The following is a 72,089-nucleotide window of genomic DNA, read 5'->3' on the forward strand; positions in this document are numbered from 1 at the left end:
CTACCTGAATAATATTGATTATACTGTTCATGTGTGTTTTTCCAAATTTCTCAGTGAGTGAAGATTAGGAAAATCTCCACCAATGTTTATAAAATGATAGAAAGCTTATTAAAGATATTTTTTAGATGTGAAGCAGAAGTTATTTTATAATTCTTGTTGTTATCAAACAATAGGCCTCATGAGTTATGGATCAGGTCATTGGCCCATCTTACGTGCAAACAGCCTCCAGAAGTGTTCACATATGTTGCCTTAGAAAAGAGCCTGTTCTTAATGCTTCCAAACTGTGATTCATCAGGCATTGTTAGCATAGCTGGTTAGCCTTCAGAGACATTAGTTTATGCCCTGAAAGAAGAGAGATGTTTAAATCAGCTTATGTACCTACTTGGATGGATGGAAATGGGTTACATTACTTGTAATTCCATTACAAGTTAAGAAACAGTAATCTGTAATTGCACAGAGTGCAACTGATCTTTGGAAAATACAGAAGACAATATAAAAACTGACCCAAAAAAGAGGAAAAAACAAACAGTCATAAGAACGTAATCAATGAGTTAAATCAAAAGCATTCTGTCTCCAAAACTGGACACTGGCAGATGTTTAAGGAAGAGTGTAAGAACATGGAAGCATGTAGAATCCTCTCCCAGCCTCCAATAAATTAATGCATTTTCTCAGCCACAGACGCTGCTTCTATATAGTAGCTTTCGGTGATTTTTCTTCCATTAATTTGTTCAGTTGCTTTTAAACTATGTATAATTTAAAATTCACTATCTTCTGTGGCATGGAGTTTCCATAGCTTAATCGCATGCTAGGTGAAAAAAAAACCTCCTTTTGTTTGTGTTGAACCTGCCACAGTAATTTCATTTGACTCCTCACCAAATATTGTAGTGGAAGTGTCAGGGAAGGGCTGTTTCTTATTCACCTTCTTCATGTCTTCCATGATTTCATAAACCTTATGATTTTATGGTCAAAATAAGAAATTCAGATGTATCTCAAGTTTTCTCATAAAATAAAAAAGGCTCGCTCTTTTCATTTCTGCATAGCAGTGTGGCAACATTATGCGTACTTTCTATATAGTACATAAAAAGCTAAGTAAGCAGTAAAATACCTTTCCTTTTAAGTGTTTGAAGTACCATACACTGCATGACCTTTTCATTCTCCATTCACAAAGAAATAAGAAATAACTATTCTTATTTCTGAAACCTGTGATTATACCAATAGCTATAACTCAGGCCCATGAAATCCTTTAATATAAAGAGCCATGCTGGAGACTCATTCCCCTAAAGAAAAGAGCCCAGGATGATTGACCTGAAATGACCTCTTCATTTTTTAGTGAAAAGAGATCTAAATATGGCAAACATTTCCTTGTGCTACTGTCTCTCAACAGACTACATTTTCCCCCATCAGAATCTCTTATGATTAACAAAAATTGGTTATTTAACATTATGGGGAAACTAGCAAAATGTCTACCACAACTATCTGTTCTTTAACTGTGCAGTGATTTTTCTGTCAGAAAACCTGTGTTTTTTCTCTTTAATTATTTCCATTGTTTGCATCACTTACAATAGTGATCACGTTTTCTGTTTCAGGGTCTTGAAGCTGGCTTTTATATTGTTGACCTAAAGAATTAAGGATTCACAAATCTGCCACCGTGAAAAATGGTGTTAAAATGACTACAAATTAATTATTATTTTAAAAGAAACACAAAATCCAATACATTTTTGTTTTGTTTTTAATTTACCTTTTTTTCATCTCTCTTTGGAGAGGGAAATAATCCAAACATCCAAACTAATATCAGAGGATGATTATTAAAGAAAAGTCCCTCTACTCTGTAGACTTCATTTTGGAGTACTGAAAAAATCAGTACTCCCTCTCACAACTCCCTCTCACATCACTCGATACCTGTAACCAGTAATAAAGCTCAGGTCAAAGAATTATCGATCTGATTAGCCTGTATATCTCTTTTGAAAGCAGAGTATAGGTAACAAACGGATCATTCAACCTGAAGCCAAGCTGAGGAACTGCAGGAACCAGGAAGCACTGAGCTCTCTGAAGAACTTTTGCTTTGTGGGAGATCATGTGGCGCTTCAGTTCATAGCCGTGGAATTCTTTGCACTGCAAAAATTGCCATTTATATCTGTGAATGATCAGAATGAGACACCTTACCCTAGGGGCTGCAGACCAGTGTTCATGTGCTGATCTCTAGGTTTGTCTGCCACAGTTGCTGAAATCCGTGGATTAAGTCATATGTCCAAAAGTCAGGCATGGTAATAGTAAAGGTTATTGTCAGTACATTATTCTGTTGCTCAGGATATCCAATGCCGATTGAATTAAAAGTCCACTTCAGGCTCTACAATTTGTCATTCAAAGTTCTCTTGTGGAGTGGTGGAAGATATATTTAGTAGGAGCTGGATTTTAACAGCTATGAAATTCACTGTCTGAATGATGAAAATTATTGTGGATCTTACGCTTTCAGAACAAAATGAGAAAAACTCCTGTCTTTACTTTTGGTTTTCTTCGACTAAGTTCTTATCCTAAAAAGCCTGAACCTTTCTTGTTATATACATTTTTAAAAGCCTACAGACTTAAATCTTATGTGATGGGTCTGTCAAAGTATTTGAATAAGAGAGAAGTAGCCAATTCAGCATTAAGAAATTGGTGCTTAGAAATGTATTATGGTAAGAGAGTCGGCGCCCTTTGTCGGTTGTCACACGCATGATGCAGTAGACACCATTTTTATACTGTCAGCATCTTCCCCACATTCACTTTTATTCTCACCTGTTCAATCTTTGTGCCTGTATCATATAACACAGCTCTTTTCTCATTTGAGAAATTCTTTCCATTATAAATTTCTTAAGCTTTTACCTTTACCTTCACCTTCACCTCAGAGCATTCTCCAGCAAAGAACAGCAGTTTTTATCTGAAAGACCAATACTTCTGTATCAACTTCAGCATGGCAACTTTATAAAGAGACAATTACCTACCAAAGTTAAATTAAATTAGAACTGTATATGGCAATGCTTTTTCATAACTATATTTTTAAATTGAAGACATTTTCTTTATCGATACTTTATTTGACGTTTTCCAAGTTTACACTCTTAAGTTTTCAAGCTTTCTATAGGTTGTCAAGTTCCTTTCTTACAGACAATTATTATACTGTGTCTGAAAATGTTCCTCACACTCCATTGTAGCAGAAATGCATCCCTATTATAGAGACGTACATTTTGCTTGCATAGTTTACATGTCTCCAAGTATCAACATCCGTCATTATTCAACTAAGACCGCTGGAAAAGAACAGATTTTTGTGAAGAAGTGATTACTATCAATACCCAAAAACATAAATATGAATACTGGTAACAACTAATGACTGCTTCTGCATGTCCTTGGAAACAATCTGCAACTAGCTTTAAAGGACTCATAGTCTGGTAAACAATCTGCAACTAGCTTTAAAGGACTCATAGTCTGGTACCATGTTTTTTTGGTAAATCATATGTGATTTTCAGGCGTCAGAATCTTCCATACGCCATATTCTTCACAGGTCAACTTTAATTTGCAGAAGAGGATTCAAATCTTCTAAGTTTAAAGTCAGAAGCACTCTCTAGAGCTTTCTATATGAATTGCAAAACCGCGTGACTGAAACACCCCCACGCCAAGCCAGACCATGAACATACGTGCATGTGTGTTACCAGAGATACCAGGAGATGAACTGAAGAAAAAAGTTAGAGCAGAAGGTGAGGAACGCTATAATGAATAACAAAATTGTATTAAGTGTTATACAAAAAGCATGACTCCGTGGATTAACTAAATACTACAAACAACCCCAGAATTTCCAGCGGGGGAAAGGCCTGGGGACGGCTCCGCGTTGGCCTTCTGCCGCTTGCGCCTCGCGCCTGTTGCAGCGGGCAGCTTTGCTCCCATTGGCTGGGCGGCAGCAGGGGAGCCAATGAGTGCAGGGCTCCCGGCTGAGCCGCGCTGCCATTGGCTGTGCGGTACCACCAGAGCGGCGCAGCGCCCGCGAGAACGGCGTCCTCTGCGTGTAGAAACCCTTGTGAGTCGCTCATTCACGAAGACCGACAAGTATTTATAAAGCGCCCGTATCGAATACGCACTTCTACGAAGATGACACATAATACTGCGCCAAACAGTAGAAACAATCAAATCTTCTGAAAAACACTAAATGCCTGGTTTTTCCAAGGGCCATCTGAGGTTCTGCGGCATTGCTCCTGACTTCTTTTTTAGCGCAGTTCCAACCGGATGAAATTGGCTTCATCCTCCTTTTCCTGCAGTCTACCAGAGTTGACAGAAGTCCTGTATTTTTGTTACCTAACAAAGTCTTAGACATATCTCAATCTCCAAATTTTCACCCAAGCAGCTTTAAAATAACAGTAGTTACCTGCTTAGTGGTTTGCCTTACTCTGTGGCTTACACATTCCTCCTTGCATCTAGCAAAAAAACCTCTTGCTATGGCTTCTCAGAATGGCACTGCCTTCGTAGTGAAAACACACTGCCTAGCTGGTTCTTGCTCTGAAGCTGTTGAAGACACTATTTCATCTGCCAATAATAAAGAAGCAACTGACCTAAGTTACTCTTCTCTATTCACCTTGCTGTGATGGCAGAGTGCTGACTGTACCATTATTGCTCTATAAAGCGAAGTCAGATTTATGAGGCAAAATCTATGATGGTGTGATTCCAGCTAGACAAAAAAAAAAAGCCCAGTATGAAAATAGTTATTCATATCTGCGATAGCCTTTGTCACAGAAAAGATAACCCTCCTGTGCTGAAAGGAATAAGATCACTGATGTAAATCAGACTGCTACATTCAATTCCCTCTAAGTTACTAATGAGCCTGGAAGAACAAGGATACTTAGGAGAAATCCAGAACAGCAAGACGTAAGTTGTTGGAGCAGAGGGAAGTACTTACTTCATATGATACTAAACTCTTGTACAGTAGACTGCCCAGCTTAAGCTGGTGAACTCAGGTAGCATGAAAGAAAGAGAAGGAAAAAGAAACAGATATAAAAAGGAAGGAAGGGTTGGACGAACGAACAAATGAACAAACTGACAAGGGAACGAAGGAATTTATAAAATACAGTGTTTCTAACTTGGTAATGTGTATTATTTAAAACATTATTTTATATATTGTTGCACTTGTTCTACAAATAAAAATAATAAAATCTTGGTATGAAGTATTGGTGTAAGCTCTATGATTTTCCCCACTTTTTCCTGTCTCACAGAGTTGATGGGATCCTATTTTTTTTCAGGTTTGTCTATCTTGAGTTTTCAGTAATAATTATTACAACTTTTTTATATAAAAATAAAACATGCTTTGAGCCAGGCTTCAAATATAATCACTACAATCACCGTAAACCAAAAGACCACAAGCAGTGTCAGCTTCACTGCCCTTCTAAGGGGGAATCCGTTTATCCTTTCTGCCACAGTATGGGGTAACATGATAACTATTGATGGCCCACTACTTATTAAGGTGTCATTAGACAACATGTTGTCATAAGCTATTATTTTTAAATTGTTATTAAGAAAACATCAGATAGCACTTCTGTGATGTAAGCTGGTTGTCTTAACAATGGCGAAGTATGTGTTTATATCAAAATTGAACTACATAATGTTAAAATCAAGATTTAATTCATATTGCTATGTGGAAAATCAATCAAATATTCAAATTACTACAATCTTCAGCAGTGTAACAGTGATTAAACAGTATGGGCCTGAGTCTTATGTAATTTATACTTACCTTATATTAGTGTAATTCCATATGATTGCTGAAGCATGACATTCTAACTTACCTTTCTGGCAACAGCTAGTGCTAGGCAGCCAGTAGCTGTTCTGAACTTGCATATACAAAATGGAGTTGATGGCCCACAAATTTCTTTTACTGATTTTCCCGCACTGATGTTCAGAAGACATCAGTAATGTAACCCCTGATTGACACAAGGGTAAGTAAGTTCCAGATCTGTCCATTCTTGTTTGTACTCCCCTTTTGTCTGCGAAGTTCAAATAAGATGTGCCTCATGTCCAGTACCTGGTTGGAGAATAAGCCTACTCATTTTATTACGAATTTAGGAGTTCCTGGCTAACTTGGGGTTTGTCTGCTTATTGTCATTGATTAGTGTCTGTTGTTTACTTAATTTTTTACAACATGTTGCATTATTCTTGACAGACTGCAGGTTCACAATACAGGAAAGCTTTCTTCCCAAACTGTAGGTATTATTTAAGAAAAATAAGAGTGCTAGTTTATTTCTAGATGTTACTTTGGTTAGTTTGGTTAGTTCTCTGATGCTAATGATTCCGTTCCATATTGGGGAAAAAAAAAAAAACCCAAAACACAAACCAAAGTGCACTTCTGTAAACATCGTCAGTCATTTCATACTTCATAAAAAAGTGAATTTTATTTACATAATTACTGCAGCTATACGACATGAAGATGTAATGAGGTAATACCATGAGCTAGGAAATACCAACCCCTTCCGTATTTAATGGAGGAACTTCAAATAGTAAACTGCAGCAGACAGTACTGCAAGCCAGCAAATATGTTCCCTTTCTCTAAAATGGGGATAGCGTCCTGCTGGAAACACTCTTTTGAATCTAGTTCTGACTCTTTTGTGGTATTATTTAAAAGTACATGGTGGGGATATCAGTATGCTCCTATACTTCTGCCTCTAAATTGAGCCATTGTTGATTGATTTGATTTGTTCTAGTCTTAGGTTATTGAAGACTAGGTGGCATTTCACCGGTGTTAGAGTAATGCTCTTGATCCTTGTTATTAATTCCCCTGTAAGTACCTGCCGCCTTCTAGACTTTCCAGTCAGTTTTGCTAGGATATTAAAAAAAATGTTTTGATACATATGTTAGTTGTTTTAATCCTAGAGCTATAAAGAACTAAGTCAAGAAAAGCCTCTCTTAAGTAATACACAGGAGTTAATTTATAAAGTAAGTAAAGTTGAACCACTAAGTAATAGTGACCACAATATAATTAACTTCAACATCCTCAGGGGAGAGATTGTACAAAAAATGAGGAAGCTAGTTAAAAAGACCCTAAAGTCAAAAGTGAGGAAATTAAAATCCTTAGACTCAGCATGGAGGCTACTTGAGCAACCATAACAGTGTAACAGAAGGCATGCATAATCCTAAACAAAAAAGGAGGCTGACAAGCAAAAATGAGCAATAGGGCTACAGGAAGGTTCAAGAAGTTAGTATAGTCAAACATGCATTTTTCTGAAGGTAGAATTTTAACTTGTGAAGTCAATAGGGATAAAATACAGTGGCTAAGATACACAGTGGAGATTAGAAGGATGACAGAGGATTTGAGGAGCAGATAGCCTGACATGAAAACAAGATTTTTTCAAGTATTAAGCAGCAGCAAGTCTGCAAGAGATTTTGTAAGTCCAGTGGGCTATTTGGTGGAAAAGTGAGAAAGCTAATGAGAATACAGAGACACTGAAATGAAGGTAAATTACTTTTTTGCATTAGCATTTCCGTGTAGAATTTTGGGAAAATAGATACACCAAATTTCCTCCTGCTAGGTAATATAGAGGAGGTTTTGTCAAACACGGGAATTGAAAGATGTGCTGGAACAAATTCACAAATTAAATAAGAACAGGCTCCTAGGACTGGAGAGTAAATCAATAAATTCTAAGGGGATTTAAGAAAGAAATTTCTGAACTACCAACAAGAATATGCAATCTGATTAAAATCAGTATGTATACTAAAGTAGGGGGTAATTATCCTCTAAAAGGTATGAAGGGTAGTTCCGGAAATGTCAACGCAGAGATCCATATATGTCAGTAATAAGAAACAGCTAAAATAAAATTGCACATCACTTAGGTTAGGATGATATGATCAGAATTAAGAAACCTATCCTTCTGAAAGAACATGCTTCTCCAGCCCCCCAGAATAGTGGCTTCCAACATATCTACAAGGCTATTTGAATGTTTTAAAATTTACTCTTTTTTCAACTAAAAACTGTCTCACAGTAAGCAAGTAGTAGAATAAAAAATAAGTTATATGAACAAGGAGTTATATGTCACAAGAACTTCAGTATAGAAATTCAGGCAAAAGATCTGAGCATATGTCCGAGAAAAGAATACCTTCACTGAGTTTGCAGTAGTCAGCCAAACTGTATTAAATTTAAAAATAGCCATAAACATTACATTAAATGTGGTGATTTTTTAAATGTACAGTTTCCTCTCCAATATTGGACTCAGTTCTCACCCTCCCAGTCTAAAAAAGATGCAATGGGTATAAACCTTCTCACAGATATTCCGGAGACACAATTAATCAAGCTATTAAGCACATAATTCCAGATGAGAGATATGTAAGGTTTAGATTCATTCACAGAGAAAACTTACGCAAGTAGATAAGGTAGAGCTGTGTAACCTAATGCAGAACAGACACTACAAACCAGCTGCTTCTCTTCCTAGTGCAAAAGCAATGGGTTGCCCAGTCCAAATGGAAGCAAGTAATTGAGAGTTCTTTCGTTCTTTTTCAGTAGAACTTACAAATAGCCCGTGAATTCTCTGCCACAGATATCATGAGCTCCAAAAGTTTATAAAAAATTTAAAAATAACTAGGCATTTTTGTTGATAATTAGAATATATCTGTTTATATTACTTGGCATGAATGGTTTAAGGGATGCGTACGCTAGCAGTGTGTAGGATTAAGCTCACCTGACTGGAGGTGTGCAGTAGCCAAGAGCCAGAGCAGTCTAGGCTAGCTGACTGGACCTTCTGTTGCCAGTGGAAAGAAACAGCCGGCTCTACGTGGCCTGCGATCCTACCCTGGAATGCATGGGATTAATCCCTCTCGGAAAGTGCCTTTTTCTCTCCATTGGACTGAGAGCTTAGATGACTTGGTTTAACTTTAGGATACTAAGCACTGCACATGTGAGGAGAAATTAGCCACGTCCCAGCTACCTGGAGTTAAGCGTTTTCCCCGGAGAACGTTCTGGGGATTCTGACAGGACTCGTCATTTCTGGGGACAGGCCACTGGATTAGATGGACTGCTGATACAGTGTGGCATTTTCTGTTTTCCTGTGTTGCTAGAGGACACTGTTTCTCACAGTGAAGATTCCGGTTTAGACATTAGTCAAATGTTGCGTTTCTAGAGCAAAATGTTTTAAAGAATCAGCAAAGCGACTGGCAAAATTTTGTGGTTTGTAATCTGAACCTCTAAGAGACACGGTTTTGCATCAACTCAGTGATCTGCAAGATAAACAAAAACTGTTAGAAAGAAACCTAAGGATGGTAAAAGGTGACCAGTAACAACAAGAATTTTCCCACCTTTATGTTCCATATTACATACTTCATGGTAGTCTATAAACCCCCTAAAGGACTTTAGGATCTTTGGATTTCATCTGAGGGGAGGACTTGCTATTTTGCAGTTTTGAAACTTGCTGACATTCCTAGTTTCAATTTTAGTTCTTTGTGCAAAGTGAAATCAGATTGAATATTTACCTCTGCTAAATGACATTTTAATAACTTGTGAATCATGTTAAAAAGTGAAAAATGGGAAAACCAGTAGTAAATCCAGTAGTTTATTGAAATAAGACATACCAAATTCCGAAAAACATTTGGTCAAAGGGAACCTGCAGTGTTTCTTGGGAAAGCACATGTTGGTCAAGTTTGCATCATTAATTTTCCATAACTGAGAGGTCCTGGCATTCAAATTAACTCTATTCCTTTGCCAAGATTATAATCTGTTACATTGTTACATTGTTGTACTCAAAATTACATTCTGATACAGTTTCTGTTTCTAAAGAATGTCTTCTAATTTACTTGTTTTGCTACCTTCTGTCAAGTTTAAGTAATAGTTAATTGTGCTGCTATATTAAATCACCAGTTAGCCATCAAATTGGTGTGCATGCATACAGGCATAAAAACAAGGAAGTGTGTCCATCTGTGGGAGGGGCAGTTAGGTATCTGTAACGATGAATTGTTTGACAAACTTACACACAAACTATCACTATAATAGCTGAATACCTAAGAGTTAGTCTGGTCTCTATACAGTATATAGATTCTTCTCTGTTAAAGCTGAGAGCTACCATTCCAATTTCATCCTCCTTTACATTTCATCATTCAGAATTGTTGACTGAATTCTAGTTTTTGACATCTTGTCCTTCTTGATTTCCCTGACCCTGCCCTTCCATGGTTCTTCTGTTGCATCTCTAATAATTTCTTCACTTATCCTTCATCCTGACATCACATCTCCAACTTTCTGAAGGTATTTAGCGGAGCTATATTTTTGCTGCCTTCTCTCCCTTCCAACCAAATCTTATTTTGGTGTAATCTCATTGTCAAACACAGATTCGGCTATCATCCCTGTGTTGCCAACTGTCAGATCCACTTATTTATTCTGAATCTGTCTCCTCCTATTCAAACTGAAATCTCACCCTGTCTTCTTGAAATGTCTTCATAGATACCTAACCATCAGCTCTTGCTCAGAATGGGGCTAAAGAGAATTCCTTCAATCTTTCCTCTTCTGCAGGCTGTCCACACTCTTTTCTTAATCACTGTGTAGATACTGCATGTCATTCAGGTTCGTAACCACGTATGATCAGTGCTTCTCTTTTGAAAATGTATTTTGCTTGAACAAAGTCCAAAACACTTTACATGAAAGAAAGAAAGAAAGAAAGAAAGAAAGAAAGAAAGAAAGAAGGAAGGATAGAAAGATGGGTAGTTAAAATATTGAGCAAGCAGAAAGTGATACATTGAGAAGCCTGAATATTGAAGTATTCTAGCTGCAGAAAAGGTAAAGCACAAGTAAAGAAAAAGCAGCCTTCTTCTACATTGCCCCCCTGGTGTGCTTTAACTGTGACCTCAAGGAGCCATATCTAGATAGGAGAGGGAGTTCAGTTTCCAAGGCCCATTCAATCGTAAGCTCCTCTGCGAAGTCTCCCAACATGGGGTCCAATTAGTGCCACTTGTATTGGGGAATTTTTTTTAGAGACCTGCTGAAAGCAACTGGAATAAGATTCTCAGATTAACTTTACACAGGGCACTATACAGCTCTGGAGCCCTATATCATTTTCATTCAGGGTAGATTTTGACTGAAGTCAGTAGGAGTTTTTCACTAAGTAATGAAGGATCAGGTCCATCCTTTTGTTAATTTTTTATCATTACCTGGTTCCTATCCTGCTAGCCACTTTTCAGTCTGTATTTTTATTACCTTTTCTATAAATTAGGAACAGTAATATTTACTACTTCTGTTAAGTGCTTATAGTTATATCAGTAAAAAACAGGTAATATTTAATTTCTAGAATTACCCACCTGCCACTGAACTAGCAAAACCCATATAAATCATTCCAAATGAGTGCCTTGAGAAATGCTGAGTCCCAAGTTAAGCATTATAAATGCTGGAAAGATGCAGAACAGAAACTAAATATAAGGTCCATCAGCAAGATTTTTTATTAAAAAAGAAAAAAAAAGGTTAATTATTAACAGAAATCAAATCACACTAGCATGAGAAAAACAGAGGGGAAAAAAACGTGCTTAGCAGTCATCCAACCCTGAATTCAGGCTGTGAAACCTTGTTGTCCCATGATCATTTTCTTTTGGTATGACCCAAATATGAACTATACACAGAGAAAGAGAAAGAAAGAAGAAAAGTGAGCTGAAATTAGCCTCCTGCTCGGAGGGCGGTGGGTTATCTTGCCTGTCTCTTGTCCATAGATAATAAAAAGTAAACTAAAAGAATATGTGTAATTCTGTGATATGCTTGAGCTAGAGCATATTAGCTGTTAAACTATCACTATATCATTTGGACTGACCACTGTTTAAAATACAGTAGAAAGCATTAGCATTGTAAAATGTTGATAGGTTAAGTTATGATTCCAAGAGCAAGGCAGACATCCTTTGTGCTGATCAACGTTTTAAGCTGAATTATATTGTTTAGTAAATCATCAAGACAAAGGACAGTAGGATTTGTAAAGAAGTAAAATGATTGATCTAACACAGGGGGGAAGCATAAAAATACAAAACATTCTCTTCAGTTTAGAAACTGATAATGCTGTTTAAGAAAATAATGGCGTAGTTCAGTCTAACTAAACCTAAGGACCACAGAACTGGGTCCACTGCTTGTATTTTAAATATGCACTTAGCTGCTGTCTCCTATCAGATGAAAAGGTATCTCTCAAAACTATTTTAAGAAAAATTGCTCCTTGCCATGTAAATTCATGCTCACCAATGATTACTCACAAATACTCCATTGGGGAAACTGAAATAATTGAGTATACAATTTAAAAGCTGAAGTAGAAAGTGTTGATTGCTCTAGCTCTGCTCACCAGGCTGCTGAGATACAGGACTCCTTGCCAGCATAACAACATATTTGGAAATAACTGGAGTTCCCATTTTGTCCCTTGTAATAAGCTAGTAAGGTCGGGAGTGGTAAATGGTGGAAAGACAATGAGTAGATGAACAGCTTCTATTACTAATCCAAGCATTGTCCCTACTCTACGGGTATAGCAGAGGACTATAATCAGTATCTTGTACTAGCGCAAAACATATTGTTTAACATACATTATTTAACACGATACCAGCTTCATTGATCTGCTATGAAACTAACAACTTTTAAAACAGAGTGCTTCCTATCTCTGAATTTCTGGTTTTTTTTTTTTCCCTTTCTCCCCTTTTTCTAGTCTCTGACCTGCTGGTTGCTGAATAAAACGAATAGTCTTTCACTGCTCCAGGCACGGTGTTTACAGGAGTTACTGTATACCTGTGGCATTTGCATCTTCGCCTAATCAAACTGCAATGTATAGATACTTTGGTCCTGAAAATGGTATACAATTTCCCCTTTCTCCCTCGCTTTCCCCTAATAGCAGGGAGGCACTGGAGGGCTGCGCAGGGCTGTGTGGTGCAGGCTGCCTGCAGGACCCTAGCGGACGAGGCTGTATTTAATGAGCGCGTCTTCACTGACAGATTCATTATTTGTGTTCGGTCGCTTCAAGTCAAAACTGATTAGTTACACTTACTGCAGCAAAGATTTAATGATTTTATTGTTTATCTTCAATTTATTTTGATTAACATCTCCGTTCTTTTCATTGCAAGTGCAATTAGGTGTAATATAACAGCAACTACTTTAATTTTCCTGAAATTAAGATGAATAAGTGACGGATTATGGCACTTTGTTTAACAAATAAATCATAGTTAAGAGGACTGTATTAGTAATAAATGAAAAAACAGACAATCTAATTAAAATGCATGGAGCTGATAGTTCAAGTTTCCAGAAATGTAATGAATTTTCATTTTAGAAATCAGCTAGATTTAGGTGTAGCACTTATTTATTGACAATAAGATGACAGAAAGGCACATTATTTTGTAAATCGTCTTGATTTCTTGTATAATGTTGGTGGAAGGAAATACAAGCAATGAAATGAAGGTGCACATTTAATTTTTTTTAGGAGCTAGGATTATTTTGTCAGGAAACACTGCAATTAAGGTATGGGTAAAAAAGAGACTGAGGGACTGAAATGAGGAAAAAGCTCATTAGTTCAATTCTCACATGTTCAGACTTCAGCATTTTCTGCAACAGATGAATATTCTCCAAGTCCCAGCCACAATTTTCCTTTAAGTTTGTAAGATTCAATTCACTGCCACACAGCAAAAGCCTCGAGACACATAAGATGGAAGAAAGAACTAACATGAAGAAAACTGAACTCAACAAACAGTGAGCAAATCGAGATTGCTCTATACAAGCATCCCCAAATCATGGGGCAAGTAGCAGGGCAGCAATCCTGGAGCCAGCTTACTATGGGGGTCGTATGGGCTTAACTTCTGATTGAGGAAAACCAAGAGGAAAACGAACCCTTCAGAATCAGAAACTTTATCCCTCTGATGTTTAAAAGACCTTGTATTTGACAGGACAGCTTTGAAGATAAAGACCGAAGCGCTCTCCAGCTACAGGCTGTTCAACACCCCACACTGCTATCTGCAATGCACTTCAGTTTCGCAGAGTTCAGTCATATTAGAAAGGAGATAGGGGAGACATTTTTTAGTATATTGTGCTATATTTTTGATGCTGCTGTATCTTGCCCAAGCTCTCTGTACAGAGCCTGGAATAGCTCGGCTCCATTCTACACACCTCCATCATCACTCCTTGCCACCGCACTACGCCAGACCGGCCAGTTGCTCTCGGCTGGCCAACATGTAAATTTGTTAATAAAAATGTATCCTTGACTACACGTACGAGGTATCTCTAAACTAAGAGGTTGACACTAAAGATGACAGAGGACGAGGAGGGTCTTCTCCCTCTGTCTTAATGTGCAATATTCATTTTTTTGTCTGTAGGAGGATTTTATTCCAGGGATTAAGGTTAGAGAGGACTAAGAGAGAGCAATATATGCTCTGTGAAGACCTTTTTTGACTTTTTTTTCCCCTTTGTATTAGGGACTGGGGAGGGCAAGGAGGGAAGAGAGGAAGAAACAGAGAATGCAATCCCTAAGATCACAAAACCTGCAAGAGAGTACTTTGTTCTTCCTAAACTTTTAAGCGCTCTTGTTATATTACTGTTTCTCTCTTCAACTGTTTTAAAACATTTTTCAGATATTAAGATGAAAGCCATTATTGAAAGAAGTATTTACTACGATTTAGTAGCGATTTTTTGTTTGTTTTTCTCCCTTAGTTAGGACTTGATCGCTATATACTCCTTGAAATACAAGAATTTCAGTGGCAGTGCAAATTTGTTCCAGCTAAGGATCTGCCCCATAGCTTTAAAAGGGACTTAAAAATCGTCTTTTAATAATTTTCTGAAAAAAAGATAATTGAAAAATAATTCCTGTCCTATGGGTGTAGTGGAAAAAAATTACTGAAGGCAGTTTTACTAGTGTAAATTAAATCAGGGGAAGGAGAAGGTGGAGTGAGGAGCTTCTAAGGCCTACTGTCTTTGTCCCTGATTGTATTGATCCGATCTACTAATTGTATTAAAACAGGTACCTCTTCCTAAGTGTATAAAATCAAATAAATAAATAGATCTGGGCGCTTTTAACAAGGCAGTATACGAACTTATTTACAACTCTTTCTGTGTGTCACAATCCCTCTTCTAATATTAGTTTGCAATATTTAACAAATAAACAGACGGCAGGTAAAGCCAGAGCAAGAGGGGGATCAAGGAGGAACGATGCTAATGACCGAATCAACCTGTAAAAAGCAGCGCTGCTCTGACTGGAGCCCCAGCCATCAGCTGAGTGTCATGCAGGAGAGCCAGGAGAGCTGGGGGAGGTTGTGGAGGGGTTGGCGAGCCGGAGACTGGCAGCATCATTGGTTTGAACAGGCCGTGATTGATTTGTCACCAGAGGCCCATTTGACTGGGCGAAAAGCCTTTCTGATCTCAATCTCTCTCTGCCTCCTTACCTCTGCTGTCCCTTTTTCCTTCTCGGCATTTTGGCGCTGGCACAGCAGCTGGGCAAGGGGGCTGAAGTTGAGGCTGACAGAGAGCAAGAGGGCTGAAGGTCACTGCTGCTGAAACTCTGTAAGGACTGACGGGAGACCCAGCTCTTCGCACTTGTCACTCGCTACCTTGCCTTTCGAGCTCCAGAGGTTCGCAAAGCCCCGAATACACATCCACACACGTACGCCAACACACCATTCCCCGAACAGAGGCACGCGACCAAAGCCTCTCTCTCCCCTCTCTTTTCCTCGCCGTCTCTCTCCCGCACACACTCGCGCACACACACACGCACACACACACACGCACTCTCTCTCCCCACCCCTTCCACCTTCCTGTTATCTGTGGCTGGGAGAAACCTCTAGATCTGCAAATATTAATTACAAAGGACAACGAAAGGTAAGAAGGCGTCAATTATCCCAGGTGTCGTGATGTTGTTTCAAGTCAATTGCAAATGTGCGAGGGGGAAGATTTCGCCCCGGTGATTCCTGTCTGCTTGGCTGATGGGGACCGGAGCCGATTCCCTCCCAGAACTGCTGCGGCTATGCCTTAAACCACACACTTTCCAGCAGGAGCCATCAGCATGGGCCTTTCTGAATTCTCTCTTTATTTCATTCATTAAGGGCATTAGGCAAGTTGGAATTTGTATGAAAAGGATCCTATGGGAATACTGTCTCCAGGGTAGGTATTTTCATGACTTTCCACATCCTGGGGCTCTCTCTGTATCTCTTCTCTTTCTCTTCTGTTAGATGGAGCTTTAAAGGAGGCTGCCCTCATCTTCCAACTAATCGGGGGAAAGGAAATACTCTGAGCTGCATATATTGAGTGAAAAAATATTTTATTTCTTTTATGAAGTGGCAGTTACTAAGAAATTGCGAGACCTTTCCTGCTTAATTTTGTTAATGGGCTTTGTTATTATCATTATTATTCCTAGCTGTTTTCAGGTCTTTCTCACACAAGAGTTTTTAATGACAATTGCCTTCGTTATCCAAAAAGAAAGAGATAGCAGGCTGGACAACAGCAAAATAATATTAATCAAACAAAGGCAGACTTTAAATTAAACAGGCTGTTGTGTTCCCATAAAAGCAGGACAATCTCAATACTCTAGCTCATTTCACTTGGCAAAAGAACAGGGCATCAGTTTTTTAACTTTAAAAAAGTTTAATGAACACGAATGGAGAAATAATTTTTCTGTGTATTTAGCAGTCTATAAAGAAGAGAGAATGCTTTAACTTTGATCGCCACAATTAGTTCCCTGGGTATCTAGAGGGGAACAGGGCAGCCCTGGGAGCCTCAGTTCTTTAGATACAAAAGCATTTAGATCGCTTTAGAGCAGTTAATCCTGAGACTGGCTAGGGTCCCTTTTGTTTTCTAACTCCATTGTGGGTTTTGTTCAGTTTTTTCTATTCGCATGATTGACTGCCCAATGGATGCTAATTATCCAAATGTCGCTTCTGTCCTTTGAGTGACTTTCTATGTATTATGGGCAACTGTCATGCATTCTGTCATTCTATATCATATTACATGTATTATCATATGAAAATGGTACTCTGCATAAAGGAAGGTGTCTGAACCAGCAGATGCTGCAAATATTTAGAGGACTTGCCTAATTTGAATGGATTTTCTATAGAAAAATTGGTCAGAAAGCATATAGGGGAGAGTCAGAAATTGAAAGTTTATCAGGTAATTATTTTCATCCTTTTGCTGTTTACATGATAATGTACAAAGCATTAACTGTCTCTGCTTCTGAAATCTGCAGCCACCTTCCTCCTCCCGAACCAGGCAACCCGTCTGTATTTATTAGAGTATGACAGCTTAAGCTAATTAAACTGATATCTGTCTAAAATAATAAGCCCAGAAAGTTAGAATAAACATTATGATTGTAAGCAGAAAAGGCAGCTATACAAATGTAGCATCAATGTTATATTTTAATGATAATCTGAAATTTCTGTATGAAAAACATTGGATGTGGAATTACAAACAATAATAAACTTCTGCAAAGACATTTTTTCACTGTAAACATTTTTTACTTAGATCTTTATCTCTTTACACGATATGAATAAGGCTGAGGGCTAACACAGCTGTGAACTTGCATATTTTTTATTTTATACATATGTGAACATATATTTAACAGGATATCAAGGGAAAGGTTTTTACTACAATTTTTCCACTAAAATAAACTTAACACACCTCAGTGTAATGTGCATGCCAACACTTAACAGGAATGCAAGATTTATAACGATAGGGCTTTTCAGATTTGCACTCTGGGGTCCATTGAATCCATAGGCACATCCAGAGTTTCCTCTCCTAAAACGTTAGGATAGTGTTTTATGTTTGCCATTGATATGAAATACTGTGGATATATAAGGCTGAAATTCACGATCCTCAGCTTCATCAAATATATGTGCAGTAAGTTTGCATTAATGGTAAGGCTAAATCATGGGAAATATGTACTTTATGAAACAACAAAAAGATACCATAGAAAGACTTGCTCTGCTGTATCAAGGTGCTTTGAAATTTTACAATGATCAAATATACATGATCAAGCTGTGCTTGTTAGAGTACGAGGGGCTCAAAACGGTCAATGATTATTGATCAGACTGTTAAGTATTTGTTCACGATTCTTTATATCCCAAAAGGTTCAGGGAAATGAGCAGTGAAAAATTGCATCAGAGTCCACCTTTGTTCGAGATTGATGTATCAAAAGAGAGTATTCATTTGCCAAAACTATTGCAAAAGATGTGTAGTAAATTATGGCATAAGGACTCCAAGTACAGAGATTAATATTTCCTTTTTTTAATTATCTTTGTAAAATTATAAGTGTTAATTAAAAAATGCAATGAGTCTTTGTAGAACATGAATAGTGAATTATTGATAAGAGCAGATTTACACAGCAAAAACCTAGCTTATCAGTTGACCTTTACATTTTACCTTACATTTTGCTCGTGCCAAAATTTTTTAACTAAACTTGCAATAACAGTGATGTAAGAGAATCCATGAGGTGAAAATGGAAATTTCTGTTACTCTTACAAAATAGAAAATCCTACTGAGGTGCAGTTACTATCTTTTGGTAATTGAGTAAGTATTACTCCTCATGAGTAGTTCCAATTAAATGTGGGGTTTTTCATTATTACAATGTCATTTGGCAAAAGTCTGAAATTATTTGAATCATAATCCTGTCTTGTTTCTTGAGATTTCTACAGTGTCTATTTCTGCAAGTCCATCATATGCATTATTTATTATTTTAAAATTATCTATAAAGTTTGTTCCATAATTCAAAATACTACACATGTTGAAAGAGTGTGCTAACGTATAATTCTTGCAAAATCATGAGGCATACTTTATTTGATTTCATTATGCTGTACACTACATAAATTCAGGAGATCTTTCCTGAACACAGAAATCTCTTAAGATAAACTTACTACACATTAAAGAAAACTACTAAACACAAAGAATTATTTCTGCGGATATTTGCCTCTAAGAAATGATAACATATGTCTGTGTCTGAATCTACAAATAGATAGATGGATACACACACATATGTTCATTCACACACACACATAGCCTCATAGTCATATATCTTATACATATTTATATAAACAAATTTACATACCGCATCTTTTGTAAATCCTAAAACCAGCCACACGTGTTTTGTGTCTCATTTTTAGATGTTAAATCCCTTAAAAGTACTTAATATTTTTCCAAATGAGAATTACATTGAAAATAATCAGCCACACCTATATAAAAAGTTTGCAAAGTATAAAATTGGCAAAATGTCACTGATTGGTTGGAAATGCCCTTTCACCTTATTGTGTCTGACCTGCCACTTAATTAATCTGTTCTTGTCTGGGAGCGGACAGTGTTAAAGATAAGCAGCACAGTGAGCAAAATCTACAGCACTTTAAAAGTTGAAAATATATTCAGCTTGGTTTAGAAAATCATTTGACTTAACTGTACTTATAAGATTTCATCATTACTGTTTCAATTTCTATCTTATCTGATTTATTCTTATTGCAAATATTTACATACAAGATTCCCCGCGTCTATGTCTCCATTTCTAGCTTTATCTATTTAATTACCTAGGCTAGGACTGTAAAGTTTGCATCTGGTTCCCATACCTGCTTTCTGTGTTTTGAAATCATTTTTCAGAGACATGCGGTGGGTATTCAGGTAGTCCAGATAAGGGTTTATAGTGACAAAATATTGACTGGATTTGGTATTCACTTATGAAGGATGACGTTAGTGCCACAAAAATCCCTGTGATGTACAGGGAATAGTTAATTAATTAAAGGACCTGCTAATTGCTACTTGAGGTACTGTGCAGAGATGATGAAGAGTGCTTGGTACAAGGTTAGGTTCTCAGTTTTGAGTGAACATTTTCATTTAAAAGATTTCTTTAAAGTACATCCTAATTTTTTTAATGTTTTTTCAGGTTACTGTATCTAGTTCAGACTCAAGTGTTCAATTGAGCTTCAATTAATTATAATATATAGTCAGGGTTCTTTAGCTGGGATAGATTGATGGAGAAGCTTTGTTTCATTTGGTGCAGGTGGCACTGTTTAATAAGCACAGGAGAGAGTGAATAATGTAGTGTTTGCAAAGAGAAATAAATGCAAAATAGAGAGGTGCAATTAGATCAGCTCAGAGAAATAAAGGATAAATATTAAATGGTCAGGTATCTTGCAAATATCAAATAAAATAGTAATAAGTATCTCATTGAAAACTGCCATTTTAATTTATGAATATCTAAAAACACTGCTTTAAGATAAATCTAGTGAGCAAGTCTTCTGCCTTCATTAGGCAGGCACATTTCAGTATCTGGAATATACCAGACTTCTCATTTTCAAACTCTCCCTATTATTTTTTGTATACTGAAGTCTAAATAGGATTTTAAATTTACAATATAAACATAAGGACTTAAAAAATGAATTTCTAAGTTGTATTATAAGATACCTTAACCTTTGGCATTCTTTTCTTTAATTGGAGCTATGTTATATTGGAGAAAAATTACCCCGTGGAAAATTAATCTGTGAAAACTTGTAAATCATTATCAATCATTTACTAGCAAATGAGGGGCTGTATGCTTCACATGCACGTACTGAAGATAAAGTTGCAGAAGATTACTGAAAAGAACAACAAAATTGTAGATAAAAAAGTAAAGCCCTTGAGAATGAAAATCTTCCAATTGCACACAAAAAAATAAAAACAAGTATATACTCCTTAAAATAGCAAATAAGCAAAGAGGAAGAAATGTTATTTGACTTAAAAAAAAAAAAAAAAGTATCTGGTAGCTAAGAGGATAGTCCTGTAAGCTACTTAACAAAAGAACGTGAATGTATTAGGCATTTCAGCAACACTTCTGCATCTAAAAATTTCAGCTGTAGACAGATTTTCCACAGACGATTCCCCCCTACTGCTAACCTCTTAAATATACCTATAAAATACAAAATGTTCCCAATCACCTCCAATAAAGGAAGCTTCCTTACATTAAATGCATCTAATATTTGTGTTAGAAATCTGAAGTGCTTTCTGATGTGGTTAAATTCACAAAGAAATGTGGTTGTAGAACAGAAAGGAATGTATTGAGCACATCACTCTGAATATTTGCAGATGGATACAGAGCTGTGGAAGTTTACTTATAAAATATGGAATTAATCATATTCTTAGCCTCTGATTATTCAAAGGAGGCAATACTATTGGACTCTTTTCTCTACAAACCTTATTTTTGTTATGTGGCCGTGTTTACCAAATCCATGATATACCCAATCAGGGCAGCCTCCCAAACCTCCAGGATTGGTTGATATTGAACTTGTAAAATGTTTATGAGTGAGTGTTTGGCTGGTAATGTAGCCCTGGGTGCCCTGCTGTCAGCATGGAATTACTGATACTATTACACACAGAAGGGGTTTGGAGGCAAGAGAGAAGGGGAGCTGGGCAGCCATAGGCAACTTTCTCATCTGAACTCTGAACGTGCATTTAGACAAAGTAGTTTTTTCACCAAAAAAACACCTTCCCCACTTTGTTTAAAAAAAAAACAAACCAACTGTCCCTTTACACTAAAAAGCGTTCCTACAAAGAATCTTATTACACTTACTTGAGTTCTAACGGTAGAGCAAAAAGATTAGTCTGCAGTAAATAGATGAAAAAAATTATTAAGAAGCAGCTACGCTACTGGATGCAAAAAGAGACATTTTTTACAATCTTTGCCATATTCTGTGCACAAAATATACTGAATTAGTAGCAATTACCACTTCATATTTTGTAAAAATGATTCTATTTAAATTATTCACTACGGTAGATGCTCAAGTCAGCCAATCAGATCTAAACACACCACCAAAAATCTATATTCCCCAAAATAAAAGTCCGAAGCTATCTTAAATATACAGCTACTGACCTTCAGAATCATATTTTCTTTACCAATTCACTGTAATAAAAATGAACATTTTGTCATCACTTTGGGAAACTGTGCCAAACACCTTAAAACACATGTCACATGCCAACTTTACTTCATTTTTCTCCTCGGGGAATAGATACATCTGGAATCATAACCACAGATAAAAACCTTGACAAAATTGCACATGAGCCCAGCCCTTCTCTCCAACACCTACCTTTTCATAACATTTAATACAATATTAATATCGGTTACTAAAAAGGCTTCCAACCTTTACATTTCTGACATAACATGTTCAAACCCATATTTCACACTTCTTGTTCTGTTTTAAGTTCAGTGGATTTAACAGGACTCTGGAGAGAAGATCATGTGGTTGAAGATTTCCCTCCCTCTTTGACACCCGTAGAGGCAGTTTTGGAATGGTTTAAATAGCTGTGGCTATATAAACTGAAATATGTAAGATCATGGGCATTTGATTTCTCTCTCCCATCTATAGATCCATGCCTGTATTTTTATCTGAAATCTATCGCTTGTACCAACGACAAACAATTTCAACACAACATCTGGGCAAAACATTCTGAATATTTTCCTTTTAAACTGTGTTCTTTATCTTTCCTGCTTATTCCTGGTTTACCCGGCCAACACAATTAGCTAATATTAGATAATACTATTATTTGGTCTTTTTTATCGATGATTGACAGCTTTTCAAATCAAAATAAAACACATTCTTAGTCCATCATCTTCTTGAAAGTGCGCTACTGTTTTAAGCTCGGTTTGCTTCTGAGACAGCTAGAGATCTTATTCAGTCAGGGGTAAATGGTGAAATTATAGATCCAACAGATTCCATACTCTCCCCAAAACGCTTGGCTTAGGTAATATTTCATAGCTAATTCCTGGACTGATATTTTTACTGCATGCTTTTATAAAACATTCATCAGCTGCTACTGCAAAGAAATGGAATCCGAGAACTTTGGAAATTTTCATTTATTATTGTGTTTGTAATTAATACCATGCTGGAAGTACCTCAGGCAGCTCACTGTATGGCTTTGTTCATGTCAGAATGGTGATAGCAACCTCTTTTTGTTACATATTTAACAGCTTTGAAAGACATTTTTTTAAACAGCAAATGTACTAGACAGCTTTAAAGCAAAGGACATTAAATAGGTTGCCAATTATTCATTCAGCAGCTCTATGTGCGTCAAAAAAATGCATACCACCAAATTTTCCTGAGACAAACCACTTAAATTTCCTGTGACTCATACACCATTTTTGCACTAACTGGATAAGGACAGCAATCATTTTGAAAAAGAAACAGATATAAAATGTTTCTTGCCCTGGAATACCAAAAAAAAAAAATCTTATAAAATATGTTCATTTACAGTTAGGGGACAGCATTTGTGGCAAGAAAGGTCCTATTTTTAAACCGAGTAGTGCTTCTTAATAAGATTATTTCATTATTCTCTTTCACTTTAAAATGACCCGACGTGTCTAACTCGGTATCGACGAAGTGCAGAAAGTGCTATATGAATGGAGTAATCATTTCCCTGACTCGTTTCAAGCCAGCCTATAGAGCAACTGAATCTGAAGCACGCTAGTCTGTCTCCGGCAACTCAGGGAGATGAAGAGCTGAGCTGAGCTCCACTTGCTGACAAGAAGCAAACTGTCTCACATTTTAGGAGAACAACATCATTGCCTATAAAAATGAAGAAGAGACAAAATAAATAAAACCAGTTAATGTTGTAGTTAACTTGCAAATCAAGTAAATCTGTTGGTACAGTATTTTAGAAATAAACGATAACAGCATCACACCAAACACACATTTCTGAACATATAAGCGTTCTGATTTTGATTTAATGGTATATCAGCGTCAGCTATTGCTTCCTTTGCTGGTACACACTTCCTGATGCCTACTGTGAAGGGTGCCCATATTTACAACTGAGTAAGATGATTAATTACACCTTGTCAATCACGGTGCATGAAGACATAACACCACAGCAGACAATGAAGAAGATGCCTGAAGCTACAATTACATTTTAATTCATAGTTTATTGTATGTTCCCATATATTGCAGTCTAATAACCGTAGGGGCATCGAAAACATATGAGATATCAATCACTCTGCCCCCTGGTCTTTCATGTTGATATTATTCCACAGCGTTTAAATTACCATAAGTAGTTACTTATTTTCTAAGCTTTCTTCTCTCTTACCTTTTGCTTCCATTTATCTTTTATTCTTAGTACCTTTATCCAACAGCTATAAGTATCTGATGGAAGTTTGTAGCTCACTTAAAATCTGTAACAGACAACCTGAAACCCAGCAATTAGCAAAGACAGCTTAGACTTGTGTTCCTTTGTTGAAGGAGGCGTTGAATCTTTTGTTCTGATTTAGTCACGGTAGCTGGGTGGAAGCTGGTACCTCATTATGTGGTTGGTCTGTTTGTCTGGTAGGTAGCAGATGGTACTGGAGATGACGTTACCGAGAGAGGCAGGGTAGAGAAACTCAAGACCTGTGATTTGTTCACCTGTCACCTATAACAAAATACAGGTTAAAAGACTTTATTATTAGCTGCGCCGTTTTTTTAACGAAAAAACTCCCGTTTCAAATGAGCCCGCACTCGAGTCTAAAGATTATTTTGCTCTAGCCATTTCTCTGTTGCTCATTATTCAGGAATACCCTGGATTTTATTCTGAACAATGTAAATGTCATTCATGTGCCAGTGTGTACATTAGCAGCTTTGTGTTTACATTCTGTTACTCTCCTTGTGTTTTGGTAGCAAGGGTTGGATGTCTTCTTGTGTTTGTATATCCATTAAGAAGGTAATCAGAGATAGCCCGTGAACCGGAGGCCATGCCGCACCTTTTTAACCTGCTATCGGTATTATTGGTTCCGACCGCTTTGGCAACACTGTTACATAAAATATTGAATTTTAACTTTGTCAAATATATAAAATCTTTTTCATAATTAGCAATGTTAGGCAGAGCGTACAAATCCGTGACCTTTCTCAACTGCAAAACGTACGTGATCAGTTACGTGATAGGGAAGTAAACTGGTATTACCACCACCTAAGGACAGTACAGCGTGCGGCTGTAGGCGAGGATACACACAGCAAATCGCTGAGGCACAGCCCAGCACGACGGTGTTCCACAATGGCATACGTAGCGTCCAGTGAGCAACAGCCCACCTCTCTGTTAGGGAGGCACATCTCCCGTCACGGGCGGTATGTGAAATGTCCTGCCATTTAAGGGAGGAAGGGAGAGATTGTTTCATCCAGATAAATGCTATACAGCTCCGCTAATTCTATTGCAGACTTCTAATCTGAATTAAAACATGAACTTCCATTGTTCCCAAGGTCTGATTTTAGGCCGGTCTTTGGATAGTTCCCACAGATGCCGAATTAGCTTGCATTCTGCATGGTTTCTTGAGGGGTCTTGCGGCTATTTCGCATGCGGTTCTACAAGAGACACTTTGTTCTCCGCTGTGACATGCAAATGTACTTAAGTACTCAGAGCAATCCCAACAGAAAGATGATAAAAAGCCTAGATTATTGTGCGAAGGGAACACACAAAACCAGCAAGGCTTGACTACAAACGGAGCAATTCCAATCTTAGCAAAGCTAGCCTTCACCGTACTGAACCTGTAAGAGGCAAATGACGTCAGAAAACACCGCCGAGCAGTAACGCGCCGTGTGATGTCATGATTTGCGGTCACGGATTAGGCAGCGAGTCTCATGATCTCAGCTGTGCATTCAGATGTACTTGCCGTCGCGCTACCTTTTCCAATACAATCAGAAGTGCGATATTTGACGTGTTTAGTACTAATTCGTCCTTCCCTGCTACCCACCCTCTGGATAAATACTTAGGCATCACGCACAGTTTCCCTGTGCACTCTCTGTCCTTTCTGGAGACTTCCTGAAGCTTCTCCTCCAGTTCGGAGACCTTCCTGGCCTGGTTTTCTTACGGGCTACCTGGCAACAGGAGGCGAGGCCCGGCTGAGCGGCGGGCTGCACGACCCCCGCGCCCGTACCCTGACGGGGAAAGCCTTCCAGGACGAGCGTCGCGGGGCGCAGCCGCCAGCCGCACGCCTCGGGCCGTCCCCAGCTCGGCGCGCAAAGGCGCTTGTGACTCGCTCCCTGCCCCTCGCCGGGGGCCTTTCCCGCGATGCCTCCTCGCTGCTCCACGGCGAGAGCCCCCTCGCTGCCCGGCCCCGGCGGCGGGCGAGCAGCGCCCCGCGGGTGCCGGTGCCGGTGCCGGCCTTCGGGCCGCCTCAGGCACTGCCGAGGCCGCGGCGCGCCCCAGCTGCGGCGGGGAACGGGCCCGGGCCGGGCTGCGGGCCGAGCGGGGCCGAGCGGGGCCGAGCGGGGCCGAGCGGGGCCGAGCGGGGCCGAGCGGGGCCGAGCGGGCAGGGCGGGCCGCGGCCCCGCGCCCCCGCGCGCCTCCCAGCCCCGAGCACATGCCGGCGGGCCCGGGCGCGGCGGCAGCCAATGGCGGCGGGGCAGGACATGATGTCAGAGGGGCCGTAGAAAAGGCGCGGAGCCTCGCGCGGCGCCCGGGCTGCAGACGCGCCGCTCGCAGGCACGGCGGCTCCGGCTCCGGCTCCGGCTCCGCCGCCGCGCTCCCCCCCGCGGCGCGGCCGCCCCGCCAGCAGCCGCCCCGGGCCCCGCCGCGCCGCTCTGAGGAGAGAGGGGGGCGCCGAGTGCCCGTCCCATCTGGTGCCCGTCCAACTCTTCTCCTCCTTCCCCTTGGCTTTTTCTTTTCCCAATGAGCGCCAGCGGGCTGGGGGAGGAGCGGGGGAAGGAGCAAACTTTGCCCCTGAGCCGCCGCCGCCAGCCCTCTGGACTGTGAGTGCGCAGGGTGGGCACCCGCCCCATCCTCCCTGCAGCACCAGCCTGCGCTCCGCCTGCTGCAGCCTCCCTCTCCCTCGCTCTCCTCCTCCAAATTCCGCACAGTACGATGTAGGGGGCTCGGTGCTACTCTTTTTGCTTTTTTTTTTATATTTATTTCTCACCGAAGATGGTTTAATTTTTTATATTTCTATTATTTATTAATCCTTCCCAACCGTAAACCTGCCCAGCCTTCTGCCGGCTGGGCCAGAGCATAAAGCCTGGGACTGCACCTGGGGCAATGAGCCCTGCGCTGAAGAAGCCTGCTAGCGGGACGCGCCGGGGGCCGCGCAACAGACTAGACCCAAGCCCCGAAGCTCACACCGCCACTTCTCCCCTCTCCCTCGTCCCCTTCGCCCGCCTTCTCTGCACCCCGTCCCCTCGAAAGCTCGGATCCGTGTCTGCGCTGCGCTCCGGAGATCTTTGCCGGGGTGAAAAGCCCGGAGCCCAAGGAGAGACGGGGCGGCCGTGCTAGATGCATGGGGGAGGGCTCCGGTTAATGCAAGTTCTGGGCTCCTGCAGGGACCCCGACAACTGTCAGCAGCAGCAGCAGCAACTCGGGGCCTCCTCCTCCGCTTCCTCAGCGATGCTTTTCCACAGTCTGTCCGGCTCGGAGATGCACGGGGTCATCGACGAGATGGATCGGAGAACCAAAAGCGAAGCACCGGCCATCAGCTCGGCTATAGACAGGGGAGAGACCGAAACGGTAGGAGGCGAAGGAATGGGGGAGTCATTCAGCCCCCTAAACGTAATAAACCCCTCAAAGATACAGCTTTGCCCTTAAAATAACAGATCGGGGGGAAAACGTTTGCAAAATGCTAAATCGGAAGAAAATTAAGCATAAAGGCACCCCAAAAGATTAAATAACACCGTGGGGAAAGGCATGAAACTGTTAATTATTAATAATATGCATAGTAATAGTAACGCTTGGGTGAAACGAACGGTACTGCTCTTGCGAGAAAACAGAAAGATAGACCAGCCTTTTGGTAGCGTCCAGGAACTCCTTCCCTTCCCCCAGCCTGTCCGGCCTTCCAAAGTTTTTAGGAAGAGGCAAAGTAGGCTTTTATACAGATAACATTTTGGCACGGCGAATTTTTCGTCTGCAGAATGGAAACACGAACACCAGAGAATCCGATTCGGTGGGTTTTTTTCAGGTAGGGTGTCTGCACTGAGGTAGTCCTTATAGCATTTATAAACAAAAAAACCCCGAACTCGAGCGCCTTTAAATGATGATTTTTTAAAAAATAATCGTAATGTATATGAGCACTGGGTTTGCGAACGTGGCAAACAGAGCTAGAAGACACGTTTCAGGGAGCCGGACGGATGCAAATTTTTATAACTTTACCACTTTTGATCTTGTGTCTGCTGATGCGTGGTACTTGTATATTAATACATTTAGGTAATAAAAAGATGCATCCGTTTAACCGGAGTTAAGCTAGCAAAGCGGAATAGATTTTTGAAGTGTGGTAACTGAGTCAACGTTTTATGTATACTACTTTTTTTTTGTTAAGAAATGATAATTCTGAAGTGAAATGATCCCGTACTTTGGTTAAATGCTGTCTTGTAAGCTGATACGGGCATATGCAAGAAAGATTATCTGTTCTCGGTTCTTAAAACTTCATCAGTATGTGTAATTTCTCTTAATGCTATGTAGAAATTTACTTAAAGGTGACAGTGAGAGTATTTAATCCTGAAATACTGGCTGAAAAACAGCCGGTATACTGTGAGGGTGGAACGTGATTTCTAATCTAAACGGGTTTGGTTTGCTTTGGAAAAGTTAATAGTTCTCCGAACATTTAAACAATATCGAATGATCTTCCCTGGAATAAATATTGTGGCGTGATACCTTTATATATCTATATATAATGTATATGCGTACACGTGTGTATATAATAAATAGTGGAACAGAATACTGGATCCTTAAATACCATTTCTGGATCTCAGGATATTTCTGTTACCGGAAAAGCAAGGCAGAAAACCCGTATTTCATTTGAAGGGGGTTTACAAGAAACTGCTTTGGTTACAAAGCGGTCCCGAGCCCGAGCCCGGTGAGCGCCTGAAGGCAGCCAGCCCCGGTACAGCTGTGCGGCTCACAGCGGTGCGGTGCCGACCGTGCCTGTGCGGTGCTGGCAGTGCCGCTGCGGGATGGAAGCAATCAGTCCGGCATATGCTGAAAAAATACCTTCATTCGCTTCCGAGCCTTCCCTGTTAGCTGTCTTTTCTTTTTGCTTTGCGCAGGGACTTCAGGCTCTGGAGGAGAAAAAAGTAAACAAACACCCCCCCCCACCCCCCCCCCAATGCAAACAACCCAAGCTGCCTGCTTGTCGCAGCTGTAAAAAAATGTTTCGGGTTCTCCTGCCCAGGAAGAGCTCTGCAGCGTGCTTTTGTGCAAAGTGGGTGATAGTAAGTTTGGAACGAAGCGGAGAGCAGCCTTGCGAGGGCTGCCATAAACACTCTGAGCCTCCTCCTCTGGACGCTGTTTTAAGGTGCCGGCTGAAATAAATGAGCGTGCTTCCACGCTTTCCCAGATTTTCCTCTCTTTCTTTCTCGGTAGAAGTTGACGGAACATGTATGTATTTGTTTTTTTGCAGGGCTTCGATTGGATTGCGATTTGACACTAAACTATTAAATTATATAGGGGTTACATTTAGTTTTATTGCTTCCAAGTTTATCCCAGCATAATCTGAAGGGCTGTGTTGTTTTTTCCCCACTTTCTTTCCCACGCGTTTCCCGCTATTTCGTTTTCCTGATAAAACATCCCGCACCTCCGATCGGTACCGCTGGTCTCCTCCGCAGTTTTGCTTCCCGATCCCTCGGTGCTGCGGGTCGCAGCAGATTTGGACGCGTGGTGTTGGGAAGCAGCTTGCGGAGGGAGCCGTGCCCGTAGCGCTGCGGCTGCTGGGGGGCTGGATCGTAATTCACTCGGAATTTTATAGCTAGGAAAATACACACGCGGACACGCTCCACATACATGCTCTCACACAGCATTAACTATGCAGACACTCTTAGTATATCCAGAATAATTTTTTTTTTTTTTAATTAACTATCTGCGATTTGCCCTGCTCTGTGGTTATTGCGCCTGTTTGTTGAACAGCATCTTTTCTTGTTCTGGGACTGGAAAATTAAAAAAAAAAAAGAAGAAAAAAAAAAATCCTGGGTCTCATCCGGATGCCTTCCCTAAAACCCAGGGTGTTTTTCTTCTTGTCTCGCCTTCCTCCCGGGAAGGTGGGATGCTGCGGGACCCTGGGGACCCGCGTCCCGGGCGCAGGTCGGGGCGGCCGGGCTCGGAGCCCCCTCCCCTGCTCCCCACTCCTCCCCCTGCTCCCCTCTCCTGCTCCCCTCTCCTCCCCCTGCTCCCCACTCCTGCTCCCCACTCCTCCCCCTGCTCCCCACTCCTGCTCCCCACTCCTCCCCCTGCTCCCCGCTCCTGCTCCCCACTCCTCCCCCTGCTCCCCACTCCTGCTCCCCACTCCTCCCCCTGCTCCCCGCTCCTGCTCCCCACTCCTCCCCCTGCTCCCCACTCCTCCCCCTGCTCCCCTCTCCTGCTCCCCTCTCCTGCTCCCCTCTCCTGCTCCCCTCTCCTCCCCCTGCTCCCCACTCCTGCTCCCCTCTCCTGCTCCCCTCTCCTCCCCCTGCTCCCCGCTCCTGCTCCCCACTCCTGCTCCCCACTCCTCCCCCTGCTCCCCACTCCTGCTTCCCACTCCTGCTCCCCTCTCCTCCCCCTGCTCCCCACTCCTGCTCCCCTCTCCCAGCCCCTGCGCGGGAGCGGAGGAGGCCGGCCCCGGCCGGGCAGGGGCAGGGGGAGGGGAGCCCAGCAGCGCACAAGTTTCTCCTCCGGCTAACGGGCTGTGATTGTCTTCCCCCAGCAGACCATGCCTTCCATCAGCAGTGACCGGGCCGCCCTGTGCGCCGGCTGCGGGGGGAAGATCTCCGACCGCTATTACCTCCTGGCTGTGGATAAGCAGTGGCACATGCGCTGCCTGAAGTGCTGCGAGTGTAAACTCAACCTGGAGTCCGAGCTCACCTGCTTCAGCAAGGACGGCAGCATTTACTGCAAGGAGGATTACTACAGGTACAGCCTGCGCCCCGCCGCCGGCCTGCGGGGACCCCCACGCTGAGCACCCCCCGCCCGGAGGGGATCCCTGGGCGCACGCTCGCCCGCGGGCTCCTAAAACCTCCCGCCGCACAGGGAGGCTCTTGGTGGGGACGGGCCCCGCGTTCCCGGGGGGGGGCTTGCGGGTCCTGGGGGCTCCAAACGGGCGCCCCCTCCCCAGGCTTCTTGGGCTGCGAGGGGAACCGAAGCGGCCGGGGGAGCTGCGCGGGTCTGCCCCGCAGGCGCCGGGAGGGCCCGGAGCGGCACCCTCGCCCCGGGGAAGGGCTCTGCCTCCCCCCCGCGGCCCCCGAGGGGTGCAGGGCCGGGGCTGAGCCCGGGCTCGCTGGCAGCAGCGGGGCTGCTCCTGCCCGGCGGGCCCGAGCCGTGCGGGGGGCCCGGGGCCACCTCCGGGGCGGCGGGGAGGTTTGCGGGACGGGGGCCAGCGCGTTTTCCCGGTGGGAGCTGGCGGGGTGGGAAGCGGGAGCGCGCACCCCCCCGCCCCCGGCCCGGGGAGCGAAGCCGCTCCGCGAACGGCCCGGCTTTGTGCGGGCGGCCCGGCCCCGCAGCCCTCTCCCTCTGCCGCCCTCCGGGCGGGCCCGACGAAAGGCGGGGGGGGGGGGGGGGGGGGCCGCGCCTCTCACCGTCTCCTCCGGCCGTTCTGTTTTGCAGGAGGTTTTCGGTGCAGAGATGCGCGAGGTGTCACCTGGGGATTTCTGCCTCCGAGATGGTCATGAGGGCCAGGGATTTGGTATATCACTTAAACTGCTTCACTTGCACCACTTGCAACAAGATGCTGACCACCGGCGACCACTTTGGCATGAAGGACAATCTGGTGTACTGCCGCCTCCATTTCGAGACTCTCATCCAGGGGGAGTACCAGGTGCATTTCAATCACTCGGATGTAGCCGCTGGGAAGGGCCCGGCATTGGGAGCGGGCTCTGCCAATACTTTGGGACTGCCTTATTACAACGGCGTGGGGACTGTGCAGAAGGGGAGACCCAGGAAAAGGAAGAGCCCGGGGCCTGGGGCAGACCTGGCAGCCTACAACGCAGGTAAGAGACCCCCGTCTTCCCCCCGGAGCAATTCCAGCGGTGTGTTTCTGTTTGCTTCCAGAGGGGGATTTCCGTTTATTTTAGCTTAAACCGTTAATAATAGTTTAGCTGCAGCATAATTATTGAGATCAAGTGCTGTCAAACTGCAATTACAGAAGCTAATATGTTAGCATTTTTCACTTCAGCTGGAAATAAAATGTTTTGAAGCAAGGTCATCTGGTTAAGGAGGGGGAGCAGGGGGAGCCGTAGCCTGAAATCAAATCTGGAAACCAGAGATTGGAAGTTAGCACTTCGGCGAGCTGCGAATTCGCTTTAGTAGCTACGCTCCCAAAGGCCGCTGATGGGCGAATTGTTCTGCCCTCGTCCTGAGCTCTGGCACCGCAGAGTTTTGCAGGGAAGGAGGGAGGGGAAGGCGGGCGGCGGCCGTTCCCGAGGAGCTGCCGGGGGTGCGGGTGCCCGCCGGGCGCGGGCGGGGGTCGCAGAGCCGGGGCTGCGGGCAGCAGGTGCCTGCGGGCAGCCTCGGGGCTGCTGCTGCGGGCAGGAGCTGGGCTGGAGTGTCGTTGGTCAGCTGGGACTCGGGAGAGTCGGGGACCCCGCAGCACCCCCTTGCCCAGCCCTCGCCGCCCCCCCAGATCCGCGGCCAGAAGCGAGCGAGCGGCCCCGGCAGCAGCCGCCAGCCTGCAGCAGCCGCCAGCCTGCAGCCCCCGCAGGACCCGCGGCCCGGGCTCCGCATCGAGCTGCAAACTTTCCGCTGTCTTGCCTCGTTTGACCCCCCCCCACCACCACCGCGCTGTAATTTTGCAGGCGAAGGAATTCGGGCGGTCTGTGCCCCCCGCCCATGCTACTCCCCCCTTCCCCTCGCTCTCCGGCGTCCATGGAGCTGCCCTGCTCCTCCAGCGCTGCTCCTTGTACAAACGGGGGGGTGGGGGGGAAGTGTTTGGACAAAAGAAAATTCTTAGATCTTGCTTTTATTAGAAGGATTGGAGGCGGAGGTGGGGTTTGCCCTGAGCTGTGCGCCCAGCCGGCCCGTCAGACCCCGCAGACAAAACTCGCTTCTCTCCCTTCTGCTGAGCGCTGCCCGCTCTCTGCAGCACGGCTTTGGGGTTGGTTTTTAATCTACGAAGTTCAGACGTGTCCCATAGGGCGTAGATTTGCCTTTAACTCTTTTTTTGGGGGTTGTTTCCCCCCCCCGGAGAGGGGTAGGTAAAGGCCAACTTTGCTGCGGTTCGCTCCGAGCCGCACCGGACCCGCAGCCCCGGGCTGCGCCGCGCTTTGCTCGGGACCGGGGGCGGGGGGGGCTCGGGCTGTGCTGGCGATCGTCCAGCACCGGGGGCTTCGGGTGCGGGGGAGGAGACCCCTGCGGGAGGGGGGGCTGCGGGGGGTTTGCGCCCAAAGCCGGAGCAAGGCTAGCGCGGAGGCTGAGCGGTTCGCGCTGAAAATGGCAGGGAAGGCAAGGCGCACCGCTGACTGGCAAACGCACCTCGGGAACAGAATCGCCAGCTATTATTGGTTTAACTAATTGCTGAATAATTGGGAAATAGCGCAAAAATCAGTAGTAGTCCCAGCGGTGAAGGTTGATGAAAGGTGTATGCGGTGTTCTCGCGAGTTCCAGCTGAGCTTTCAAACATCCATAAACACGCGGCTTGCCGTTTAGAAGCGTCTCCTTTCCGGAGGGGTTAGATTGTAATTGTCCTTCCGCTGTCTCCCTGTGCAGGGCAGATGTTCGGATTCAAAGGACCCGTAAACCGAACCAGCGGCATCTGTCCTGGATGGGAGCACAGCCTGGGAAAGTCTTACTGCTCCCTCACTTCCTAAATAAACTGGCTTTATCTGTATTTTTTTAAAATTCGTTTTCAAAATAATTGCCCTCCGATTTTTTTTTTTTTTTGGTCTTTTAACTTTTGTGTAGAGCCTGCAACTGGAGCTTAAGAGATCTTCCTTGAGGAACCTTTGGCCTCTTTGCTTAAACTATTTATCTACTTAACTATTTACTAAACCAGTAATCGACTAATTTATACCAGCATAAGTGCCATTGATCTTGGGAATCAGACCAGGTTGCCCGTTGATGTAAAATTTCACAAACGAGTAAATTACTGCAAAGCCTTCCATTTTGCGCCCTTCAAAGGGAGACCGTTTAAAGGTGTGATAGTTTCTCTTTTTATTTTTAATGGAACTTGTCATTTCCTTCTCAGAAACGCACAATATTGTCCTCCGAGGGGATCTGTTGCTGGTAATTTGTGTAGAATACTTTGTGTAAATAAAGCTACACCCAGAGGTGGTGGGAAAAGGGGGACCCGTAAACTTAGGCAGAGTGGAGACCGGAATTATTTCGCAAATTGCAGCAAATATTCATCTGCAACACGAATTGGACTGACCTTTTTTTTTTTTCTCCTACTTAAACGGGACTGCGTTTGCACGGGGATGATGGGTTTTAGATGTGGATAGAGCCTGACAAGTGGAAAATAGCTTGGAAGGATGCTGAAACTTCAAAAAGATTTCTTTTTCTTTCTTTCTTTTTTTCTTTTTTTTTTTTTTTAAAGTGTGTTCCTGTGATCATAATTTCTTCTTTCACTTGTTGGAATGGAGTTTGATGGGGTTTTTTAGGTCAGTAAATCAATGGCTGCAAGCTTGCTGAACACAGAAGCACCTGTAAAGAATTCTGAATACTGCCTTTGTGAATGAGCCGGCAGAGCCCCCAGCCCGCTCCCACCCTCCCCGGGCCGCCCCGAGGAAGGCGCTCGGAGCGACCGCGGCCCGGCAAAGCCCCGGGCCTGTGCCAGGAGCGGGGGTTCCGAGAGATCCCTGCGGCGCTAGCGGGAGGGCGCGGAGCGCTTGGGCGAGAAGGTGCTGGGCACCTGGGCGGGACACGGGCCCGGGCGGTGGGCACCGGGGCCGCTCCGTGCCCCCCTGCCCCCCCGGCACGGCTCGGCAAAGCCGAGGGGGAGCTGCCCCTCCGAGCGGGCTCTGCCAAAAGTTTGTTGGTTCCGCTCCCCCACCGGCAGAAATGGGGAAAAGCTGGAAAGTTTGGCAGAGCGATTTTTTTTTTTTTTTTCCCCTTCTTTCTCTCCTCACTTCCCCTGGGAGCAAAAGCTGAGGGGGAGCTGTCCTGGGGGCACAGCTGCAGAGCCAGCAGACGGGAGTTAAAGACGGCGGGCTTGCGGCGGCTGCCGAGCAGAACCGGAGCTGTGTGCCCCCGCTCCGCCGCCCCCTCCTCCCCCTCCCCGGTCACCTTTGGGCTCCCCGCGCGGCCCAGCCGGTCCCTCCCGGGGGGGGGACCCCGCTCGCTGCCCGAAGGGCCGGGGTCCCCCGGGGAGGGGAGGGGAGGGGAGCGGGGCCCGCTCCGGCCCCGCCGCCAGCCCCTTCCCCCGGCCCGGCCGGGGCTGCCCGGGTTAATCGCGGCGCTCAGGGAATGACCGCGCACTCGCAGCGGCCATTCAGCGCCATTCACTTGGCTTAATTGAGGGGAAAGCCCCTCGGCGGGCGGCCCCTCCCGCCCCGCCCGCTGCCCGGCGGCAGCCCCTCGCCGGCCGCTTTGTTCCCCGGCCCGGCCCGGGCCGCTCTCGCCCCTCGGAGGCGGCGGGGCCGTCCCGTCCCGTCCCGTCCCGTCCGGTCCCGTCCCGTCCCGTCCCGTCCCTCCGGCAGCCCGGGGCGCGCAGCCCCTTTGTCCCAGGGGGCCCGGAGGAAAGAGGGTTTGTAACCCAGCCCCCCCGCCCTGGCCTTGCGGTGCTCGGCCGGGAAGACGGGCGCTCCTCGGGACAGGCTTATCTCCCCCGGCCTGGAAACACCTCCCGAAATCCCAAGGCTGAGGCAGTGCTTTGGGTGCCCGTTGCGAAGGCTTGGCGGCGGTGCCCTCCTTCCAGGGCTGCCAGGAGCCTCAGGAGCAGCGCCGGGCCCTTCGCCGGCTCCCAGTGCCACAGCTTCACCCCTTTTAATCCCAGTTGTGGGAAGGAGTTCAGGCGTCCGCCCTCTCCAAGCCTCTTCTCCTTTCAGCAGGGAGACGGCCGCTACCCCTGCTGCTGCCCCAAGCCCCGACCGGAGGGCTCCGTCCCACTTGTGTCCCCCTCAAGGATGTGGGTGCCTTCACCCGCTCCTGCCAAACAGCAGAGGAGGCTGCACCCCTGCCTGGTCTAGTTAATCACAAGTTCCCTCTCCAGGCAGCAGAAGGTTAAAGCACCCCCTCGACTCATTACAGACGGAAAGGGGTGTACGCTCCTGAGCCACTGAATATGGAGAGCTGGTGCGTGCACCAAATGTGTCTCTTGTTTCATCATTCTTTCAGAATCGGGATTAGTTTGCTTTCTTTCTGGGTAATTTAACATGTCAAACACAAGCTACTAAGAACAAAAATTCCCCCAAAGGAAATTCCTCTTTCCCATCTTCCTCATGTGCTGTATACTTAGCGACCCACCAACTACTTAAGCACGCGCTTTGCCCTGCATCCCCGCACGTGGGGGGATCTGGCGATCTGAGCGTGAAACAGCGCGCCCAGGCTTTCCGCTTCAGATGGCGTTTGTCACGGCGACAACAGCACGTCCTGCTCTACGCTCGCCTCGCCGTTTCTAGAGGCAGCCTTAGGCGTTACTCTGCAGCGGGTGTTTTGGTCACCCCTATCAATACATAACGTTTTAATCCTCGTTGCTGGCGATGCTCCCCGTGGACATCACCATCTTGTGGCCAGGCGGGCGGTTGTGTCGTGGCACTAATGGAGGCGGCTGTGGGAGCTGGGGAGACCAGCCGAGGGACGGGGGGGCAATGGCCTGCATCGGGGGACGGGGCAGAGGCGCGAGGCCCTTAGGAATGTTCCGGGGTCAAAAAGGAGACTTGGCGCCACTTCAGAATTTCTTTTATCGCAAACCAGGAATGAAACGTCAGTGAATTTAAGACTCCTCTATTCGACTGGAATTTTACCAATTGTATTTCTGAACTCCTGGCAGGAGCCCTAGATACCGCAGTTGAATGGAAATCTTACGTACGGATAGTCCGACAATCCCTTGGGGAGATACACGGGGACGCCACGAAGGAACAGGAAGGAAGTGCCTGAAAACCAGAGGGTTGCGTGAGGAGCGTGTACAGTGTTAGTCTTACGCCGTGGCGCCTTTTGCAAAAACTCCTCAGCTCTTAAAATCTCCACACGCTTACACCCTTGGCCCGTTCCGAATCTCAGTGCCTGCAACGCCCATAGATACTTCAGATTCTGTGAGGGATGCCTATCGTATTAGACCCAATACAATAGACTTTTGAGGATGGTGCCAAGCACCGCGACGAGACAGGAGAGGGGAATTGGCACTAACTGGGAATATTTGTGTCGTATCGAGTGATGCCCGGGGGTACCCACGCCGCGTGCGCAAGACAACGAACAGCAGACACCCTCGTGCGCTTTCAAAATCTGTTCTGTAACTTTCTTCATAGAAAAGGACGATAGTTAGCCAGTCTCACATGGTACCTGTTTACTGTCATTTTAATATAATTTTTATTTAGTAGATGAAGAGGTAAAATTAGCAGAAATTCAAAGAGTAAATTGTTCGTTGTCCTGCAGGGCTTGATGAAAAGCTGATACCCTCATTCCATTCTGGGAGGGTTTAGAATCACTTTTATTTCCTTGGATCCTGAATGTATCTCATCCTCTACAGAACGGGTTAAAATCCAACTACTTGCAGCCCTCGGGTTTGTTTTGCTGCACGTTAACGTGAGCAGACCTCAGTCCTTCAGACAGATATTTCGATGCGTTTCCTCCTAAGTCTCTGCCTTATTATTTCTGGGAGGGTTTGAAAGCGTTTAAGGTAACACAGAGGTCTTTTCCATGACTAATATCTAAAATTCTGTGAGTACATTTTAAAACCAGGTACTGCTTGGTTTTATGTTCCCATAATAGAATTTGCTATGAGCAATATAGTTTCAGTTATTCATCCCAGTATTCTTTACAGCAGGAACTGTAGCTACGAAGGAGACTGGAGCACATGGGATGACCCCAGTTTGGCAACTAGATCTCAGTTCTTAAACCAGAAAAAAGGTTCTGCTACATTCCATCCAGCTCCGTTAATACTGCATTTTTACTGTCTCCTTTTATGTGTCTTATACCTTTTAAATTCAGGTGCTTCCAGTCTTTCCACAGGAAAACAAGCAGAAATGCTTCTTGTTGCTAGAATTTGGCACCAGGTACTTAGGTCTGGAAAGGATTTATACAAATGTACGCACATGCACGCACACATGCATACCCATTGATATATAAAGTACAATTTCTTTAAGCTGTTTTTTAAATTACAGGAGTACAGAAACACAGAGAAAAGTTTGAGGCTTCGGACACTTTCTACGTATCTGTTAAACAAATATGCTTTTGGTCTGAAAGCTGAATTTTTGCAGGCCTCGCTCTATATTGTGCCACATCTTTGTAGAAGTTTTTGAAAAGCTAAAGTTTGCAAAGCAGCTAGCGTACGTGCTGCAAAACTGCCGTTTACAGAATCTGTATGCGTTTTTACTTATGAGTATGTGCACTTTATGTATATTTTTAAAAACTGGTTTTAATGCATGCCTTTCAGAATTTGTATGTTTTCAGTAGGGCTGAAAACCTCTGATGGATAGCACGAATTTAAAGTAAGACTGTAAGGACATGTCTATGAGATGTACTCAGTTGTAATGAGCCGGCGATAATGACAACTGAAAACAAATCTGTTTATGTGTTTAAGAAATTCACCAATAATTCACATTTTAAAATACAGAGGGTTTCCCTCATTTTTTGCATGCAACATAGAGCAGAGGTAGTTGTGATTTTTCATTCCTTTTAACATAAAACTTACAGGAAATTAAAAGGGAGTTGTAGATATTGGAACAGAAAAAGTAAATTAATGACAGTTTGTCAGAGCTGATTTTCAGTTATATCCCTGATTTTTTCAGTGGATTTAAGCTCGGTCCTTGATGTTATTTTAAGACTTATTCTATGGTTTACTGTATGCACAAATAATTGAAAAACTACTTTTGGTATATGAGATTATTTTGCTTGGCATTCAACATTTAATGCTACTCGATAATTATTATAATGTTCCTTGCTCATAGACCTCCTTTACAGGCTTTACGGCTGACTTATGCAAATGTATCAATTAGTGTCATTCAGTGATTTCAAAAGGATATAACAGAATTGATCATTCAAACTAGTATTTACAAATACTTTTTTAAAAAGGGAAATATAAACATATAAATAATTAAAAAGCTATTTTTCATTCGGCATGCCAGCGATACATTGTATTAACAGCTTTATTTCTTTCGCTAGTCAAATTATAGTCCTAATTTGCTGTCTGGTACCCACAAACTTTATTTCTTTTATAGTGTTTCATTTAATGGTCTCTCTTGTACTCTACAGGGTTTAGTTTGATGGAGGAAATAATTATAATTTTAACTGGTCTGTTCCATCGAGATTTAAGTGGGCTGCATTGTACGGCTTTCTTTGTACGTTACAATGCAATTTATAGTGATACAAAGTACATTAAAACACTTTACAGAGTTGAGGACAGCTACTGTCCTACAAGCAGAAGGTGGAGGAAAGGCTGTGTGGAGATGGAGGGAAGAAAAAAGGAAACAGACCTGACATTTTAAAAGCCATAAAGAGGCAGGTGAGGGTCCTTGCAGCCTGGTTATTGTAAGGGGAAAAATAGAAGATGCAGAAATGGAGGGGAAGGCAAGTAGGATTTGTGCCAGCACAATACATGCCATGGTATGTTATTTTAATTGCTGCGCTCAGATGAACTGCAAACAATGTTGGTCACAGAGCAATAGATTTACACGCCTTTTCCTCTTGTTGCCTTAAGCTTTAAGTTGCAATGAAAACGATGGTGACCACCTGGATAGAGACCAGCAATACCCCAGCAATCAAAAAACAAAGCGCATGAGGACATCATTCAAACACCACCAGTTGCGGACAATGAAGTCATACTTTGCTATTAACCACAATCCTGATGCCAAGGACTTGAAACAGCTAGCTCAGAAAACCGGCCTGACCAAAAGAGTTCTTCAGGTAAGAAGAGCAGTCCTTTGTCTTGAAAAGTAAATAAAATATCAGTTTTATATTGGAAATGCCATGGACTTTGCTGATTTTCAAGCTTTTCGCAATTGTTCACACCTTCTGTGAGAGCTCAGTTAAATCCTAGAAAGTATGAGAAAAGTTATTTCTTTCCAGCTTCCCAAAAGTAGAACACTTGGGTTCTAATTTGTAATGACAGTTGTGAAGGTTTGGGGCCCTGCTTGTTTTCCTGTAGTTAGGTAATTCTGGTGCATGTTTTAGCTTCCAATCTGCTGTATGAAAAAAGTGAATTATTTTAGTTAGTGTGTTCACTGTAAATGAGAGCTCTTAATTTAGAAATTACTGTGAATGTTTACCTCTGTAAGAAATTAATCAGCAGCCAGAATTTATTTTATCAGGACAAGGACATCTTTTCTTTCATAACTGAAGCAGACAGAAATTTATTTTTTCAAAGATTTTTTTTTTTTATTCATAGTTTAGTAACTTAGAATGAAAGGAGACTGCATTTTAAAAGTACTTTTTCTCTGAAACCTGGATTTTTCTTGCTTCAAGGATATACACTCCGTTTGAACTATTATGGGAAGCAAAGGTGAGAATATTAGTTGATTCAGCTCCATTTTAATTTATAGTTCTGGTTCAAGAAGTCAATTTTAATGGGCACTTATCCAAATAACTATACCTAGAGGTAAATTTGGGCATGCCAGGATCTATTGCTGAAATTTTAAAATGGGGTTTAATTGTAGAAAAATCGTTTGTGAGCTTCATAGAGACAGGTAGGGCTCAGAGACAGACTCCTGGGAAAGCATCGTGGACAACTCTCGCAAATTCATAGGCAAGTGGAGGGCAGTAGACAAAAATATTGAGAAAAACTGAATTTACTGGAGAGATTCCGGACCTTACAGTGTTAATACCTAGCAGATGACGGAACAAAGGTTTTGCAGGCTTCACAGTAAAAACTACTAATGAAAAAACGTATGTAATTACTTCTCTTTGCTACATCCTCCATAGCTGGATTTTTTTTGTTTTTATGAGGCTGTTTTGTGGTGGTGGAACAGATTCCTCCGACATAACTAGTGCACATCCTAACACTTGATGTACTGTGTCTCACAGCAGCTCTCCTTTATCCATGGGCGAAATAATTTATTGCATTTGTCTATCCTCATTTTGACGCTTCTCCTTTATTTTACCCTCAGAGTTTAGACACTTCAGTAATGTCTATTCTGTCCATTACAGTGCACTCACACCTGAATTATCTGAGAAATTTCACGTAGCGCATTAAGAAATGAGATCAGTGTCTAGAAGGTGTCTTTCTCTTGATCATCGTTCTGTTCTGTCTCCTCACTCCACACCAACTTTGACTTCCATCTCTCTCTCCTCTCTTCACCTAGTGGGTTTTTCCTACCATCTTTTTTCCAAGTTATTGTCTCTGTTTCTTCCTTCCTTTTCAGAATGTATTTCCTTGTCTCCAAAACTGGACTCTGTGTCTCCACCACACCTCGCTCCCTTTTTCAGTTTCTTCATTGCTTCTGTTTCCGCCTTAAACATGCCGCACCTTGCAGTTTTAAGGTGCTTAGTGGCTCCTCTTTTTTGCAGTAGTCCCTTACAACTCCACTAAACTTTTTTCATCTTTTTGGTAATTGGTGTTTAAATTCTTTCACAGTTAAATACTCCCATATGTCTGGGGCCCTTTAGCTGAAGAGTGGTGGAAGGTGATAGTTGGTGGTGAGGCTTGCGCCCAGAGGATGATGCTGTTGGAGGCACTTCAAGAAAATGACTCGGAGTGATACTTTGTCTAGTACCACTTGAGTTTTCCTGTCTGTCACAAGCACGCTCTACTCCATAGTCTTTTGAACTTTTGTTTGAAAATTAATTTGGGCCATGAAAAAAACAAACTTGTTTTTTGATTTTAGAAGCCTTGTGCCCACTTGGTTTATCTCTAACCTGTGAGAGGCAATCTTTCAAACACCGAAGTTCGCCTGTATGAGTTTCAGGGTTGCTCTTTGCTGGGGAAAACTCTTCATGATGTTGGTTACTGAGATAGTGTCACTTGTTAATTCTTTTGAGCCAGAAAGGTTGGCATTCTATCTGTGTCATTTATTGAACACGAAGTAATTCACTGACACTATTGATCTAAACAAGCATCATTAGTATTAGTCTGTCTTACATACCGAAGGCGCGTGGACTCCCAGACGTGCATGCGCACTTGTCAGTAGTAAGAAATCTTCCGTGTTCCCTGTGTTGTTATTAGGCGTGTTTGTAAGCTGTTGTATTTTCTGTATGTTCAGATCTCAGTTCAGTTGATGAAGGATTGTGGCTCTTTGTATATCATCAGTAGAATATATTTTAACAGGAAATACAAGGCAGCAAATCAGGAGAAACTGATTCTCTTGTTCTGAAACCAGTACACTCCCTAAACACACGTAGCAGAGTTCCTAGTGATTTAGGAAACAGCTACAGTGCCCTTACTATCCAGACAGTCCTGCAGAACAGGTAATGAGGGTGCTTTGTTTGTAGGTGAGCAGAGAATTTGGCCATATTCTTAATGATCTGTGATACCGGATTCGGAAGACCTGACTTCTGTCTTTGCTTTATATACAATCAGTCACCAGCTACACATGTCCGGAAGCGGAATGGCATGGAAATGTAACATACTGCTTCATAAATTACATTTCCTTCAAGTGGCTTTGTAATGCAGACTATTTTCCATAAGTAGCCACATTAGAATCACAGCAAACCTATTTATATTTTTAACTCCTATTTTTATTTATTTTCATTCCAATTTAGCTTTATATTTGCAATTTAATTTGTATACTTCTTGTACTGCAGCTGGAGAGCACAAGCCCATTATTGTGAACGATCATTCATAATTAAAGTGACCAGCTAATTGTGAGCTAACTAACTGGCATAAATATTTCTCTTTTGGGAATTGATCTTTCTTTTTGCGAGTTTAGAAAGGGAAGGTGGAAGTAGATAGCCCTAAGAAGATATGGTTTGCTACCTATAGGTATGTACCTCTTCCCTCCCCAGGACTCTGGAATATGATTATCCATGGCAAAAGCAGTTCAGGAACTTAAAGTGGTATTTTTCAGTGGGTGTCTTATACACTGCTTGTTCTTTCCTGAATCGCTCCCCAGTAAAGTTGCTATGAAAACCCTACGAAGATTACTGAACGCATTCGGACTTTGCTAATTCAGTTCCCAGTACTCAACAAGTGTGAAAATTTTCCAATCACGCGTGGGTACCCTGCGCTGCCTCTCGGTGAAGAGCTGCTTTAGGATAGCATACTGCAGGCTCTGTACCGAGCCTCCATCCATAAAATATCCCATAGTTCCCCTTTAACTGCGTGTTTAGTAATTACCACAGAATAGTCAGAATGTGTGTGCGATGAGTGAACGTAGCTTGCTCTGTGGTGCAACATCCTTCATGTTTTTGTTTCTCCACTTACTAGTTAGTAGAATTCAGTAAACCTAAACGTCTCCAGGTAGCTGTGTGAATGAGCAAAATTGTGTTTAAAAATTTATTTCTAGCACAAGCTATTCATACAACTAATATATAACATCTGCAACAACGGAGGTGTTACAAACAAGAAAACAAAGTTGTCTAAGGTGATTAGATGATCTCATTCACCGCAGTATCTGAATCCTTTACAATACTTAGCGTATTTATTTTCAGTGCTTCCCAGTCATATGGAGATGTTGTTTTATTCCTATTTTACTCGATGGAGACAAAGAGCTGCACAGATCACTGAAGAGATAGTATAATATTTTAACCACAGTAAATATTGTTCTGCCTAGGTGCTGAGTGGTCCAGCTACAGGCATCCAGCCCCCTAACCAGAATGCGGTACCATCAATGGTGGGCCTTGCAGCTGCTTTTATTTTTCAGTGGGAGTTCTGGTCCATATTTTGCCCTTTGATTTGAAATAGCTCAGCCTTATAATGATACAGTTGGACAGAAAAACACTAAATACTTCCCAAAGATTTTGTTTATTCCCCAGTACTGAAGACCAGATTCCTAATTGTGTAATTGATGTGAGATAAGTCCTTCTGGAACAATTCTTCCAGTTATGTATGTTTGGTTTATTATTTCTTTACTGTAATACCGTTACAGGTGCAGGGCCTGAATTGCCAATGTGAGCATACAGCGCTACTGCCATCATGCACGGGCAGCCCTGACTTGCCAGCTCTTACACGCTACTTTGCACAGCCATAAGGAACAACACGGGGCCGTAGAGAAGCAGGCCTACATTCCTACAACTCCAAAAACAATAGTTTTAGTTATTTCACTGCTCTTCAACATGAAGGCTTTGCAGAATACTTTCATATCTTAAGTGCATGCCAGAATATCACTATTGTGATAATTATTTTATGTTGTCCCTTTCTATCGTGAGACAAGGTATTTTCAGAATTTCAGCTAACAAATATTTAGATGCCTTTTCAGTAATAACACGAATATTCACTATTGGACAATTTTAAAGAGCTTTATAACCATTAGCTGATTAACCCTGACAATATCTCAGCGAGGAAGAAAGTGAAAGTAGTCATACTATCTCTATTTCTGAATAATATTTACAAGATTGTGGAATATTTTAAATGTCTAACATGAATTACCACTATTAAAGAGAGAATGAACCATCTTTCATGTGTGGCTCCTGAAAGCAGCATTAATGTTCATCGGTAAGGGCGTCTGAGCACAGGTTTTCATATTTAATGGCAGATAAAGGGGAACACATAAGCACCAATAACCTTGCTCACTTTTCTTTACATACTGCATGTTTCAAATCACAAACAGAACCAATTCCGTAGAGTCTCTCGCCCTACTAAGGTTAAGGAGCAGTTGGACTTTTAGGAACAATGTAAATTAGCAAAATAGTTATCGTGCCTTCTATAGTTTTATATGCTTTAAGCAAGAAAATTGTTTTGTGAATAGGAATGGAAATGTTACTCAGATTTGGGGCTACTGCATATATAAATATGTGTATTTTTAATGACCGTAAGTGTGAAATTATGCAGAAGTATGTGTATATGCAACTGGGCTAGTGGTTTTCTTTTAATTATTACGTAACCATGGTACACATACATATCAACAGCGGCAGTCTCTAAACTCCCATTCCACCTTCATATGTATTATCCTTTTTACAGTTGCTAGAAGGTATATTAAAAAAATCAAAACCAAATTACTTTGTGGGACAAATATAAATTATCTCTTACTGAAAGGTAAAAAAATCCCATAAATGTTCAAATTGCTGTTTTTTACCATTCCTAACTAGTTGGCGCTTGAGACTTTGCGGCTTGAATGACCAGAACAAACTGATTTGCTTCACTGGCATGCCCTGCACACGAGGCTCCTCGCCTCACTCAGAACCATGCGCACACGCTTCCGTGCCTCCCGTCTTGCGTGGCTCTGAATGAACGGTCACATGAGAGGACACTGGTTGTGAAGGTGTCAGGCAAAAATATCACATTTGGTTTTGCCTGGTTTTGGCCGCATCACCGTCCTTTAACAGGTTTACCACTATAATGGACCATGTTATAAAATCATGAGTATATTTTTCCCAGTGCTAGTTTAGGAGATTTTTCTTTTCTTCGTGTATATGAAACTGATATATGGCCTTTAAACTAAGCGTTTTAACAAAGGAAATGCCCACATAAACTGTTGTAAAATACTAAGCTTTCAGAAACAAGGACCTGTAGGGATGTGATTTATGCATGGCCCATGAATGCAGCTCCTATGGCCACTGCTAGAATTTGTGCCTGAGGATTATTTCCACGTGGCATTCCCTGCAGAGAGTGCAAGAGAGAGGGTGTGCACCTTAAAGACCCTTGGTTGGGGGAGAAAGCTTTCCAGAGAAAAAGTAAGGGTGCTCAATAGGGGGAATTTGGGTCTGCACCATCCATAGATGAGAAGAAAACCAGTCAGAGGAAAAACAGCTGAGACATGTTCATCAGTTCTAACTGCAGCTGGCAAGCTGCGAATGCAAAGAGAACACCTTACAGGACTGCTCGTATTTACGAATTGCTCCTCTGTTAGCGGTCTGGCTTAAAGAGGACCCTATGGCAGGGGCCGTGCTGTTTCAGAGGTAGAGGTCAGAAGGTAGAGGCTTCCTGAGCTCCACGCACCCAGTGTCCCTGTACAGGCCACAGAGGAGAAATCTGATGGAGATACTGTATGGCTATGCAGATCCTTTCACTCGCTCGGTTCCTTTCTCCGACAGATACAGAGATGACGAGGCTCATTGCATCTGGAAAGACTCGGTCCTATTCCTTATAGCAGGTCAACGCGAGGACAGAAGGATCAGCATTGAGTCCATTGTAAAGAATGTAACAATGACAGAAGGCCTTCTGATAAATAAGCACAGTGAAATTTCAGCCAGTTTGTAGCAGTAAAATTACCTGGTATCAACATCCATCACGTTGAACACAGGGTATTTAATGACATTTTCAAATGTAGTCAAAGTGATATATTGTACCTAGGTTTCATGCAAGTTTCACAATCATTTTTTTAAACTATTTTCAAATAGGTCAGAAAAATACTTTATCTTTAAACAAATCCTGCAGACAGTGGAGAGCATTATTAACTTGGACCTAAACACTAAAATTTAACTGAGAAAGGTGAAGTCATAGCTTTTGTCCTTCACTCATAGATAATAATCAAATAATGCAAGAAGTAGAAATCTTGGAAAAATTTCTGTATGTGAATGTAATTGCTACTGAAATGACAGGTTTTAATGCAATCTGGGTCTTTAATACCATTCAAGCCTCTTTTCCTGACGTCATTCCAGTACTGAAAACATTTGAAAAAGGAGACTGGCATAGGCGAAGGGAGCTGAAGCATTTGAGAAAGAAGAGTAAGAGAAGAGTAAGAAAGAGGGCCAGTCCTTTTAGAAAAGCGAGAGCACTGCTGACGCTGAGACGTGGGAAAGTTCCTGGGAGAGCTCTCAGGGCCTGCAGAAAGGCAGGGTGCTGTGGTCTGTGTCACTTGCTGCTTACGATGGGAGATGGACTTGAGATACGAGGGTGCCGAAACTCGTTATTTTATATTCGTCAGATGCTTGATGTCTGCCTCATCCAGACAAATACTTCTGGGATTGAGGGCAATCAAGGATTCGTGCGGGCTGCCAAATTTCTAAGCATCTTTATATGTAGCCTGCAGAGAAAGACTCTCCTCCTCCATCCTTAGTCCACTCCTGTCCCAGGCAGACTGTTTATTCAGGATTGCAGGAGAGGGAAAGACGAATGCTTTACAGGTGTGCAGAGGACACTTCTCATGACTGGGGCTACTTTTCTAACGTTTCCAGTAAAAACATCTTCCACAATTCAAGCGTTGGTGAATTTGTGAGTATGCTTTTGCTTTTTTAAACACTGCAGCTCTTTAAATGCTACCCTGTTATATTAAACTATTTCAGGTTTGGTTTCAAAATGCTCGAGCCAAATTCAGACGGAACCTCTTACGTCAAGAAAACACAGGGGTGGATAAGACTTCAGACTCAACACTCCAAGCAGGGACCCCATCAGGTCCTGCCTCAGAAATATCCAATGCCTCCATGAGTCCATCCAGCACTCCCACTACCTTAACGGACTTGACTAATCCTACTATGCCTACTGTGACATCTGTCTTGACGTCAGTGCCCGGAAGTCTTGAGGTTCACGAATCTCGAAGTCCTTCACAGACAACTCTTACAAATCTTTTCTGATGACTCTTTCTTAATAATTTCTTTAAAAAAGAAATTATTCTTAGTTGAAATTCCAAGTGTATTTTAATAGAGGCTTTGAGCAACTGACTAACCACAATTAGGATCTCTCCTAAAAAACAGAAGGAAATGTAGTGTTCTGGTATTACGGAGTATGGACTGAAGAATAACTTGGAAGATCTATTGCAACACAACATTTGTGTAACTGTACAGTTTTGTGGACTGAGCAAGGGAAACAGCAATTAATTTAAGTTGGCTAAAGCTTCTGTATTTTCAAAGACTGCCATGTGCCTTATATACTGTTTTATCTACATTCTTTGGATTCCATGTCCACTTCTCTCTTTTTCTCTCTGTATATTTATGACCAGGGCAAAAATGTTAAGAGTTTGTTACTTTGAATAGTCCTAAGCCTTTCATTGGTTGCTTTGTTGTTTTAGAATTTTAAGGTCGAAGTCTGTTCGAATACCAGAATTTGTAAAATCTAACCAGTAATAAAACCACTTATGGAAACTACTTGGTAATGGCTGCAGTTACATTTAACATTAGTGTCACAATCAAGATAGGCTGATTGTATTTAAAAGGATTAGAAAACCGCACTTCAAACACAGTATCTGCCTAGGATAAACTCTAAATATGATGTCTACATTCCTCCTGTTCCTGAAGTGTATGTGGGTGAGAAATCCAGCTTGTACAACCGTCTAGGTATCTTCATTATAGAGAAATAAATGTTAGTTGCAGGTAGAAATGATCAGATAACATTAAAATTCAAACAGACAAACTATACTCAGTTTTGCTGCGTGAAAGAAACTAGGCTTCAGCTAGCATTTATGAAAACAATCTTGCTTTTGTGCAAGAGGTGGCTTGTCCCGTTTCACAGAGGAGACAGGTGGGTATCCGACGGCTGCGTGGCCACAATCGGCCCCTTACAGAGGTGGGCACTGGGTAATATTTTCCCTAGGAAAAAGACAGAAGTATTTCAGGTTAGTTTACAACACTGGTGGGAAAAGTCAAGGCAAAATTCTGTTTTATAAAGTCACAGCCTTACATTTTTTGTAATGCTTTGAAGGAATAAAAAGCCAAGGAAGAATATTGATATTGTCAATACTAATAAAAGTGGTTATTCCTTTAATGATTACAGACCTTTCAATACAATTTAATTCCTTCTCCCGAAAAAGTCTGTGCAGAATACAGCTCGTATGTTGAGTTTTTTTCCTATTGTTTTTAAAGATGCTTTTCTGTAATTAAAGAAATACCTCAGCAAAGTTTAAATATGTATAACAACGAGTATACACTATGCTGTTTGCCCAGTAGTTTTATATATTTTGAGTGGTACATAAGATGCGTATGGTTGTTCCTTTTCAAACTTGTTACAATCAGTTTATTTCAGTCAAATGTTAGGTTGCGTGTGGCTCGCTCTCTAAAACTAATCCATCGCTCCCATTGGATCAACATTGCTAAAAGATTTTTCCAAACAAACAGCAAGATAGGCGCCAGGATTCGTGTTCTTTGCCCTTTTCAGTTCATTGAAGATGATTTAGTAGGCCAGACTCTTTCGTAACAATGTTTTGGATTTAAAAGCGCTACATTTATTCAGCTTTCTCAGCTGAGAATTTGCCATTCTTGTGCAAGCCAAATTCCTATCGAGATCAGTGAGAGATCTCAGGGCGTGAGGACTGTGGGATAGAAATGCTGACATAATTAGGTCATTTATTAACCTTTTTTACACCTCAGCTTAAAAAAAGCCACAGGTGAGTTATCTGAAAAGCAAGATAGTCCGAAACATCACAACGAGCTCAGATCTGTGAAAGGGATTACTTTCTGGTCACTAAAACCAAGAGGCTAGCATAGTTCATTAAGCTTATGCACAATGATGAAACATTAAGAAAGATAATTTGGATTGAATTAATAACTGCTACAGGTTTGTCCAAGACATTTTTCCTCACAATATAAATGTCTAATAAGGAAATTGTGCTGGTTAGTGGACTGTAAAAGAGTACGTATCCGCCTTTCAAAGATGTTCAGACACAGATTCTGCTGTATGTAATGTTTTGTTCATTGTCAATTACCTTGGAGATTTTTTTTTTTTTTTTTTTTTTTGCCATGCTTAGCTGGATCGTTTCTTAATTTAAAAGGCAATGTTGGTCCACTGTTAAATGGATACAGCCCATAATTAAAACCCCTGTGTATTAGCCTGTAAACAGTTTTAAAAAACTGAATCCTGAATTCTTAAGTGTTACGGCAAATGTAGCGGATAACAATTCGAATGGTTCTTTAAAATTGCAGTGCTATTATTTGTGATCTTGTATTTCAACTACCTGAATCCACATGGATGGAAATACCTTTCAAATCGAATCTCAATATTGCCTTTCCAAATAGCTGACATTTATGAAGGGGAATACTCTCGTGTTAATCTTATCTAAAACCTACAAGAGACAATTAGAGAAATTGTCTGGTTTAATCAAATCAGGGATTTTGCATATAAATAAGAGACAATATTCTATGTAGGGTCTTTATGTAGGTGCATTAGGATTCACTCACTGGCTCCAATGACCTATGTTGTCCCCATGATTGTTTCAATCCTGTGGTATTGTTTGGTTGTTTAGAGCTTGTTGGTTTTGAATGCTGTACATTTTTTTACTACTGCAATCCTAATGTTTCTTCACATACTTGTACAGTTCCACATTTGATGTATTAGTCTGAAATTCTGTTAAAAACATGAACAAAAATGGAAATGATATTTCTTTGGAAGTGTATTTTTACTGTATATCTAATTTGAACTAGTTGAACATACTTCTTTACATTTTGCATGATAGGTGTGTAGTTCATTTTTTAAATATGAAGAGACTTAAGAGTAACTTAGAATGAGAATATAATGAAACCTATACAAATATGGAAAATACATACAATGATTTGCTACATGTTGACTCAAGGAACTTTTTGAAATACATTTTACCTAGTTTATTTAAGATAATGCAGATATTTTGTCTTTGAGTTCATACATAATACAGAATATGAAAGGGGATTACACACTAGAAAAACTCTCGAGTCACCTCGGTACTTGACAGCACACTGGATTGTTCTTCTCAAGCAAAGAGAAAGGATATTTGATCTTAAGAATGCTAAATAAATATATTTTGATCTACAGTAGAGAGGGATAGCATTACTGTAAGTGATAGGTAATGACAACTTAGAATTGATTGACACTATTAATAGCTACATTTAATGAAATTTATTTTTAATTCAAATTATCTAAGTTTGGGAAGAGAAGACTAAGGATCATTGTACTAATGAAGAAGCTGAATGCCTGCCCTGGAAGCAAAAGTCAATTTATCACATATACTATGGATGGAGAAAGTGCCTCCAGGACATTTTGGTTTCCAAACTATCTTTTCTTCCTACCTGTTAAAAAACCCCACATTTAAAGCACTTTCCTGTAACTGTTTGTTATTTTTTGTCTGTTGGAAGGTGAAGACTAAAGATTAGGCACTCGTGAAAATAATCTTCATCTAAAGGAAAAGGAGAAAAAAAAAACAACCCAAATCAAACTAATAATCAGGCTTCACACTTAGGCACAATGATAGCAAAGACATCCAGGTGACTAAAAGAATTTCCATGCATGCATGCTTATGGCCTTCACAGTGACTTAATGCTGCTTGGAAGGAAAGATTTTAATTGGAAGTAGGCAAATTACGATTTCTTTTTTTTTTTACTGCAGAAAGCCAGGACTAATTACATAACTCTGTTGCTGTTTTTTAAAATGAAATTTGATATAAGTTACCATTAGAAAGGGTCATAACATCAAAAATAGTGTGAAGAGATCAGCCTAGACATTTTAAGAAGGACTTTTTTTCCCCTTTTCTTTCCATCTTTTTAACCCTGGTTCTTCTCCAGGACGCGCGGTGAACTGCTGGCAGTGGGCTCGGTGCACGTTACTGAGGGGTAGGTCACCTTCCTGTCACACGGTTTATATCCTCCCGCTTATCTGCATTCTTCATAGCGACACTGGCAAACACTTGGCTTTTACCGCACACCGTCTGGCTGTCCACAGCTTCTGCAATGTGAATCCTCCACGGCCGAACGCTTCAGTGGAGTTTTTTCCTACCTCTCCAGGAATTTATGCCTTCTGAATAAGGAGGATTTAAACCATTCCTGTAGCAATTAATTAATCCGTAGCTAAAATAATGATCTGTAAAATGAACGGCCTGTGCATTTCTGAGATGGCTTTGACCTGCATTTGAAAAGGCCACAGGTGAAATACATGCACAACACGTCCAATTCGCATTAGCAGCCAGGGTTTGGATGCGTGTGAAATGCTCGTGCATCCACGTTTTGGTATGATGCAGTTGCCAGTTCTCTGCATTTCTGCTTTCCGAGGCTATAATATTACACCTCCTTTTCCAGACCTTCAAGTCCTTTTTGTCTTGTCCTGTGAGTGACTTGATTAGAACTCTGCTTAAAACTCTGCTTAATCCCATACTTCAAATAATTTTGTCTGAGTCTGCAGTATCTTTGCTTAAAACACTAAGTGTAGCAAACCACAAACATCGTTCGCACCCTTGCATATTTAAGGCTGGTCAGAGTCTCCGGTACGATACGTCACTACCCATGTAGGCAGCAGGGGCTATATGGATCGTGGTCTGTTCTCGTTCTAATTAAAGAGAAGCAAAGGAATAAGTATTAGATTCTTGATCCACAGTGAATAAAAACGTATTTTAAGGGTATCTTAGGACCGGCAAATCACTTTAAAGGGGAAGAAAGAGGGCATATTTTTGACACACAGGGAGCTGCCGTGGTTCTGAAGATGAGCAGCAAAGCAGCTGGGCTCTGCTTGTGTTTTCACTTCTGTAAGTGGAGAGACGGTCTTTAATTCATTGCAGGCTTTAGCTGGGATGCTTAAAATGGTGTGGAAAGTGAAGCAGCAAGTTTGACTGTCATAACATTAGGTGAGTTATCAGTAACCTGTCTGAAAAGTCGATGGGGGAAAGACGGCCGCAGCGAACAGCAGAGCGACGCCTTTAACAAGTAACTGTGCTGCTAACAAAGTGTTATCCCCTCGTGCCGCTGCTAGGAAGGCATCGTCACAGTCTCCGTGTGCTTGACGTGCTAAACTTGCCTGAAAATGTTCAGTAAGCAAGCTGACCTTCTGGGGAAGGCCAGAGAAACTAATAATGTATAATTGCAATTAATTGTAATAATTTATAACTGTAATCAATATCCATGTCTCATTTTGGTAACATTTCTTATTTTGTAAGCTATGTACAAAGTTAGTCTTTTGGCATTTGGCGCTTTACGGAGTCATTTGTAGGTTCTTTTACTGAAGCTAGCTTTGGCTTTGTGCCGTGAACGGGAGAAAGGATTGAGTTGCATCAGTCATCATATATTACTACCCGTAGTTAAAAAAGCATCGGATGGGAAATGGCAGTTACAGAAAAGCCTAAATCTTCAGCTGGATTTAGCTGCACTTTTGACTGCTGTCTAGGGAGCTTTCACTCTGCGTGGAGGGACGTGCAGTCAGGATGAGACTCGCGCAGAGTTGTGCCCAGGTTTCGTCACGGGAATCGACTCCGGCCACACGCGGCAGTGAGCAGACAAGCCAAATGAATTACTTCCAGCATGCAAGTTTTCCATGTTGAGGGAGAGAGAACGCAGCCTCAAAAATGATTTCCACTGAAGCAGCAAATACTGACAGGCCCAACAGATAGAAATTTATCTTACTTCCATTTCTGCTACAATTGAACTCTCCCCCCGACCCTTTTACACTGATTAAACACGTGTTTCTTCTCGCCATTCAGCCTGGTAAAAATAGAGTTGTGCTGGATCAGGGCCATGAACGGCATCTATCAGTTTGATAATTTTTTTCCCCAAGACTAGATAAAAAGATATACTGGGCATTTAATGGATTTCTGATCAGATTAATATGATGTCCGCCATTCTTTCTGGCCTAACAACTGGATTTTTGTAGCAACAAAGGTCAGTAAATATTTTGGGGGTTTTGTTTTGAGCAAAGCACAGTACTTAAAATATGCAACCTGCTGACAGTAAATTCAGACCTAGCAATATCATTTAGCATGCTAATGCGTAACACTGTGCAAATTATAATTATTTCCTGAGAATACCACTTCTGTGGAAGAAATTCTTTAGTTAAAAAAAAATCCCTGTAAAAAGCATGGCTCTGCATATATATTTACACAGCTTGTTTACATGGCATTATATCAATTTATTAGATTGTAAAATCCGGCATGTGCTGGTTTTGGCTGGGATAGGGTTAATTTTCTCCATAGTAGCTCGTATGGGGCCGTGTTTCGGATCTGTGCTGGAAAGAGCGTTGATAACCCAGGGATGTTTCGTTCCTGCTGAGCAGCGCTGACACCGAGCCAAGGCCGTTTCTGCCTCTCGCCCCACCCCAGCAGCGAGCAGGCTGGGGGCACCGGGAGCTGGGGGGGACACGGCCGGGACAGCTGACCCCCCCTGACCAAGGGATGTCCCACACCGTACGGCGTCAGGCCCAGCACACAGAGCTGGGGGAAGGAGGAGGCCGGGGGGGACGTTGGGAGCGATGGCGTTTGGCTGCCCAAGGCACCGTTACGCGGGATGGAGCCCTGCTTCCCTGGGGATGGCTGAGTGCTGCCTGCCCATGGGGAGGGGTGAAGGAATTCCTTGCTTCGCTTGGCTTCCGTGCACGGCTTTTGCTTTACCTATTAAACTGCCTTTATCTCAACCCACGAGTTCTCTCACTTTTACTCTTCCGATTCTCTCCCCCATGCCACCGGGGGGGAGTAAGCGAGCAAGCGAGCGGCTGCATGGGGCTTAGCTAGCGGCTGGGTTAAACCATGACACAACAGTTAACAGAAAGTTAAATTTTTGTAACAACCTCTAGAAAAAAAGAAATAATTAAGCTTTTCATTAGAGAGAAACCTATTCTAGCCACTGCATAGTTTAGCCCAGTACCTGTGAAAAAAACCCATGTAGCATCTAAACCAAGAGGGACACAAATATTTGGAAAGTGTTATGCAATTCTATGGTGACCTGGTTTAATTGATAAATATCAGCAATGACTTTTTCCAGGTGCATACAGATTACTGGGTAGTTAGTGTTAGGAAATCACAATGAATTTGCAGCACTGCAAACACAGAAATATCCATACATTTTTCTTGCAGTGACACAGAACTACCCAGGCCATTATCCATCCACTGCACAGTATTGCCGTGTCGTTTAATGTTCCTTGGTTACTATTCGAAAACAGTGAGAAGATACTCATGCTCTGGTAATGTAAAGTGTTCCTGTGAAAGGGGTTTGAATTTCCATGAGCATGTTGGTGCAATAAAGAGTACCAATGCTAAGGAGCTCTAATCCATGCATTATTTGTGTTGGCTGAAACCTTTACTAGACAGCTAGAGACAATGTCTTCCCTACACAGAGCTAAAAACCCAAATTCTCCCAGTGGCTCTCCTTGTATAGGTCTGACAGATCTGTCTCTCCTTAATGACTACGGGAAGACAGGAGTCCAAGAGGCGTATTTATGTTCTTATCAGCTCTGCTCCTGGTGAATTTACAAGATAAATCTGGCAGCTGTGGTATACCTGTCTGGCCGAATGCCCCTGGCCAGGCAGTCATTGTGCCTCTGGAGCTACCCAACAGCTCCGGTAGCTCCACCGTAGCATGTCACACCTTCAAAATACTGTTCAAACCAGGTTTTTGCCTAACTAACATCACACAGAGCGATGTGGTCCATCTGCTTAACCCTGGCATGTGGGAAGTGCAGATGCGAGATCAGCATGGACAGGTTGCAACTGTTTTTTTCTGATTACAGCCTCCAGCCTACAGAAATTGCTTTTCCACCAACTATTTCATTTGCTTTCTCACATCATTTCCACATGTTTAATCACTCATTTTTTGCTGTCTTTCTTCTGGAAACGAAGACTAACAAAAGAGATACTCTGTAATATGGCTTTGCAGGCTGTGATTGAGCGAGAAGCTGATGCCAGGCTGCTCTGGGCAAGGATTCTGTGAATGTAGGGACAATTTCTGAAAGGTCAGGTCTGTCGCCCACAGACGGGGAAGAGGGTAAACAGATGGCGTTGCCCGGACTAAGTTCCCAAAGACGTCTCGTCTCTTGCACCCAGAGCTTCCGAGAAGTTGTTAATGGTTGTATGAAACTTTTTGAGGCAGAAGAACACGTTATTTATCCTTGCTTTCGTTTATGCTAGACAGGCAGTTTCAGCTTTTTCAAACTGTAGATCCCCTGAACGTTTTCTGCTGGCGTTGCAGACTGTTGTCTAGTGGATTTAACCCTGCTGACCATAGGCCTGCCTTTATTAGTTCACATGCACAGATCCCTTAGAAGTAGCTCAAAAGCTTTTATATCCGTTTTTGTTACTGTGTGATCTGACCATTTCTGGAGAAGCCAGCAGACAAGCGTGAGCTACCCATGGACTCGGGAGATAAGATGTTTCATAGCCATGAGCTTGCACCGCTCTTTGAAAGGAGGCTCTTCCCCTCCAGCGCTGTCTGCAGTGCTCACTTTCATCTGGGCAGGGTTCGTAAAAGAATTCTTGGAACGGGCTGCTGCCCTGGCCAGCTGCTGATGCCTTTTGGAGCTGATATTATGCTTAAAGAAATCAATCGTGGATGTTCCTACCATCTCTTCCAGTCAACCCTAATTAATACAGACCGAGACCTTCTCCATTTCATATACACTTGGCATTGACTCCTAACACTTCACCCTACATACTGAATGACAGCAGAAGTTGCACTGCAGCCAGTGTCATTTGTGTTACAGAAATAAGCCTAGCCGCACGCACTCTGAAAGCCTTTTTTAATGTAATGAAGGCCATTTGTGGCCTTCATTTATCTTTATGTCTTTTCCAGTTCTACTCCTATTGTGCCTACAGAATTCAGGAATCCGTTTTAGATTAATACAAAAGCTATACAATGCTCTTTTCTGTGATTCTTTACTCTTTGGCTCCCCAAGTGCTAGCAGTTCCTAGTCATGTTTTGTGTTCATACTCTCTTTTTCTGTCTTTCTGTTTTGTCCCAGAGGTTATAGCTTGTGCACACCAACACCCACTGGCACTGACAGGATTCTCCAGAGTCCCTTCTGGCTATTCCAGCACAAAAGAGGAGCCTCGGAAAAGACATTGGCAGCTATTTGTAGAAGTACTTTCTCCCCACAAAACAGCTCCAGTTCCTGGGGATCTGAGTTTGGAGCGTAAGGTGTGCTGCTGCCACTTACATGCAGATACCGTCATTATCAGCTGGCTTAGAAAAGACCAAAAGCTAGGCTGCTTTTACATTTTATAAGATCTGCATAAAAATATAATCCATTTTAATTCCACAATTATATTGGAGGCGATGCCAGGTTTTAAAAGGAAGAATGTGTTTCTGGCAGGACTCCAGGTATTTCGGTTCTTTCTTTTCCTGTCTATTGGTTGGAGCAGAGACCAGGGCAGGACTCCGGCCTCCTGCTGCACCGCGGACCCGAGTTTACTCTGTAGCCGGCACAGGGAGGCTGTCCAGAGGTGACTTAACTTTATCTTGAGAAAGCACTTTCAAGTCTTGAGTGAATGGTGCCAAATTAGAGCAAAATGTGTGTAATTGCAAAGTGGAACTCGTTACATTTCACATGGGAAGCCATGAGAAAATGAAACTGCAGCAGGTGAATGTGACTGTGTGTGTACCTCTCGTCTCACCTCCTCAGTCCTACCTGCTGCTTGACCGAGCTGTGCTGAAAACAGGAGACCCTGATTTACATTATTTTGGAAAACAGAAACCAGAAACTGTTGTATGTCCATTTAGGGATTTGCAAGATGTGTGACAATGCGCAAATCTACCACATGCAACAAAACCAGAGGAATTTATACTGGATGGTACTGAAGGAAATCTTCCTTTTCCAGCAAGGAGACACTAGATCATGTTATTTGGTAAACGCAGATGAGAAAGCACGGGCCTGTGAAGCAGGGATGGGGAAAACTAAACACAGTCAAAAGAGGTAAGGCTGGGAGCATGAGGAGTCTATCCTTTCTCCTTCCCTGAGAGACAGTAGAAGTCCTAGGAGCTTTACAACTGAAAGAGGGTAAAGATACACTTCTGTATAAAAATCACTGTAAGAGTGTTTGGGAAGAGCACCCGGCCCAGAGGTCAGGAGCGCAGGATTGCCGGGATAAGGAGAAGTTACCGTGTTAGAGGTGACGCCATCCCTGGTCACCGGTAAGGCTTTGGTTTGAGGAATGATTTCAGATTGATGCTGCACAGGTCAGGGAGAAAACAATCTATAGTGTGTGCAACCATACTTAAACATTCAATACTTACCAGCTGCTCGGCATCCCAGCCCTTGCTGTTAATAGAAGGTAAAAGATGGCAAGACTATGTCGGAGGGCTTAGCGTTTTCTTTCTCGCTTCCAAGCTTTCTGTCAGAAATTCGAAGGAGACAAACCCAGCCTATTACGCACGCTGCCTTTGTACCCAAAACTGCTCTTTGCTACTGTAAGCTGGCTCTCTTCATTAAATGTATTTACTTAGCAGTAGATCTGTTGTTATGTATGAATAATTAACAAGGAAAGATGTCACTTACTGCATTAGCGCCGCACGTTTCTGGCTGCCTGAATTCCCAGTCCTACAAAGCCTGTAACAGGAAACTGTAAGCCCAATCTCTCATTTTACAGAGTTTAATTCTGGCTATGTTTCTTATCTTGGTGCATTACCTAACTGTTGAAAGTGACAAAAACAGATGCTGTAAAATGCAGGAAAAATGCAGCTGGACTGAACCGCAAGTATTAACAAAGCATATTCCCTTGATATACACTAATCTTACACCTTCAAACCCAGGAAAGATTCAGTTAAACTCACAATCGTTTTATAGTCTCTGTAGAACCATAGAAGCTTAGGGATCCTTTGTTATTCCTCCATAAAGAGGAAAGTTATAGTGAATGTGCCCTTCTTAAGTTGGGTGTTTTTAAATACTAACGTTTATTGCTCTGCAGTTTCTCTTTAATGTGTGCATAGAGAACAAGAAAACACCTAGCTGCACAGGCGTATTTTTAGAAACAGTAAAAGAGTCCTCTGTTAATAACTGGTTACCTCTTTTGCCGTTTGCATAGCTGATCATTGTTAATGATCCAGTTAACAGGACTCATTAGGGAGGCTGAAAGACTTGCAGTTATATAGTGCGTGATCTGTGATGCTCGGGAATGCAGCGTGCATGCATGGAGCTGTCACATCTCTGGGAAAGCTCCCTTGGTTGGACACGCACAAAACTGCCCCATTTCGGTCCCACGTGCCAAACCTGTCCGTCCCTACATTTCTATTAATTTGCAGAAGTGAACTAATGTGGCCCAGCTGCAGCAATGCCTTTGGATCGACACCGAACCTCCGGATTCTCCCGCTGCTGAAGCGGAGCCTTCCCCAGAGCTCCAGTCTGGGGCTAACAGTCCTCCTTCCCACAGAGGCGCAGTACCTGGGAGCAAGCCGATGCTCAGATTTCATAACAGTTTCCGAGAACATTTGGATAGAGTAAGAACAAGAAGTAAATACCTAAATAACATCAGAGCCCCTCTGCTTTATTCTCCTCGCTGCTTTTGGACGCAGATCAAGACTAAAGGCACTGGTCTCCAGCACATAATTCCAGGGTTTTTATTAGGTGACTCCCTGATCAGCTTTGTTGAGTAGCCAAAGCGCATTACCAGGTGATGGCGGAGCTAGCAGCCCACGGCCCGCTGTGTGAGCAGCCAGCCAGGCAGGGCTCAGCTTTGTGCAGAGGCAGGTGGAGCCGGCTGGGTAATCCCCGCGCCACCTCGCACTGTGTAGCACAGGCATATCCAAAAAGCCTCGACGCTTTCCTCACCAAATAAACCAGACCGGACCGTCAGTCCCAGGTTCCAGCCTGTAGTAAACTCAGCTGCACGCAACATCTCTTAAAAAAAATGCAGCTTGGCCCGTGTTTTCTGCAAGGCCATCTCTGTTGTTTATGTGGGGACACTAATGAAAAATGAGTTTAATTTTATGTGTTCTTGATGTGGCATCTGGATTGCCAAAGCATTACGTTAAGTCGGCCCCAAGTAAAGATTTTCTGCATAATAAAAAAAAAAGATAAAAGGATTACCAATACATTAGCTGTGTTTTTGCAGAGCTCAGCCGTACGTGTGTGTATAGGAAACACAATACTTTGCTTGCAAGCTGAGCCCTGTGCATCTCACAGGACATTAATGCAGAAGTGGGAGAAATCTAATCTTAATCTTCTAGAGACCAAAACACTGATATAACATGTCATGCCCTGTCATCACCTGTTGCTAAGGGTTGAGATATTCCCAGTGTCGGAAGGAGACTGTGAATGAGGAGTGCATTTTGATGACTGCAGAGGAGGGGAGATTCTCAGGAACCGCTGAAGATGCTGCTATTTTGTAGTGTATAAAAGATACCTGACCTGAGGCAGCGGATCAGCAGCGGCAGCCTGAGGTGCGTGCACTGAAAACATCTCCTTTTGAGCCACTGACACATTTAGCAGCTGTCAGTCAAGGAGGAGAGCTGAACCTCTCTTAAGCAGACCTCCTCACAAGCTATTGTTGCAAAGGCCTAAAACGTGGCTCCTTCTTCGGCATTCCCTTGTCCCAGATCAAGCATCTCTTTCAGCTTCATATTCTCCTTACGTTCCTCTTTTCATCTTTTGTACGCTGCTGTCTTGCTTCCACCTGCCGCCTCCCCAGTGCCACCTGCTTGCCTCTCTTCACTTAGTCTCCTTTGTTTCTTTTCCTTGTCTCTGCTCCCTGGAGGAAGGCAGCACCATGAGCATATTGTCCCAGGTCGCTCGCCCTAGGGCTTTCTTACTCGGCTGATTATTGCAATCGCAGCCTTCCCTTGCATCACCAGGACCACTGGCACCGTACCGTATGCTTCACTGGCAAAAACAAAGCCAGAAACTGAGGGGAGGCCTGAGAAGGAAGGAGCCCCAGCAGGCAGGGTGCCAACACACCAGCGGCAAAGAAACAGAGGCACAAGCCGAGGAGACAGTGGGCTTCAAGGACAGCCAGGGCCAGAGAGCCGGAGGAGCGCAAGCCTGGAAGCAATGGCAGGTCTCTCCACCTGCGGAGGGAAACGTACAGCAAAGCAGAAGTTGGGGCAAGAGTCGCGACATCTTTTTTCATAACCAAACATCCATCTTGCCATTCAATTCCGCTAGCAGCTCAGCCTGCAGCTGTGAAAGTGGGGCTGAAGCGCTCCTTTCACCTACACTTTGCTGAGTGTCTTTGGGTTGTGAAGTCTTCTGGGCATTGCACGAGCCTGGCACAACTGGACCCCACTGGGAGACGGAGACTCTTGGCACCGCTCCCGTGCAAATTATTAGTATTTACATTATTAGTACTCTATTACTGTTGTTAATAGTAGTAGCAACCTAATACACCGTTTTCTGTGCTGTCTGGGAAGCAGGGACTCCTTTCCTATGGATTTTATGCCAGGGATTGGGAATTACAGTTCCCATGTGCACAAGATTCCTGTTCAAGCTGTAGTAAACTGCATCAAATCAGGCGTTCCAGACAAGAGCACCAAGGCAGTGCCAAATGGTGCCTTCGCTGGGCTTGGCCGGGGGACTGGGCTGGGCCGGCATGGCGTATCTTCAGCTACGAAACAAGACCTGAGAATAAACTCACACCAGTTCCTCCTGAGCCCTCCAGCGCTCGCTGCACAATCCCCAAGGAGCCTGTGGGCACGGGGGTAGCACGGCATCGCTGGTGCAGCCTCGCATCTGTGTCCCTCGTCCCCGACGGGGTTTTGAGCAGGGCCAAGTCTCTTGGATTTCTCCAGGTACCGGCTGCCCCTCTTCTGTACTATCGCAGCTGCAGGTTCTGCCCCTCGTTATTGAGCAGCAGAAATTAGCACCTCCTAGAAATGTAACTTCCAAAATGCATGCCGTTGCAAAGAAGCAGCCAGTCGGTGTTTCGAGGAGAGCCCGTGCCATGGCTCTCTGTTCCCGGGACACGATGCCGGCCTGCCTTTTCCTTGCTCTGGCCCTGGAGCTGGGCCTGCGGCAGTAGCTGGGGTGGGCTCCAGGCAGTGGCCAGTGACCAGGCTGGGCTGCAGGCAGTGGCCAGGCCAGGCTCCTGGTGGTGGCCAGCCTGGGCTCCAGGCAGTGGCCAGTGGCCAGTCCAGGCTCCAGGTGGTGGCCAGTCCGGGCTCCAGGCAGTGGCCAGTGGCCAGTCCGGGCTCCAGGTGGTGGCCAGTCCGGGCTCCAGGCAGTGGCCAGTGGCCAGTCTGGGCTCCAGGTGGTGGCCAGTCCGGGCTCCAGGCAGTGGCCAGTGGCCAGTCTGGGCTCCAGGTGGTGGCCAGTCCAGGCTCTAGGCAGTGGCCAGTGGCCAGTCCAGGCTCCAGGTGGTGGCCAGTCCGGGCTCCAGGTGGTGGCCAGTCCGGGCTCCTGGCGGTGGCCAGTCCGGGCTCCAGGTGGTGGCCAGTCCGGGCTCCAGGCGGTGGCCAGTCCGGGCTCCAGGCAGTGGCCAGTGGCCAGTCCGGGCTCCAGGCGGCGGCCAGTCCGGGCTCCTGGCGGTGGCGCTGCGAGCCCTCTGTCGCCCGGCCGAGAGGCGGCAAATCCGGCCGGGTGAGGGCTTCTGGAGGCTGAAAGTCAATCAGGGGAGAAGGGCCCGGCCAGCGGACACGCTTTGCAGAGGAGGAAGAGTTTTGGAGCAGAAAGTTAGGAAAGGGTCATCGCTCCGTCACCCAGGACTAACGAACGGCGCAAGCCCCTCTCTGCTTTGCAGGGAACCTCCCGGAGCTGAAAACGCCTCCGTTTCTCCCTAAACAGCTGGGCTAGGACTTGCGTCTCTCTGAACCACAGCTGCTTTTGCAGCCTCATTGCACAAGGCTGTGAGAGAGAAAAAAACCCACGAAGGGGAGTCCTGAGTGTGCCAAGGCAATAGAGAGGCTTGTGGGAGGCACCCTGCCCTGCTCTGCTGTCACACCGGCAGACCGCGGTGGCCTCGGTGACACCGCTGTGGGCCCTGCCGTAGCTCGCAGGGTCTCCGGCAAAACTTTCCAGGAGCAGACTGCAAACTCACCACCACATTAAGCCACGTAAAGGCTCAAAAGACTCGCAAGCCTCCTGATCGTCAGCAAACATGACATGCCGTAAAGCAGTGTCACACGTGCTGGCTGTCCCGCTAACGGTGACCAGTTCAGGGAATTTCACCCGGCCAGGGCAAACAGAGCAGCGCAACGGGGTGTGGGCTCACGCTCAGCGGGGGCAGGACAGAAAGGGCTCCCAGCATGTCTGCTGAACGAGCTGGTGACATTAGCTGGTAGCAGAAACTATGAACACAATTAGAAAAATTAAATTGCGATGCACCACACTGTCCAGTTGTCTCTAGCGAACAGGACGGAAGCCCTTCTGTTTGAGATATTAAAAAGTGGACTTGACGAATTAGTAGAAGACACATTTCCAGCTGGCAACCCTGCTCTGGGACTGCAGCATGAAGTTTAGGTCTGAGGTTTTCCTGACCCACAGAAAGGCAAGAGGCACCCCCGTTTCCTGCAGCATGCTTCCTCTTGCACCGAGCGCGTAAAATCTGTATACGAGTAGTACATCCCCACGTTTCTGGGTAGTGAGCAGAGCCCAGCAGAAAAACTGCGAGGCTCCGAGAAGTGGGGGCTCAGCGCGTCTCATTTAATTACAAGTGTAGTGCTTGCTCCACTCAGCCCCACCCACATGCCATTTCACGCCTGATTTCTTCTCTGATTTCTTTGGGGAAAGAGAGGGAATTCGAGTGCATGTAATTTGGGTTAACAAGACGCATTATATGCAGCCTCATTCTTGTAAAAACTTTCACAGGGAAATCACCCAGCCCGTGGAGAGAAAAAGTTCTCTCCTTATTGTAATTTTTCCAAGGCTAATCAAACTCTCACCGTTATCCTATTGATCACAGGGAAGGTTTGATTTTCTACCGGTTGCCTAGTTAAGGTACAGTAGCTGTTGCTTGGCTTACTACATGCTGTCAGTACAACAGAGAGCAACCCTCCATTTCTATGCTCCTTTTTGTCCCTTTCCTAGGTCCCTTTTCCTTCAAAGCTCACCTGCCTTTTGCTTTTGTGGTGCTTTACCTGCATTTCGCCTTCTCCTATATCCATTGAGCAACAAAAGGTGAAAAGCTGGGTTTATACAATTAAAATTGTCAGGATGAAAATGGGAAAAAGCAAAAATCCTGAACAGGTTTGAAAACAGGAGGCAAAGGAAAAGTTAGATATGAATGCGGCGTCCGCCAACAATATGGACAAAGGGGCTCTGTGTCCGGTACCTGTGGGTGTTACGGCATAAACTCCCTCCAGCTTGGAGCAGTAATTATACGGTATGAGCGCTTCGCGGTGGCGTGTGCCCAGAACTGTCACTGAATGCACAAGAGCTGATCCTGCCATTATTGCCACACGCTTTATAGCCACCAAAGCTTGCCTTCCTGCGCAAGGAAAAGCATCGGTCTCCATTTCAAGGTGCAGTTCCCGTCCCTCGGGGGGACAGCTGCTGTGTGCCAGCGCACAGCGAGGAGGCAGGGAGCAGCTACACAAGAGCAGCACGCTGGAGAAAGGTGTGGGCTTTGCTTTGCCTCCCTGGGCAAGGGTTTCTTTGGATGTGTTTTGTGTCCCTTCAAGTCACTTGGGAGTTTAGGAGAGCCAGAGAGAATAGCTTTTACTGTCATTATTTGATAACCAATACAGTTCCCTTTGACCCTCTCCCCTCTTCCCAAAAAAGAAAGACCAGCTCAGCATTGTGTTATTTTTCAAAGCCTTTACAAATTAAGACAGTAACATGGAAATCCTCGTTGGGTTTCAGTTCATACTTCCTCCCATGCTGGGCTGAAACGGGGATTCTTTTGTGATGGCTGTGCTGCTTTTTTTTTTTTAAACCTCCTGAATTTGGCACACTGCCCTACTTTATTTTCTTTCCATTCTCTAGTGCTGCTCCCATTGGGAGGCTCATTCGCTTCTAATGCATGGTGTTATCTTTTGCAAGTTGAACTCTAAATCCCCGTGTTGTTTTTCCTTGCTTGTTATTCAGGTACAGGGAATGTTAATGATGTCTCTTTGGCTGGTGGATTCTCTGGCTATGTGGCTTTATTTTTATTAATGTCTTTTATAAAGTAAATTACAGATAAATGTAGATTTTAACTACAGCTTAGAGATAGCACATCTGTGAGACTTCACAATCTTTCGTTTGTGGGTGAAATGCACAATAACACCTTCCGTAGCAAGACGATGTTCACAGGTGTGACTGGGAGAAGCTTTACTGAAGCAAAAGCTCCAAAACTAAAAACTGACACCTGATATGCAGAGGGACGGGGAAGGGGAGAGGGAAAGGAGCAGGAGATCTGCAAAATAACTTGTAGGCAGGGTCAGCGAGCGCTGCTCCCGCTCAGGGACAGCTGCCCATGCCAAGGAGGAAGCTTCCATTTGCAGCACTCAACAGTCCCCACCCACAGTCACCAGACAACCCTTGAATTTGAGATCCAGAGACCTTATAAAGAAAAGATCCAAGTTCTCTACTTGTCACTGATTCAAAATTCCCTGAAAACTTCCTAAAAACTTCTCAGCGACTCAGGAAAACCAGGCTATGGGTTGTTTTTTTTTTTCCACAGTAGGGCTTGCTCTCAGCGACCTCTGACTGTCCTCCTCGCCCCGGCTGTCATTCGTGAGCCTGTGGCCTAAGTCTGCAGGCGCTGGAGGACCTCCCTCCTTACGGCCGCAGCGGTAGCTGTTGACGTTGCTCAGCCAACTCAGTCTCTTCTTCCAGCACTCAGCCCTCCTGGGGAACCTGGTGCGTTGAGCTGCCTCGGGAAAGTGGTGCAGCCTCCAGGAGCCATTGGGTGAGGAAACACAGGACTAACACGATGCAAACGTAGGGTCAGCAGAGGGTAGGGTCATCGGGGGCCCTCTGTAGGTGCATGGTCCCTCCCCACGTGGGTCTTCCTGGCCGGGGACTCGGGAAGGAACCGAATGTGGCCCTATGGGGAGAGGGTTCCTGGCCCTGGCTGGAGGAACCACGCGTTTCCCGAGCCCCCGGGCTCTCTGTGCTCCCCCCTGGCTGGCGGTACTGGGTAATCCCAGCTGGGCAGCAGAGGCAGCTGGCAGAGCCGGAGCAAGCGGCTCCGTGGAGGGCTCTGCGTTTGCGGTAGGTCTTTCCAAAGACCCCGTGGGCTCCAGCCGCCACTCAGCCTTGTTCCCGGGGCAGGCGGGAGGAGGAGAAAGGGACCTGCTGCGGCTGGTGCCAGCGCAGCCCTGCGGTTGCGCGGTCCCTGCCCGGAGCGATGTGCATGGGCTCGGGGAGCGCTGGGCTCGCTGCAAGGACACGTCTGCCTTCCCAGAGAGATGCCAGGGCGGAGCAGGGAGAAGGAGAAATGCGTATTAGCATGGAGAGAAGCTGAATTTCTCTGAGTACTCTGGACTGAACTAGGATTAAAGGATTTAGTAGAGGAAAATATGTACTAGTGTCTGTAGTTTGTCTGGTTTTTATTGAACCAGGAGTCCCATGTGAGCCATGCAGTAAGCAAGCAGTAAAATCATCCAACAATGCCTTGAAAACAGCTCTGTCTCTAAACACTGCACCTCCCGGGCACTGGTTGTGTTCAGAATGACTTTCTTCATCCCAGGAGACCGTGCTACCTTGGACAACACACAGCCATCGCCAAAAATAAATAATTAAAGCTGGCTGGCGCTTGAGTCATCGATGCAGTGAGAGGAGGCGAGGCCGGAAAACAAGCTGGTGGGTTTTACACTGGCAAAATCTCCAGGCCATTCTCCCCTTCCTGAGCGCCTGCCCTTCATTTCTATGCAAGAGACATTGTCAGTTTGGGGGATTCTTACCAGGGGCTTGTGAGAGAAATGTTGAAAAGGGATTTTTCCAGGTTGCCTTTTCCGTCTTCCTGCTGCATTAGCTGCAGGTGGTGAAGCTGCTGTTTCGGCATTTCTTCTTCAAAAGCTACATCACGTAATATCACTGAGATCACAAGGAGATGAGGAGAAAAATGGCCCTATAGGATTTTTGTTAAAAAAGGATCCATCCATAAAAGATGAAAGGTTAAATTGCTTTTAGAAACACAGCCGTGTTTAAACAGGTGAAGATCCTCGGAAACGGAGTTTGGATTCAATAAAGTAGCCATGCAGAAGGGCAGAAGAAGGCCTTTCTTTGGAGGGAAATGTCACACTTTAGTGTTAATAAAATGTCTAGTGGTATAATAATAATGATAGCAATCAGGAGCCTTTATTTTTCACCTGGCAGGGCTGGTTCATGCGTGTTTTTTCAAAGCTACCTGCAATTCAGGGAAGAACAAAAAAAGAATCAGGCATGCATTGACTGAAAAATATCACAGTGGAAGAGAAGAGAGCCAGACCGGCCCAAGACACCTGAATGTTACTGGGGAGATAAAGAGTGCTGCTCCCAGGTGGCAGGACATTTTCTTCCTCAGCCTTTTAGATACTGCCTCTTCGCAGCTGTGCTGTAAAGACATCGCAGGAGATTTACAATCCTAAAAGAACATACAATGAAAATGTCAAAAGGAAAAGGCAATTGCAAACAATAGTTTTGCTCTGGACTGGCCCCCTCTACACTCTCCTTAGCAGTGATGTATCACAAAGGCAATGAGCACACAGCATTAGCTACTCTTGCATCTCTCGTATGTTTGTTAGGTTTAATGGGCCAGAACTTGGTGGAACAAAATTTGTTCTCTACCTATGTAGGTGTCACTGAAAACTTTCTGTGGAAAGAGAGGAAGAGTGGGAAACGTCGGTCTGTTAGGGGCAGACAGTGACACCAGAGAGACTAATATATGACACACCAAGAGGTCCAATGATATATTATCTGTACACACACAAATGTAAAATAAAAATCACTTCTTCCTGCTCAACCTTCCCCCCCCCCCAACACTTCCAGTGCATTACTCACTATGCCTCTGTCGCATCCTGGCTAATTTCTGTCTGCATCATTAGTCTCTTTTTCATGGAAATGCAATTCACCCCAAAATAAAACCCCACAAACCTCTCTATCAGGATGTGGCTTTGTTTTGGGTTGTGACATGCGTCCACGACAGTGCCAGTGGTTGCTATTATTTCAGCTCTCTAATTCCCCGAAGGAGCTTATTTGTTCAAGTCACCACGGAGGGAAGGCAGCAGCCACACCTCTAGGCTGGAACGCAGCAATCGCCGCTCTCTCGATGGCCTTTTTTCCTTCCAAAAAGTACTCCTATTCAGGATAGAAAAATGTGCAGCTTTGGCAAGCCCATTACTTCTGTGTGGATGAGAAGTAAATGTAGCATCCACCAAAGTTGTAACTTCTTGTTAAATAGACAGTGAAAAAGGTTTCGTTTTTATGGCTATACCCTTCAACTAAGCAACATTTTCTTTATTAACCTATTAACTTGTATAAAGGTTCTTGTATCTGTCCTGCTAGTCCTGTGTAGGACAGACAGGTTGGACTGGATGATCTTAAAGGTCTTTTCCAACCTAAACAATTCTATGATTCTATGACAGAAAACCACGTACGGTTAGTGGCATGTGCATAGACTGACGCATACCTATGGACCGGGGAGATGAGAGAATCCGTAAGCCCAGCCCAGCACAGCAGGCTCCCGCTTTGGGCCTGTACCCAGGCTGCACACAGATCCGCGTCTCCGCAGAACCCCAGTGCCCAGCAGCGTGCTCCAGCCCTTGCCGGCGGTGAGGAAAAAGTAGGGAAAGCAGCGCAGCGGGGAGCCGGGGCATCCTCCACCGCACCCCTGCCTGGATGACAGGAGGTGGAGCGCTCTGCGGCCAGCACCCCCTGCTCAGTCTCAGCGCAGCCGTAATCCCCAGCCCGTGCTTGTGCCAGGGCTCGGGGCAGAGCTGGGACTGAGCGCGGGGCGTGTGGCTTCAAAATGTCTTTCCGGGCAGCGAGAACCCTGGTGCGCGACACTGCTGTTTGCGGTCGTGTCAGGAACAGCACGGGACAGCGTGGGATGGGTAGCAGGAGCAGATGCTCCTCAGAAATGTTTCTGACACATGTTTGGCATGTGTAGAGCTTGCCATCTCTACAGCTCAGATGCTCTGGAGCTGAATGCCAGAGCGCACATCTGGAAGGACGAGACTGCTGTCTTGCAGAAACTAATAGGCTGCAGGGACTCTTCTGCTATAAACTCTCCTCTTTGCTTTGTGCAGCAGCTGGCTGGGTTAGCTGTAGCATTAATATTTGTGGCATTAATATTAACTTCAGCGAGGCTCACGCTGGAGACGATACACTCCAACCCCAGGAGCCGAGTCTTTTGAACAGTGCTTGCAAGATGCAGCCGCAAGCACTCACCCCAGCGTTTACTTTAAGAGATTCCTCGACTGTAGATTTGCTGCTCATGCTGGCCCAGAGTGTGTGTTGATGGGGAAGGTGCCAGCTCTTGTCAGTCACTAGTGTTGTCATGAATTAGCAGGGGCCGCACAGGGTACAGCCATACATGTCAGCCTTGTGAATGAGCACTGGAGCAAGATGTGAAAATGTGAGGTCCTGCTAAGACAAAGTATCAGAGAGAGAATGAGCTCCCTCGGTGCGGGAGCCTGTGGGTCCTGCTCATCCAGCATGTCCGAAGCACGAGCAGCCTTCCCCCACGTCCCTGATCCAGTTGCTGCGCTGAGCCCTGATGACAGCATTGCCTCTGCAGGAGCTACGAACACCGAAATGCCAATAGCTGATACCAAAAGGACTGACGGAACCCGGGGCCCTGTAGTAGTTCAAGGTGCAGGCCTTAGCAGCAACAGGCAGCCAGGCCAGGTTGCAGAGGGGATGGGAACTGGGGAGGTTTTGCACAGGTTGCCCCAAAACCCACTCTGCCATCCTGTCCTTTCACTGTCCTGTTCAGTGCCAGTGAAAAGCGCCAGCTCAGATGCTTTGGAAATTTGCTATTTGTGATTCTGCGGGGTCTGCTGGAATGGCACCAGTTGCTGTTCTACACAGGCAGCGGCTTGGCACCGTGGCGCTGGTAACCACTTTTCTAGATACCCAGGGCAGTTGTGATTTTGGACCTTATAATCACAGATGGTTTCCATACAGACAAATGCCTGGTTTTTTTATTGTGCAGTTTAACCAAAATTCTTAATAGCATGTATTTCCTTATTTACGTATAAGGAAAATATCCCAAACTGGACATTGCTGGTTTAGGAGCTCACCAGGGGCTTGAAGCAGAGCCCATGAGGGTCAGTGTGTTACTTCTACCCGTTGCAGCAGAACTGAATGAGCTCTTTGGTGTCATCAAACCAAAGAATTTGTTCCATGGACCTAATTAGAAACATTTTTCCCATGCCTGTGAAGCAGAGTTATCATCACTTCTCTGCAGATAATTGCATAATGGCTGTTTTCAGGGTGACGTGGGGCATTTTCGGTGTCAGCAAGGCTTTGTTCTTCGGTTTTGTGAGAAACGGTGGGTTTGTGTCTATTGGGACAAATAAAATAACTCTGGTCAAAGAGGGTACCAGGTGCTAGCAATGCAATTGTCCTTCAAAGAAATGACACCAGCCATGGCAGCCCATGCTGCAGAAAACCTGAGCTGTGCAGTACACTAGAACCCTCTGGTTTGGCACTTTCTTCAGAGCTTCCAGTGTTAGCACCCTGCAAAAGCTTAATTATTAAGCTCCAGTGAATTTGTCAAAGTTTATATTAAAATATCTCCACAGCTTTGTGGCAGAGTCTCATGGAAACACCCAGAACATCAAAAATAACAATTAAACCCCTTAGTTAATCAGCTCCCCTTTTAAAGGTAGCCAGGGAAAGCTTTCATTCGGTGAACTGTTTGGGGGAATTTCTGTCAGCACCAACCAAATGGTCCAAAATTAAGTATTTATGGCAGTCTCCAAAGGCAGCTGCAGAATCACTTCAGCTAGTAGAATCTGTTTGTAAAACCCACAGTTAAGCTCAGTCTGGACGTGCTGATGGCTCCCGTCAGCCGTGGAGCCCGGCCAGGCCTCGCCTGCGCCTGCAGCCGCGTCTCCCAAGACCGGCCACATCTGCCCTCATGCAGCAGCTCTGCGTGTTTCTGTACGGCAGTAGAACTCCTCCTGGGCTGGGCTTGCCCCGTGATGCCAGTTCATTCTGGACTGCACCCTTGCCTTACATCCTAGAAGTTTCACTAACTATTGTCATTCCGTAAGATATTTTTTTGTGCTCAGAAAATAGCCAGTGGCTGAGGCAGACAGAGGAGGGTATGGGGGGACCAATGTCTGCAGCGACCGACCCACAGGAGAAGTGCCTCTTTCAGGTCCTGCTGCTGCTGTTTCTCTTCAAGCGTGAGACCTGCCATGGGGTCTGCTGCATGGGTCTGGTATGACTGGGTACCTGCTAGTGTCTGCAAGGCAGGCGGAAAACTGGCCTTGTATATTATGTTTTCTCTTTGGAGGAATGACTGGTGCATGTGCAGAGGGCACAGGAGGTGCAGGGGGACAGGGCTGGACTGGTCGTGAGTGCAAGCGCATGCCACTCGGTGGGCACGCAACGCAATCCCCTGTTCCTCAAGTGCACGGTGCTTTGGGAACCGCTCCCCAGTTCTTTAGGGAAGGGGAAACAGCAGGAAGGAAAATCGCCTCTGTCTGAAGGATCCCGGTTTTGGCAGCACAGAGCCATTTGTGGTGAAAGGCTCACAAAGACCTGTCTGCTCTCTCAACTAAAATCCTTTGCTCAGAAAAGTGTTTGTTTGCATGATAGAGCTACTTCCGTCGTATGGAGCTGGAGGCTCTTGGGCATATTTTGGCCCAGCACCCCGGCACACACAGCCCCTATTGAGTTTTACAGCCAGTTACGCTCTCAATATGTTTCTGTGACGAGCTGACTCACCAGTTTCTTCCACCCCTTTGGCTCTGCTTTTACCAACTTGCATGATTTTGTCACATGCTTTTGGACAATTACTGTTTTTTCTTAAAGCCCAGCTGCTAGACTCAAGACACTATGTGAGGAATCGTAGTTTGAACTTGAGATACCTGGAAAAAAAAGATGCCAACGCTTATTCTCACGTTTAAATCATTGATGTTTAGTGCCCTGAGTTACACTTTTGGGTGCTAGTGACTGAAGTGACTGCAAATGCATCAGTTCTAAAAGCGTGTATTTATAATAACAGTAAAAAACTCTCAGAGATGGTTTGAAGAAGAGCGTAGGTAGCACCATGCCTATGATAAGTTTTTAGAGAGAACATGCAGCTGCAGAACATTTCACTTAACAGCCTGTGACCAGTGCAGCTGCTGGCTTGGAAGAAGACAGGGCAAATTCTCATCTTACCTTTGGGCGCTCCTGTGAATTAAGGCTGAGCCTAGCAATGTTAATTTGCTGTGTTCTGAAAAATTATTCTTGCCAAAATATTACAATTGTTATTCTGAACATTGGTAGCCGTTGGCAAGCTTATCTGGGTGCAGGTTGCTTCTACAAGAAATGTAGCCCCGATTAAACCTGTAGTTCAACGTACTATGGTTGAGGTCTGTAGCTCTTGGGCAGACAGTGTGTCTTCACACAGACCATGTGGAGGCTCATAACCTTAAATTTGTTTCTTCTCTCTCAGGAAACTGAGTAGGCAATATTTGTGGTCTTTCACCAGGTACTGAAACCTTTTGGTTGAGCAGG

At 44.1% G+C, this 72,089-nt stretch overlaps 1 protein-coding gene across 2 annotated transcripts; it reads left to right on the forward strand.

Annotated features, from left to right (window-relative positions):
• The first annotated feature begins 26,539 nt into the window (after positions 1-26,539).
• Positions 26,540-47,509, forward strand: LHX2 (LIM homeobox 2). 2 transcript variants are annotated; one of them, XM_075716749.1, is made up of 6 exons: positions 26,540-26,619; positions 27,184-27,367; positions 30,531-30,733; positions 31,424-31,806; positions 39,606-39,811; positions 47,222-47,509. In XM_075716749.1, the coding sequence occupies exons 1-6, from the start codon at positions 26,540-26,542 to the stop codon at positions 47,507-47,509; spliced, it is 1,344 nt and encodes a 447-aa protein (XP_075572864.1). The 2 variants fall into 2 exon arrangements, with proteins under 2 accessions (XP_075572864.1, XP_075572865.1); XM_075716750.1 differs by lacking the exon at positions 26,540-26,619 and having other exon boundaries at positions 27,248-27,367; positions 31,424-31,819; positions 39,613-39,811.
• Positions 47,510-72,089: the final 24,580 nt, after the last annotated feature.

Source organism: Pelecanus crispus, chromosome 9 (genome assembly GCF_030463565.1).
Source record: "Pelecanus crispus isolate bPelCri1 chromosome 9, bPelCri1.pri, whole genome shotgun sequence".
NCBI classification, from domain to species: Eukaryota; Metazoa; Chordata; class Aves; order Pelecaniformes; family Pelecanidae; genus Pelecanus; species Pelecanus crispus.

Coding starts and splice junctions, on each gene's coding strand:
- LHX2 (XM_075716749.1), top strand. CDS start 26,540: ATGAGCGCCAGCGGGCTGGGGGAGGAGCGGGGGAAGGAGCAAACTTTG. Junction 27,368..30,530: donor ACAGGGGAGAGACCGAAACG/GTAGGAGGCGAA, acceptor TTCCCCCAGCAG/ACCATGCCTTCCATCAGCAG. Junction 30,734..31,423: donor TGCAAGGAGGATTACTACAG/GTACAGCCTGCG, acceptor TCTGTTTTGCAG/GAGGTTTTCGGTGCAGAGAT.